The 70,884-nt window shown below is 38.1% G+C and overlaps 1 protein-coding gene across 9 annotated transcripts; it reads right to left on the bottom strand.

The window, feature by feature from the left end:
* Nucleotides 1–19,966: 19,966 nt before the first annotated feature.
* pax2b (paired box 2b) lies at nucleotides 19,967–47,777 on the bottom strand. Of its 9 annotated transcripts, none has more exons than XM_011488245.4 (10): nucleotides 47,269–47,777; nucleotides 45,647–45,836; nucleotides 45,165–45,362; nucleotides 42,505–42,584; nucleotides 42,290–42,409; nucleotides 34,274–34,449; nucleotides 31,485–31,599; nucleotides 24,866–24,967; nucleotides 23,153–23,239; nucleotides 19,967–21,768 (listed from the first exon to the last, which is right to left on the bottom strand). In XM_011488245.4, the coding sequence occupies exons 1-10, from the start codon at nucleotides 47,309–47,311 to the stop codon at nucleotides 21,647–21,649; spliced, it is 1,233 nt and encodes a 410-aa protein (XP_011486547.1). In that variant the 5' UTR covers nucleotides 47,312–47,777; the 3' UTR covers nucleotides 19,967–21,646. The 9 variants fall into 9 exon arrangements, with proteins under 9 accessions (XP_011486547.1, XP_004080478.1, XP_011486549.1 ...); XM_004080430.5 differs by having other exon boundaries at nucleotides 19,967–21,787; nucleotides 45,671–45,836; XM_011488247.4 differs by having other exon boundaries at nucleotides 45,671–45,836.
* Nucleotides 47,778–70,884: the final 23,107 nt, after the last annotated feature.

Genomic DNA, 70,884 nt, shown 5'->3' with positions numbered 1-70,884 from the left:
CATATAGAGAGAGGAAAACAAATTCCCAAAAAACTTAATAATGTCCCACAACTGTGGATTTTCAATTGCCTCAAGTTGGTACCAAGTTGGTTGCTGAGTTTCTGAGCAAAATACTTGTTTTGCTGTTATCATTGATCACAAATCTTTGAATTCTGTGTGTTTGTGTGGATGCAACCTCTTTTCTCTCTTTTAAATACATCACTGAGTGACATCAAAAGCATTGATGGTTAATTATATCGGGGAAAGCTTCCTGCACAGCTTCTGCAACCCTGGGTTAATTCAGAAGCATTCCCCTGACTTCCCTGGGGTATAGAGTTTGCATTTTAAGTGCGGCGCCGCACAGACACTCAGCAGCATTTTAACTTCCTAAGTTGAAGTGTGGCTGGGGTTAAGTGGTCCCTGTGCTCACTGCACCTTTCTCAGCCCAAACATGACAGCTGGGGACTTGACTGTTGCTATGGAAATTACTCGCCTCCTCCTCCCTGCCCTTCCACCCCTCAGTGTGCATGAAAATGCCCCAGACTGCTCATTTGAGACAGAAATCCTCCACCTTCTGTGCTAAGTCAACTTTTCTGTTGTTCTGCCCTCTTTTGAACAGGGTTTTGGAGCAAATGAAAAATCCATAAACTGGATTTTTTTGGGGGGTAAGCTCCTTTTTAGTACAGATTTATGATATAATCATACACTACCTAATAGAATTAAACAGAGCTTAACATATGGAAAACAAGTAAACAAACATAGAACCTACAACTTCAGTTTTTTTTTACCTTTCAAACTCTTCATACTAATAAAGTAATTGGACCAGTCAATTCAGAAACTTGATAATTATCACAAAACCATCCTTATATGTTTACTTTACCTTTATATTGATGTTGTTTTTTGTGTTACTACACAAAATTATTAGATCTACAATGTTTTTAATATTTATTTTTTAAGCAAAAAAGATTTTTTTGCTCAATTTTGCTTTTTTGAAGGTCTCTTGCGGTGGACAGATGGCACTGTTAAAATAAGGGGTTGTGAATCTTCAGACACATGTATATATTTGTATAAACCCTTTTTGTATTTAAGGCAAAACTTTATATTAATTATATCTGTATGCATTTCTTGTTATAATAATATTATAACAATAAATTCATATTTACAGTCAAAAACAAAAGATTTAAAAAAGCTTCCCTTGTAAAAATTATTATTTAAAGTTCTTTTTTTCATGGACGATACAGTCATTTAAAAAAGAATAATAATAAGGATTATGATATCACGATAAATCTGGATACAAATGCTCAACACGGAAATATAGGCCTATTGTATTTGGTAACTGTTTACCTGAACTGATCTGCTATCGATGTCGCCTCATTTGCTTGGTAAATATTCTCTGCTGAATGTAAAATGTGTTCAATGGCTGACTGTGGTAGGTATGCTCTTCATTTAGATTGTTCCTACTTGTGTGGAAATTCTGTCCTTTAAATTTTGAAATAGGTTTAATAAAAATAACTACTTACAGGTGTTTCAAGCTAAAAAAGTATATATAACCTTTTCCCTCTTCAAATTATTTTTCTTTTTACAATATATTTTTTAACAACTACCGTTAAAGTTTTCAAATCCTGCGACTCTGTAAAGTTTTTTATAAAAAAAGTTATCATAAACAATGTATACTCCTCAAAAGTCAGCCTATAGAAAACTGCCAGAAGTAGCTTTGTAGCATCACCACCATAAATAATAATCTGCTATACATTTCATTACTCCCACTCTTTCCTGTCTCGATCAATCCTCAGCAGTGGGGCCTTGCATGCTGTTGTAAAATGACTGGCTGCTGATGGATACAGTCCCCAGTGGAGCATGTGACCTGACTCCATCAGTTCTTATGGCACACGTTTAATCCAAATGTGGTCCTTAGCAACAGGACTATTCTCATTTGGCCATATAGGAATTTCAGTAGCTGGAAATTCTTCATATTTTCTGATATGGAATTCTTGGACACATTTAAAAAGAAGTTGGATTGTAAAGAAAACAGTCTGTCTTTGAAAGGATTGTGACATTTTTAAATAGTATAACATAAAAAAGGCCATCATGTTTGTATTTCATTAGGTGTATATTGTGTTCAAGCTGTAAAACAATACAGAATACTTCTTACTTTTGTTCAAAACTAATAATTTTTCTTTCAATATTACCGTCACGCAAGTATTTTATTACTTTAACTTTACTCAAAACACAATACCTGTAAACGTAGATTTGACTACGTTAAACAAAATTTAAAGAGACAAATGTATCTCAGAGCATTGTACATTTACATGTGAGGCAATGTAGTTTAAATATAAAATGTATCATATTGTTACTCAAATCACAAACATTTAAGTCTGTTAAAACGTTTTGTGCCAATAAAGTGATTATGTAAAATATAAACTTTAGAAGAAGTTAAAATTTTACAAAATATGTGAAGAATACAAAAATTAATTAAAATATCTGAATTACTCTATCCTAACAAGTATTTTGAGTCCCTTAAAGACGGCGTATCGGGATATTTTTAACCATCAAAATGTCAGATAATAAGTGTATTTTGTACTACAACAGTTATTGACCATGTATGTAATGTGTAAAACATTACAAATAATGTCTTATGCTATGACATTACAGCAAAACGTTTTTGTGCCTGAGATTTCTGTTGTCACACTCTCATTACTGATGGTAATATAAAAGTTGTGAAAGTTTATCCCAATTGGCTGCACGGATGCAGGTGGGAGGTGGACAATCCTGTGCCAGCTCTTCTCCACTCAGAGCTTTCCCCGGGGCGAAGTGTCGGCCTGCTGAGAGCACACGTGAGGGCCGAGCCATGGATCCTGACAGCCCCAACCCCCTGTCGAGATCACATCCGTCTTGCAGTGTGTTGGCACTGTGAAAGTTAAGCTGTTCTGATCTGCGGGACAAGCGGGGAGGGCACAGGAGAGCAGCCTTCCCAATGGAGCCCTGGACCAGCACATTCAGATTAGAGGAAATTTGTTCCACAATATTGTGGCCTCCTGCTTTCCAAGGATGGGCCCGCACAGAAGGCAAAGGCAGAGATTTGGGCGGTGGCCAAGCCTTTTCAATGGGCTCCTCATTCGCTCCACATGTGCCGAGCTCGACTCCCCACTGATCCTTCTAGTTTTATGGCCTCCCTGCCTGATGGAACAAATGCTACACTGCAGAAAATAAACTTATCTCATTTAGATGACAACACATTCCCCCAGGTTATAATATCGCATCATTTTGAGAGGCAGACAGGGTCAATTGTACATTTTTCAGCACAACCAGGGAGTCTTTTACTGTGAAAAGCCAAGCTTCAACGCATGCCTGACAGAAAATTTGAAAGAAAATAAAGCTTCTGATTTTCACAAAAGAGCTTTCCCACATTACAGTGATGCATATATATATATATATATATATATATATATATATATCTTCTTCCACTTTCGGCTTCTCCCATCAGGGGTCGCCACAGCGAACAAGTCGCATGGTAAATTTGGCAATGTTTTACGCCGGATGCCCTTCCTGACGCAACCTTCTCAAACCGGGCTTGGGACCGGCACAGAGGTAGAGAAGGGAATAGGGAGCAGCCTGGAGTCGAACCCGGGTTTCACAGACGGAAGGCGCTGCAAACCAGCACGAGCTATAAAATTTATATCATTTTTATTTGTTTATTTTTCTAAAAAGGACAGAGTCTCCCATCTTACTCCGATCCAAAGAGGAGGATGCATAGCATGATTGATGACCTCTGTAGATTATCCGCTGTACAAAAGCCATCACTGAACAGCAGGGCTGCCATTGTGTGTGGGATGTGTCCCATTGATTTAAGTACTATATTTTCACGATCTATAAAGAGGACAGCTGGAGAGAAGATTATTTGCTTTCAAACTGTGTCTACAACCAATCAAACTCATGATTAGAAAATTATTACTCTTTAAACTCTTTTACATTGTCTTTTCCATTTTTCTAGGTAAACAATACCATGTGCCTGATTTTGGGTTTCACTAAAAGATTAAATCAAGTGAAAGGCCAGTAAATAAAATAATAAAGAAGAAAACATGTATTCCTGTTTTGAAAAGTGTGAGCAATTAGCTTACTTTTAATACTCAGATTAGTCAAACATTCAGTATTAAACCAAGCTGATTATTTTTGAAGCACATTATATATAATTATTTTGCTTTTTCAAAAAAAAGCTAAAAGGCTAAGGCTAAAAAAAAAGGAGTGAGTTGAAAGCAGTTGAAAGTGGCCTGTATGTTTTTTATTTAGAAAAGATTAAAAATGAAAAAAAAAAGTATTTTTGCAGTAAGAAGGTGAGATTTTTTCGGGGGTAAAGGGGAAAAATATTCTGACAAAAAAAGAACTGGGAATCTTTCCAAATAAAAAATACATATATTAAAATTATGTTACATATGACCACCACTTTCTAAAAAGCAGAAGACGGTTGCAGAGAAACTAATCCAAAGGGATTTTAACAAGGACTGTTAAATTATTCCCTTGATTTTAATGATGTACGATAACATTTACATCTGTCAAGATAGAAACAAAAAACATGGAAGTTTTCTTTGGTTCATTTTTCATAATAAAGTTTTCAACAAGCTTTGATTAAAATGTGAATCTTACACGTCATAGTCATACAGCCAAAATTTTGTGCACATATACTTTTTTATTTAACTCCTGGCGGGAAATGTAGAAGCAAATCTGCATCACAGCTGGACTGTACCAAGGTCACGGCCACAGGGACTCAAGGAGGTTAAGCACAGGCCAGTGTGAAGAGCTGATCCATGGAATGATGAGTTGACCTACTGCTTCTCTGTAAGATGGTCTTGGGATTCTGGAAAAAAGATTGGATCAGAGTAAGTAACTTCTGCACCATTTTAAATAGATTAGGATTACAGGATGATATCAGAAAAATTGAATTTGCCCTCTTTAAATAGTCAAAATCTCTTCCTCTGGTCCTTCAGCTTTTCAGTCGTTCCAATAATAAACTCCTTTTCTGTGAACCATGGACCTAATAAACACAGATTTGTTTTCATCTATTTACCGTAATATCTTGAGAAAACAATATACTCTCTTCTCAAAAGGAACCCAGAAGAGCCACGAGCCAAAATGTGATTTAAAGGACGAAGGGATGTCATTATATTGGAATGAATCTCTTTTGATCCATTGCTTCTCCATCTTTTAGCTAAGAAATGGCGCGTCTTAATTGCTTTCATTTAGCCTCGTACTTCCCAGCTATCGAGTTGCTCCCATTTAATTCAAGTGTCACAAGATGGAGAAAGTGTGGCCCCCCCTGGCCCTGGAGCATAATAGACAGCAGAGAAGATACACCCTCCAGATTGGAAAACACTGGACCATAGATTAACAGAAATGAACACCATTAGCCTGGAAATCAGGAAGTCATTTCCCCCCTCAGGTGTTTTGAGTCAGTCAGTCCATTACTGGGTGGCAGCTCAGGTTGATCAAACTGTTTTTTGTTAATGTGTAAATATTTAGATCCAGAGAATTTAAATTCAGCTTAATTTCATAACGGAACAATTGAATATCAGAAAGTTACAATAATTGATGTTAAACAAATTGTTATTTTAAATAGCTGTTACCTTGCTCTGTCAGACAGCATCTTTACATTTAAGTTTGAGTTCCAACAACTTTGTGACATTAAACTGAGACAACAAGGTTAATAAAATGGATAGATGGAAAGATAAATAAACTTGTCAGCATTGTTTGTGGTACGTGTAGCATTGGCGGAGCTGGAACAGTGCTGGAGGCTGGAGGGGGGCTCAAGACTTTGGAAAGATGGCAAATAAGGATGGCTGTGTAGAGGGGCAAAACAAATTAAGTGTATTTAAAGCAGTTTTTTTATGTTGTTTTTGCCATAAATATTAAAATAGCAGTTCTTTTAGATAAGATACTGTAAAAAATATTGATTTTTTTAATGTTGCAAGGCTTAATTAAGATTGCATTATTGATATCCTAATATTTTTTTAATATTTGTCATCAAAAATTGGGTTGCAATTGGAGGCAGGTATAGCTTTTCACTGTCTTTTCACACGATTTTAATTGTAAAATAGTTGGTCACTTTTTTGGCAATATTTGTATTTTTATCCATGTCAAGGAAAGTAGTGAAGTAACAGTTTGTAGTAAGTTTAAAAGTATTTCCTAAATAGTGTGGTCAAATATGTTGCATTAAAAAAACAATTGCATTTAAAAAATTCTGGTAATGGGGTCAAGTTGCATTTTATTTTAGAAAACTAGAGTTTTCCAAACTGTCTGAGCCCACATAATACAGAACGAGACAATACAGAATTGGTTTCATAATTTCTAACTTTTGCAGTTTTTAAATAGGAGTTTAACCTGAGCAAACCATAGAATGGGAGCTGTCTCTAAAGCTCAGAAAAAAGGGGCAATGCTCTTTGAACTTAACCAAGTCTGTTTTCAACTCGAATCTATCAAATGTCAGTGTTTGTCCAAGCTTCAGGTAAATAATTTAATATGTGAAGTAGCTACAATATCGTCATACTTAGTATTTCCATTCTATAAACTGCTTTAATTTACATCAAAGCCTTTTTCTGCAGATCTCTAGAAACCTAGCCAACATCTGCAGACATGAAACTGTTCACTGGTCTTGATCAGCAGAGGCTGTTGTCACAGCTCTGTAGCTCATAAAATGGAAATGAATGACATGTGCATGAAATAAAGTCCCATATCAGTGAGAGCTTCTATTTTACTTGTTTGAATTTGACAAACATTTTGCAGTTTCAATTTGCTTGTTCTTTGACTTAACTGATGGGCTTCATCAAAAGTTGTCAGTATTCGTGACCAAGAGACTTCCCATCCAAGTCACACCAAAATTCTTTTTCCTACTTACTTTAGGTTAATCAGGTGTAATTTAAAATCCAAAATTCCTGACAGTACATTTTCTGATGCTATTGCCTGTATGTTCTGCATGGCTGTTTGGATCAAAGACTGGTTATCTCTCCTATTGAGCTGTTCTAACCTCTGTCCACTTTCATTACAGGGAGGCAGTGGTGAATTTCCTAAGCAATCAGGACTAACGTTCCCTGGCAGGTATGGACTACCACACTCAACGTTGAAAAATGCAAGACCAGGTAGAATATAAAATCAGAAGGAATCAGAGAACCAATACTCTGGGCTGTCATCAAGCTCTCTAAAGTGGCATAAATGTGACAAGCAAGGAGACAGTATTGAACCAAGATGTTTTTAAATGTACTTTTTATGTGCTGGTCTGCATGTCATACTTATAAGTGTAGTTTCTTTGTAGTTATTTTTAGTTTATCCAAAAAATATGTTATTTTCCACAAACAATCTTTCTGCGCTAAACTAAACTTTTAATGGAATTTAAATGCTTGATAGAAGCTGATGGGAAGTGTTGTACATTTATCTTCATCATAAATTTGGATTAAAAAAAACTAAATTATTCGTTTTTGTCATACCAAGACAGAAATGAATTTCTATATTACCGATACATTTTTTAGAAAAAAACTTTTTTTCTTTTTAGGAATGTTTCAGCTCAAATAAATTGTCAGATCTTCCAAAACCTTCCAAAGACACACATGTTGGTTAAAAAATGATCCTAAATTGATGGTCATAAATATAATAAAATCCCCCAAACTCTATTATGACTCAATTTATTCAAAAATGTTTTACGTACAGCAGTATTTAATGAGTACGTTAATATTTTGTTTTTAATATGGAATTTTAACCAACATTAGATTTTTTGGTTTGGAAGAAAAGAGCTAAAAAACAAGAAAAGGTTAATTAAATATGGTTTGTTCCTACATATATGTAACTTACATCCTTTTTGAATGCTACTGCAGATGTGAAAGTGATATACGTAAAAAAATTGTTTTTTGCTTTCATAAAAGATAAATGTGAACTGACAATCTGTGTGGAATGCAGAAATAAACAGGCATGAATTAAAAAATTTAATTGCGATTGGATGATAAGGGGTGGTGGTGTGTGTGTGTGTGTGTGTGTGTGTGTGGGGGGGGGGGGGGGTGTTAGCAATTTATTCAGATTGAAGGCTTGAAACTAACTCCAATAAAAATCGTGTTTTTGGTATTGTTAACAAGTTTTTGGGACATTTTTCTAATGATAGAAAGACAAAGAAAGTTAAGTGTAAAGTTGTGTTTCTGAGTATTTCTTTATTCGAATCATTGTGAATTAGGACCAGACAAAAAAAATGCAGATTGAAACAGATTTTATTTGTGATGTAGAAAATACATTGGGCAAGCCAGAAGTTTCCTGCTCCGCTCCACTCCGATGCATTAGCTTACAGACAAATAGATCCATGTCCGTCTTTGTTTTCCTTGTCCGAGCTGTCATCTGCTTGCCTCAAAACTGTACGACTGGATAGCTCCAATATTGCCAGACATTTTTGTTACACCCGTAATGTTGGGTTAGGGGTGTAAGGGGCTGTAAGCTAGTGGGAGAGCACATAAACAGGGAGCTCAGGTCCGGGGGGTCTGTGCCAGTCGTCCCACCCACAATTCAGAGGTAAATTTCTGATAAACTAAGAATCTATGTCCTAGACAACAACATGTTTTTTTATTATTTTAATTTAGTTAAAAAATAGCATAATCATAATTAAACGACCACTGGTAATGCTTGTAAAATAGATCACAAGAGGATCAGATTGTAAATTGTTTGATTGATGAGTGACGTTTAGTGATACAAGAACGGCATACCTGTAAGTGAAGCAGATCTTCCTTAAGAAAATTGCATCTTTTTGAAGTTAGAGGCCATCTGGCATTTTGCTTCATCACTAATCCACTCATATGCTTGTGGGAGGTTTGGACCAACAGTTTATAGCTTAGTTTGCAGGTGTCCAAAAGCATTACGGTTCTACTGAAACTTAAAGTTGTCAAACATCAGACGAATCTTTAAGCTGATGAGAGAAATGCAGCAATGCTACTGATCAATGTCTTTTTTACTTATTCCATTCTTTCCAATGAAAAATGCATTTTATTAATCTGATGTAATAACAATAATGTAAGGAATAAATAACTCCATGACAGTGGTTTTACTGTAAAACTCCAAAGTAAAAAGAACCACTCACATTGTTGAAAATCTACAATAAAAACCTCTTGTAATCCGGACTCTTCATGGTATTATTCTTTTCCCGTCTTTTTTTCTGTAGGGTGAGCTGCAAGGTGAGGGTTGCAGATGAGACGCACCAGCTGTGTTTATGGATTCCTGCTACACCTGCTGTGGGGCTACAGAACAAGTGCACTGGGGGATTAAGCAATGGGCCACTGAGAGAAGAGGAACAAGGAACAACAGACTCATGTTAAGGACACATGTCAACACCTGTTGAATGTCTCAGTCATTCATTTCATTAATCTTAACATCTTAGCCCTTTCCTTCTGTATCTGTTCATCAAATACATCTGGCTAAAGAAATAAAAAAATAATTTCTAAAGTAAAGGGAATTTGAAGGGGTCAGAAAAGACCTACAAATACAAAAGCTGTTGGACATTTAAATTTAGCATCCATAGACATTTATATTTTGCTGAAGTGTGCTAGTCCTTGATTACAATGTTGACATTTTGCTTGGAATTAACCTGATTAATGTCATTGAGCATGGAAGCTCATACCTCAGCAGTTCTCATGATCACGGTAGATGGATTAAGAAAGAAGGCTTTCAAATTGAATATACCTCTCCATTCTCAGCCTGCTAATTGTGCCATTTAACACTACTTGAGTCACTGACCAACACTGTTTAGTCAAACTAATGATGATGCACAGTCCTAGCCATCCCTTGATAATTAAATGAAAGTTGCATGTCTTTTTCTGCATTGTTTTTTTCCTCTGAGAGTGTAAATTAAGAAGTCTGCACACGAAGATGTTGAGCTACTTTCCTTTTTTAAATTATCAAAATATTTTTTGTCATACTTATTGATAGTGACTTAACTTTTTTGTCTTTTATATATCTATTGTAGTAGCCCAAATGGACCCTAACTATGAATATTAAAACTTAGAAGCGAATGCTGCATATTCACAGTGATGGAGTGAAGCTATGTACACGCCGTGTGTTCTTGGGCCCATGGTGTTCACACTGGACAAGCAGGGAAGGGCATCTTCCTCATTTACTTTTTCTACTGTTTACTAGAACATGTCCGCCACCTATAGTTGGAAGAGGCTTGGTACGAAATGTCGAAGCGGTGCAAATCTCGCGAATTTTGCTCCAGGCTTTTTCTTTCACATCTCTGTTATGATATATGAAAAAAATGTTAACATATAATCTTGGTTGGCCACTAATTGCAATTATTTATTTCTCCTCCATGATCAATTTCAAATTGTTGGTACTACTGTGTATTAACGGGGATGTCATCGATTCGACACTACCAAATCAGAATCCCTGATTGGTTAGAGTTTAACCTAGTTCAACTTGCAACGTGTTCAATGGCTGCACGTTTTGTCCGTAGAGCCCAAAAACGGCAGTAGAAACTTGTGTCGCTATGAGAGAATTTTAAACGCGGAAGCCTGAAAAGCACATGTATACGTGTTTTCATAGAGTTTTCATTGGAAGTGGACGCTTGAACGCTTTTAACTGAGGAAAGTGTAAACATAGCTTTACACCTGATCAAAAGATGGTTGGTTTGACCGCAGGAGCTGCATTCATTAAATACATGCACCGAAATACTTGCTAAAAATTAATAGCGAGCATTTAAATTGTTAACACAGTTTTTAAAGCAGAGTGATCCTAACATAAAAAATGCCAGTTAACTGCAGAATTGAAAATACCCAAATAATGACCCAAATAAGGGGAAAGTATCCAGTTTTTTTGGCAGAAACCTAACTCCAAACCTTTGACTACGAAGGTTACATCATAAAAAGCCTTAAAGACTCACTCCAATCATCTTTTGAGCAATATTAAAAGCATGAACATGAACATGTTAAAAACACCAAAAACATGATTTTCATTTGAGTGGGTCTTTTAAACAGAATAAAGCAACCATGCAGTGTACTCTACTGCAACATTTGGATGGTACAGCCAGGTTTTAATGTAAAAAATAAAAAGCATGGACATATCCTGGCTTGTGTGGACACTTTTTGGGTCCTCAAAGTCACCTTGTACTCTTCAGAAAACAAAATTAAAAACTTTTGTTCTGTTTCAAGTTAAAAAGGTTGAGTGTGCATATTAATGTAGCAATCTTTCAATAATATTATAAGTATCTAATGTTTCAAATTTACAAAAAGTGGGAGCAAAATACCTATATTATACATTTTTCTGTAAAACTTCAAGGTTTATGAACATTATAGCAAATATTTTATACATGCAACAATTAGACAAACTTTTCAAACTAATATTTTTAGATTTATTAGAATATTTAGCTATGTGCCTGCTGATATTTCACAAAACGTGTGCTCACCAATAGACGTCATGCTTTACTCTATTTATTTGCCTAATTGGTTTATCAACTGTTTCATGGAGCAAAATTTGGAGTGCTGATCTGTGCTCTATTCTGTAACATTTGTATTTTATTTTGAATTCTACATGCTTTTTGGGGCTTGCACGGCCATGCAACCTTGCAAACAACTATCCTGCAGTGCTCTGCCCCTTTTGCCGTTTGCCTGACTGACTTTGATATCCCTGTCTCTTCTATGAAGTGTCCCAGAGAACACCCAGCATTTGTTCTGAGGCAGAGAACCACTGCAGAGCCACACAAAGCTGGGGAATAAGTAAATGAATAAATAGGCTGATGTTGAATTTTCCCCTCACTTGCCTCTACAGACACATATAAGATCTACAGTAATTTATAATGCTGTTAGAGGCGGTTTACTCCCTAACTGGGATGTCTGTCACCTCTGGTGCAGGAGGGCCATTTCTTGCCAGAGTGGAGGACCTGCAACACCCTGACATCCTGCTTTGCTATTCCACGCACACTCGAATCACAGCTAAGTGACATCAAGACTCATTATTGTCATCACATGCCACATTTGTAACTGCTTAGTGAGTAAATTGTGATAAAATAGGCCAATGGCCCTTTTTAGCTTTTCACTCTGAACAAGATGGACTTTTTATAACATTGGTGGAACAGAAAAATGGGAACGAGGGTCAACTTTTTGGCAGAAATTCAGGATTTCCCTGAATTTTATAATGTTACAGAATACTTCTAAGGCTATTTTGGATAGATGTGCTGTTGTAATAATGTCCATAATTAAAGTAATAAATGACTAAGTTGCACAATGCAACTTGCAAGAAAAAGTTTTGAGTTTACTGTTATTCTCTTTAACGTCTTTTCTAAATCAAACCATATATTCATATACTAGTACCTTATACTAGTACCTTAGTTCTGTATTCTCCACCCCACCCACCACCACCACCTCACTGAAATCAACATACAGTGATAATGAGAAGAAAAGTCTCTTGCTTGCATCAACCTCAAATTGGCGAAATGAAAATCTGTCTTAAACAAAGAAAGAGACCCCCATGGCGTCTGGGTCTACAATTTCTGTCACACATATATTCCTTGGAGGTTTCATGTGACAAAACATAGAAAGTTGCTTTGTCCCTCCTCTTGTCACGTCCCCCCCACCACCACCACCAGCACTCCCTCCTCATCCCCGTTCCCTTTCTGTTGTCTGGCTGTCTATGCTGTCAGACCATTGCCTGGCACCTGCTCTCATGTTCCTAATTAGTCTCATTTAATTAATTATATTCTGCAGCACATCTCTTTAGTTCTAGCTTCCATTTGGATTCCGTTGCCTTTGTTTGAAACTTGAGAGAGCACCGCTGTGTAGTTGGGGGCTGCTTTTTGTCAGACTGTGGAGCCAAAAGGTGTTTCTGCTTTGGGACTCATGGCACATTTTCATTTTCCTTCTTGAAGTTTCCGTTTACACGTTTATCAAATTTCTTTAAATACCACTGAGGACGTTTCTTTTGCTTTCTGGTTGATATTGATGCAGAAAACCTGAGATTATACATCCACCTACTCCTTTATACTCCTGTCAATCTGTAATGGAGGTATCAATGGAGGCTTTGCTGTGTTTACCCAACTCAATGGAGGTACAACGATTAATCCATTAATTGATTTGTATTCCTGTGATCCAACCTTTGTAAAATTGTTTCAAAATAAAATAAATTGATTACAATCTGTTTTGTAAAATACCTGGATTGGGTTCACGGTAGGTTTATTTTACTATAACATAAATATGACCAAGCACATGACAGCAGACAACACACATGTAATGACAGCAAAAAATGATCAAATGGTTGAATCTTTGGTTAAAGATGTCATGGATCGATTTTAGGTCAGTGAATAGTATCGAATCGGATCAAAATGAACCAATATTGGTTAGGAATCACATTGTAAACCACAACCAATGATATTTTGCAAATCGGTAAAATGAATCGTTACACCCCTACAGATCAACACAAAAACATAGATCAAATCTTGGAGCAATGGGACTTTTGACGTTTCCAGATTACAAACCCAAATAGAGTTGGCTTTAGAACAACTGCTAATTTTTCCTGATATACCGTCTTTTGTTTTCTAGCTTGTTTTGGTCTAAAGTTTCCCTTGATGGACATCTTATGGATGTTTGAGGCAAACTTTTACAATTTTAGAAAAAAAACATGACACATTCTCAAATTTTCCCACTGTGTGACACAACTACAAATCAATCAGCACGAGAAAAAATATTGATAGTTATAGTTAAAGTTTTCATGTTTACTGCAACAATTTGGATGACTTTTGACAAGATGAGAAAAAAGAAAAAAACATCCTAAACTTATAACATATTGTTAGAAATGCAGGATATTATTTTCAGCAGCTACGATGAGCCGTTTTCTAGGGAAAATTGTGCATCCATACTATTCTAAAATTTGCAAAATAGCTAAACCAACTACGCTTAAAAAGTTAACAAAAATCCTACACAGTGGCTTCTTTCTTCTGGTTTCAGGGGTGGTATATCTCCAATAATTAATTTTTTTCACTTTTGTGAATAAATGTTTTACTTTTGTGAATTAAATGTTTCAAGCACTGCTTTGTTATACTTTTACAGAACAAAAGTTTGTAGAAAACCAAGCAAAAAATGTCTAATGTTGATTTTAGAACACACAGTCACCCTGTGGAATGACTGTGTGGTCACACAGGTCTGTTTATGAACGCCAACCAAACAATTAAATCTTAATAGGGAGCTTCACACCTCTCTACAGCAACTGGAATAATTTTTGAGACCAACAGCTGTTGCAACCAAAAATATTTATCTGTTCTGTGAATAATTACATTTACTCTTGCGATGATTGTTTCTAAAAGAACTGTTTATGTTACAGAAATGACAAGAAGTCGAGTTGACAGGCCTGGAGTGAGACAGTTAAGTGCCCCTTGCTGCTCTGGATAATTAATAAATAAAGTACCAGGGGAGTCCTGTCATGGCTTCCTCTATGACAGGGGCTGTCTCCAGTGCGCTAAAGCATTAAATGACCAATTCCTGTCAGGCTAACTTCCACTGCACTCCCTTGGCACCCTTTCCCGCATTCTCCCCTTCTTTTTCCTCCTCACGCACACACGTCTCTCCTTCTTCAGAGGAGAGCAATACTTTGCTCTCTTAGCTCGGAGTTTTTCAGCGACTGATGGCTCTAGTTCATTTCTGCTGAATTAATTGGTCCCTGAATGAATTCTGTTGACAGGGCAATTCATCATGTGTTTGGCCTGACAGTGGCTGGGGTGTTGGGGAGCATAGAGGTGTTGGAGTAGGGGGGGTGGAGATGCAGGAGAAGCTGGGGTTACATGAGAGGGGGAGATAGAATGAGGGGGGTTGATGATTGTGCCCTCTCCTCGCCTTGCCTCCATTATCCTCTCGTGCTAACTGGAATAGCCAGCACTACTTTTTGCTCCTCCTCTCTGAATATTATCCAGCTGTCCCGTCTGTTGCAAACAAACAGATCCAGCCTGACAGATCCAGCTGATTAGAGAGCTCCTCTGTCTGCTTTGGAGGCTATCCCTCATTACTGGTCAGTCAGGTAGTGAACAGAGTTACCCCAGAACCACCAGTGCCTGCTGCAGGTTTTGGAACCTGACAGGATAAGTAGGTGCATTATATTAGGCATTAATTACATCATGTATCACACAATAGCCATTAGGATAATTATTTATTGATGAAGGCTAAATGAGGTTTGGCGCTGGGCAGAACCCAGTTTTGGCAGAGCTGTAGTGCTCACCTATTCTGTTGTAATGTGTGGAAATGATTTCCCTGTTCCTCCCACTTGCTTTCCATCAAGCAGGGCGCTTGTTATGTTCAATCAATCAATGCTCACTCATTAGAACCTCCCCTCAAGTATCCTCTGGATGGCCTCTCACAGCAAGAGTCAAAATTACCTCATAATTGCTGCTCGGGCATCATAACAAGCTAGGCTGCCCCTCTGACATGATCATACAAACAGGTCTAACACAGGAATTGATGGATACTGGAAAATCATATTGTATATTGCCATATCCAATTAGACACAGCACATAAAGCAGCCGATCCATTCCCTCTTATCAGATTGTCCAAACTACCACTCAAATATGAAAATGTGGAGTGCATTTTTTATATTTACTCCACAGCCAGCCCGTTCTCTTTCTCTCCCTCACTAACTTCGTAGGTTGCCACCACAAATGATAACATCCCGAGGATTTATTGTACATTTGACACACCAGCAGCCAAATGATGATTCAGAGTCTCCAGCATATTCTTGGGAGCGCAGTACAAATTGCTTTGAAAGAGCGTTCAGTCATCATGCATTAGCGCAGAGTGGCTCAAAAGGTCAGCAGTTTGATCAGACACTGTAAACGGTTGGAAGTTAAACCAAATGGGTTTCACTCTTTAAACAGCACACCAGCTTCTAATTATTGTCAGGGGATTCATTTAACACAATGTAAAAATGAACAACTTCTATAGACCTGGTTTTTCTCTAATGTTTGTGGAAAATGAGATTTTCAGGTCAAAGAAGAAAGTAAATTAGTAAGTTGATATTTTTTCTATAACCCTGTAAAGCCCACTTACATCAAAGAATTCATTGATTATTTTTGGAATCAAGATGTTATTTAAACCCTTTGATTAAACTAACAAAAAAAGTTTTAATCTAATTTTTTCATGAGGTATAGAAAGTATCAATTATGTTATGTTGGGTGATTTGGTAAGTCGTTGCTCACAAGACTGTTAATTTATTATGCATAAATATTTTTTATGAGAGTTCAGGAAAAAAAGAACCTCATTTAACTCACTGTCTCGAATTTTCACCATTTTTAACAGTTACATGATTAATTATCAACACATTTAGCATGTTTTTCAATATAACAAGTAGTCAATTTAAAAATGAATAACAATAGATGAGTTATTTTCATTGTGAAGTTTTGAAAATTAGCTTTAACCTTTCCCGCCAAAAGTGTTTTTGAGATTTCACGGAGGCAGCCATGAGCAGGAAAAGCCTTTCTACTGCCCCTACTGGAATGAGGATGAACTACAGGGCAGAAAACCTGGACCAAGTTGTCTTTACTGGGTTTTTAAATGAAACTTTGGATCATGCCAATGAGCTAGGCGTAGCAGAAATGCATGTATCAAATATGACACAAATGGTCATATAGGGTTAATTATAATCTTTTTTTGTTTTCATGTTTGACAGAATGGCTAATTACCCTTAATCACACAGAATAAAAGCTTTTACTACCCCATTAGTAGCATATACTGTATTTTATAAGCTTTTTTGCTTGTAATTTATTTTTTCAGCTTTTTTGTATTGATTTTAAGCACAATTTATTACAGGAAACAATCAAATATCTTCAAACTAAACTTAGGTTTAAATGTAAATGTTTCTACACTAAAATTTGTTAGACGTTTCAGATTTTTCAGGCAAAATTCTATATGTTTTTGGACTGCAAAATTAAACAAATGAAATGAAAAAAATTCTCATGTAAACTGATAAACGAAAATACTTTTTACTACATTTCAGTCTTACTTTTCTATAACAGGCTTTTTCAGTATTGTTCCAACTGTACAATAAGGTTTTTTTCATCTTTTCCATTACTAATTGATTGGATTTACTTCAATCTGCAGAATGGGAACCACACATTAGGATAATGAGTTAAATATATGGATGTCAATAATAGAGAGTATAATGTTAAGCATGAAATGTAATTTTTCTTCTAAATAAATTACACCTAAAAAAAACAATAAATCAACATTTTAACAATTGAGCATTCTATTAAAAGTTTGCCCATTTCATCTTATTAAAAAATAACTTCATATTTTTGTTTTCGAAAAGGTCGTTTTTATTTTTCAACACAAATTTGTCCTACTTTGGATTAAACACTAACCAGTCATTTTTTTGCTTGCCTTCACAAAATGAATATTTGATGGGCAAAAACTGTGACAGGTGCTGATTACAACCAATCAGATTCTCCCTACAATTTTATTCAGTAAGATGTATATTTATATATTTATGTTCCAGAGGATGCTGTTGTCATCTGGCATGCTGCAGTCAATTTGAGCTTGATTGACAGTTACATCCAGGTTCACAGTTTATTGGTTTCTGAGGAGAGAAGCAGATATGCCAATTTAGACAGGAAAGTGACAAAAAAGTTTCCATCTAAATAGAATAATTCCGCTTCTGGGAATTCTCTGCTGCAGAAAGCAGAGACTGGAGCTTCCCCTTTTCCCTCCTCTTCCTCCCCCTCAAACAAAGGCTGTGAATGACAAACGTATATGACAGTTATAAACTGACAGAACATCCGCTTTTGATGCTTCATGTGGAGAGATATGAAATAAACAACAGGCAGAAAATTGAATTACAAAACAGAAAAAAAAAAGATTTGATCATATTGAAAAAAACAAGCTTTCAGCTATAACAAGTATCTCAATTTGGGGAATTGAAATAAAATAAACTTCCTTAATTGACAGTACAGTTTATTATTTGTATCTTTCCTGGAAGACCTGAAAGCTTAAATTACTTTTTGTTCCATTTAAAACTTTAAAAACATCCAAATAGCTAAAATAATTATGTTTTACAATCCGATACTAGCTTATCCATTTACAAATTAACATGTCGCCTTTGCTGACCTAATCCAACGCAGCTCCAATCACAGTGAACAGTGTCCACTTGTTGTAAATCAGTAATGATATAACTAAGTCACGAGAGGCTGTGGTGCCGAAGGGATTATAGAGCAAAGAAAGAGTGAAAAGAAGCTATAGGAGGGATTTTATGCATAAATCTCTCACTTCAACTTTGCTCAAATTGAATTCAGGCACACTGCTAGGAAAATTAATTCAGCTATACAAAGCGAGAAGAGGTTAAACACTTTATGTGCTGCTCAGTGATCCGAATCATGGAGAAAACAGTCAGAGGCATTCTCCCGGTTTCCTCTGCTCTGTGTGATCTCTATACTGTCAAAAGTAAATATTGTTATCTCAGAATAGTCTTGTTAAGTAGAATAATTCGTGGTACAACTCAAACACTAAGGAGATGCTTTTTAACCCTTTGTTGGCTGTTTGCGAACGGCAGAATACGCCCTTACCAAATTATTGTTTTATGGTGCATCAGTGATCAGCGAATAGTGAGCACACATATATATATATATAAACTAAGCTTTATTTACATTAATTATATTTGTAACCGTTTTTTGTTGGACTGGATGGAAAAAAAGAGGACGGAAGAAGAGAGAGCGATTTTAGAGAGGGGGGATAGGAGGATGATTTTAAAAGATCATAAAGTCTCATAAAGCAACAAGCAACAAGTTGTTTGATGTTTATATTCATGATTTTATATTCATTACTGTCAGGTGTAGATGCATAATAATTCCAAAAGGGGTGGGGCCTTTCCACACACACTCAAATGTTACAAACATACCTGTTAGTTCCAAAAATCTTCACATATAAACATGTTGACATGTACAAAATACAACTACCGTTCACACATGCATACTCACGCATTCAGACTAACCCATGAAAAACGTTTCTTTCAGTCACGCAAAACTATTTGTGCAAAGGTGAAATAGCACCTGTGCTCGAGTGAGGGTGTATGTTCTTCTTGGGTGGATGATGTAATGTAAAAAAAAGAGGGAGACTCCCCAGTCTAACCAACCCCAAGGCCTCCGCCGAAGCAGCAGTGGTAGGCAGAGGAAAAATCACGCCCACCACCCAGGCCATGGCCAGGCACAGGGGCACAGAGTGCAAGCTCCCGCCCCACCAGAGGAATGTATTAGTGTTTTTACAAATGAAATTAAAAAAGAACCATGATTTTTATTGTGCATTGACTTATTTTAGAACGTTTTTGCAATTAATAACATTTGCCAAAATAATGCCACATTGGCAGCAATATTTTTTTTGATATAGATTTGTTTATTTTACTTCTAATTCCTGCTTTTACGTAAATATACTTGTTGTCGCTGCTTTGATATAGTTTTGATTTTGGAAATATTGAGATTTAGAGCAACATTTTAACCCCTTCATGCCTTCATACATTTGTTTCCGATGACAGTATATATATATATATATATATATATATATATATATTATGCAAAATTTCTGGAGCAGTCCTGAATTCAATGATATGTTGCGAGTTAGTGACATGGCATGAAAAAGGTTAAGAATTTGTTCCAGGTTGTGGACTAAAGTTGAAATTATTCAATCAATACTTGAATAACCCATTGATTTTTTTTGGTACATGAAAAAAAAATCTAAATTTTTAAATTAAATTTGTTTTTCACCTGATTGAAAAAAGAGCTTTTTCCCTCAGTGTTTTGTTTCAGAAGTGTTTAGAATTGTCAAACTTACCAGTTAAAAACTGATGAATGTCTCAGATGATAAACTCTGTAAAACATTAGCTATAATAATGAAAACCTATTTTAAATTTCTGAACAAATATTGTATTGGAAAAAAAAAAGCATTACATTTTATAAATAATTTGTCTTACACAAAATAAAATAAAATTCTGAGTCAACCTCAGTCAGGCACATGATGCAGTCTTTCTTCCGTAAAAGATTTCAGACACTTTTTTTTATTGTACAAGTTATACCAGCATAATGAAAGTGATAATACCCATGAACATGAAAGATGTTTTTGCCTTACTGTATTTACAGCGAAGTGTTTTCACATCACACACAAAAACGATTCTACAAAAATCAACATTTAAAAAAAAAAAAATTAAATAAACTCCACCTACCTTTAGGTTTGCAGCTGAATATGCATATAACGACCATCTCTGCACTGCATAGAATTTTATACATTTCCACTTGAACAATGTGGGCGGTTCATAATAATAATAATAATAGTAATAATAATAATACTGCTCTCATGATGCATATCGGTGTCCTGTAAATAAACATTAACAAGAACTAAGTCTTTGGCTAATTCAATACATTCAGCTGACAAATGAAGAGAAATAATTCCAGCTTGATTGATGGGTGTAGGAGCTAAAGTTGGAAAGAAACACATTTAAGGCATTTTAATTATCGCCCTGCTTTTGGATTTTACTGAAGACCATCAGAGCGTTAAACATCAGACAAATGATAGTAGTGGCTTGATTTGGGGTTGCTTGTATATGTGTATTTATGATGCGTGTGTGTTTTTTGTGGTTGAATGCCAAAGACTTAATCAACTTAAATAAAAATTGAAGTTGTGAGAACATACAGTAGCATAGTGCACGTCAAGTCAGTGACACGATGGGCCTTGATTCACAACTAAAAAACTGTAAGTGCCTTTGCCGATTGACTTATTATACTTACAGTTTCATGAAATAAAAACAGTTATACACATACTTTTCCTGCATAATAATGCTCCAGTGTCTCAAATCTCCAAAATAGTGCAAAATTAACACAAAAAAAAGGTACAAAGGTTTTGCCTGATGACGTCTGGATTTTTCACAAATAAGAAATAGTAAAACACTAGCCAAGCAGTCTGCAGTTTAATCGTTACGAATTATAAAAATGAAATAAAAAAATCTTTTAAGAATATATTTACTAGTCCATTGAAACCTTGCAAATAGTGAGGCCATGGGGCTATACTGCCATGGCTCCCTCTATCTTGAAACTTGTGGTTTTTTTTTCCAGTTTTTAGTTTTATTATTTCATTTTCATTTTTACATCTTGATTGTGTTTCACAGAGAACGTGTCGTAATCTTCTCATGGCGTCATAAACAACCAGGTTTCTCATGCTGGATGTTTGGTTGGTGAGTGTTCAAACGGTGGAAAAGCATCTGCCACAGCCTGACGAAGCCCCCCGATCTCTCTGCACCACCACATGAATCATGTAAGACTAATGCAAAAACAGAAATATGACTGCTGCTACATCTGAAGCTCAGAACAACGACCCCGCTGAGAGGCATCAGGAGAAGGAATGTGAAGTACTGATCCACGATGGCATAGAAGTGTGAGGCTGCAGAAGATGGAAATAAATTCAGAAAATATTTGCCTTGATCCTTTTGCTCTTTCTTGCACTCTTTTTTTTAACAGATGCAGTTATTCAATAACAAGTCTCTTCTGGAAGTGTCTTGAGGTGTCCATGATGATGTCCTCAGGATTTATATTGGCTTTGTGTCTCCAAAAAACTACAGTGCTGGACAGCCGTTATCTTCATTTTCGCAGAGTTTTCTTTTCATATGAGCATTTTTCTTTTTTTGCACAGCAGTGTCCAATGGGTGTTTCTCATCACACTGGGGGGATATGGAGGCCGAGGCTATGATCTTGCAGGTTGATTTGGTTTCGATGGTAACTAGTGACGGTCATAGGCAGTGGCAGCAGTGGGAGGGGCCGAGCCTCTCGATGCGGCACTATAATAATAAGGGGAACCTGAAAGTTAACAGAAGAACGAACCATTTGAAACAACAAATAAAGCTTTAGTTTACTAAGTTTACATCATTGTATGGTGATGGGGTTTTGATGAAAAATATATTACGGCGCAATCTCAACAGATGTTTGTGTTTGGAACAAAATAGACCACAAAAACCAAAAGGCCAAAGCAGTTTTACTCCTAGCTTCCATAAATTTGATCACTGTTTACCTTCATAACTACTTTTGTTTTACATTGATAAACATTTTTTAATGTAGAAAGTTAGGTTCCTAGCTCGGTTTAAGTTTTACTTCTCTTGTTAGTATGAGTGAGTCATTGTCAGAATACGACACTAAAACAGTTAAATAACAGGAATTTTGCTCCTCTTATTTTGAAAGTGGCATATTTAGGCAGTACTTTTTTACAATGAAGTCCATTGTGATGTTATGTCCGTACATGACAAAAAATTTGGTTCAAAAGCTGACTTTAGTTTTTGTTTCTTCAGTAAATGACAGTTTTGCTTTTTTACTAGAGCAAATATACCCTTTTTGACCAGAAAACAATCTAAAAAAAATGATCAAAATATGCAATGAAAATTGTTAAAGAAATTAGAAAATTCTACATTTTTACTTAGATGGTAAAATGCACATTTAAGACCCACTCCTATAAGCTTTGTGATCTATTTTAAAAGCATTCCCAATAGTCTTTTAATTATGATGATGCAGATTTTCGCTAAAATGTAAAAAAAAAAAGCAATGTTGTTTTCTAGGATATAGTTTCTGCAAAGCAGCAGGAGTTCATTAGAAATTCATCTATGAGTTGTGGGCGAGACTGGTGGCGCAGAGCAACCCGCCACCTTTTCCCTTCCTGTTGCTGAGAGTGCTCTGTTTCCATGCTCTCCCGCTAGCTTATAGTATCTCACAACCCCAACGTAACATTAGAGGTGCAACAAAAATGGCGAGCACTATCTGAGCTTTACAGCAGAACAGTTTTTAGATGAGGAAAAACTCAGACGTACATTGATCCAGTCGTCTCTCATTTTTCAACTGCATTTTTTTCATCTACTCCTGAATCACAACCAGTTGAATAAAGAAATTAATTTTTAACTTAATTTTCATACTTCCTACTTTTCAGATTTTCAGATTAAAGTGGGTCTTTAAAGAAAGCGATTTTAAAATAAGAATGAAATACTTATTAATCAAAGGGACACTAAAGGCATCTTTTTTTTTTGGGGGGGGGGGGGGGGGGTGTTACAAAATAGCTAGGTTATACATTTTTTTTGGCAAAAAAAACAAGCATTCTGAAGGCTAAACTTCCAGTTTCTGAAAGGGATGGAGATGGGGACTAACTGGTAATCCTCTTCTAGTTCCTAACTAAGTACTCACTTAGTAATGCTGGGTTGCTGAATCGCCATGCTTCATTGTAGGTTGTGTACTGCGGATGACTATAGGGGTTCCCTGAAAACTCACTCCCTGCAAACAAAACAACAAATCAATTAGCATTTCAATGCATCAAATCATTACGCCTTCACATAGAGTCATCTTTCGTCATTCAAAACAGGATGCAATTTGAAGCAGGAAATGATAATCATCGATGTGAAACCAGTCAAGCAAGTAATTTATTTCTTTTTCATTTCACTTAAGTTATGCAACACTGAACAATATAGGGCATTTTCCTGTCCCATATATGGGCATAAACCTATTCTTCTTCCACCAGCATATTCCAGAACAATCTAATAAATAGAGAGTGGATATAAACAGTTTCATGCATACATTTTAGATTTGCTGCCACAAAATCTTGAGGCCATTGTTGAGTGACTTTTAGCCTCTTGGATCTGAAGCCTCTGGAGTCTGAGCTTTGGTGTTTCTTGCAAGAGATTTTTCTGTCAGGGGAAGTTACTTGCAGTATGCAGTGAACACTGCTGTTGGTTCAACATGTTTCTTTCTTTTATGAGACAATAAAAGCTGGATTGTATATGGGTCCTTTGCGAAACGGCTTTATTTTAACAATGTTTTGCTCCTGTCTCTAAATCTTTCAGGCTCTGTGTAGAACGGACACTTGTAACACAAAATCACAAGCCGTGACATGAAGGCACTCATCTTTTTGTCTACTCACATTAAAAGAAATAGTGAGTTAAGGTAAGAAATTTTGAAATTAACAAAACTGATGAGAAGTTTTTCAGTAAAAATAAATTTCATTTACATCCAAGGTAGATCAAGCTAAATCAAAACCACACAGACAACCCAAGCTCCAACCTATCTCTCTTTTACTAGACATACTAGAAAATATGGATATATTTTCCATAATTTTCTATGAATCCAACTTTTTATCAATTAAAGTAGCCAACAGCAAATATATAGAAATGGAAAAAAAAAGTCAAATGCAATGAAAGCTGAACAAATGTAACCCCTTCATGCCTGACTTTATTTCCAGTTATAGAAAAAAGTATTCTTCAATGTTTTTTTTTTCCCTTCAAGGTGATGCTAAATTAAATTAAGTAGGGTCCCGGATTTATTAGAACATTGTTAATTAGGGACATACGGCATAAAGGAGTTAATGGAAGGTAAAAGTAAAAATAAGGATAGCATTTATAGTTTGCTGCAACAAAAAAAAATCTGTTTTTAATTAATTACACATAAAACAATAAAAAAAACTTGTTTTTGTCCACCTACAAAACTGAAATTGTCAGCATCTAAAACCCAGGCTGGCTCTCTTCAAAAGACACAGACTTTGAAAATGTAGCCTTTCCCCGTTCCATGCCTTTTGACCCCTAACAATTTGCTGTGAACCTGAACTGCAGGTTAAATGGAGGAAAGGAAAAGGATATGCTCTTAAGCATTAAATGTGCTGCTGTTTCTAAAGGCTGTCCATCCAAGAGCATCCATCCAAGAAGGAAAAATTAAAAGAAATCTCTGATCACTTTTTTCCCCGTCTAAGCACAAGGATGTGTGTAGACTGCAATCTGCAGCTAACCACTCTAAATTGGTAGCCACTGAATTTTTACTACACTGTGTTTTAACTTCTCCATGTGTTTCCACTGAATTGAACACACATAATGGACACTCTGAAGAGAAAATAAAAAAGTGAAGTCAACTCACCAGGAACCATTCCAGCAAGTGTGGAGGTTGGGTAGCTGCCCTGGCCTGTGGGTGGAACGTGAGGGGGATACCCTGGTAAGGTTGTGTTGGCCATGTCTCGACCTGCAGGGAGAAAAAACACAAGCAAAATACTTTATTTTTTAATTGTTCTATTGCTGACCTTGTAGGGGAGGTAATTAATTTTGTTTCATTAAGTTTTAGGTTCTTTCATTGTTGTTCTAATGTGGACCCTACATAAAATTCAAAATGTTTAAATAGGGTTCAGCTTAAAACAAGTATTTCTTTCATTTTTCCATATTTAGCGTACTGACAAAGAAAACCAAAGGATTGGTTTTAACATATTTTCATACCACTGTTATGAATCATATCTTCCATACATAATTTAGCATTGCTCCAGCAGAAGAGGCACAATTGGTAGAACTCTTAGAACTTAAAACTCCACAATTGCTTTTTTTTAAAACATGAAATATGAAGAAGTAAAAGGACTTAAAGCTTCAAGAAAGAAAAAATTCGTCACCTTAAAATGACAAATGCCTAATTTTCAGCCTTTGTTCCAAAACTACAAGCTGATATTTTTGCTCGACAATTCAAAACAACAAGCAAAAGCGACTCACAATTCTCAGAATACAACATCAGAGTAAAAAGTTTCAAAATGACAGTTACATAAACCTGTTACTTAACTTATAAAAAAAAAAAAACCAAAAAACTCCACCCTTTAATCATCTACACAAACTCACAGCTGCTGCTTTGGGCAAACTGAAAGCTAGTTGCCTGAAAATGTCCCCTCATTAACCAGTTCAAACTTGTCCACGTATGGCAGCCTTTATTGCACCCCATAAGGCAGAACACACGGGCCTCTCTGCAGAGCGGCACTAGTCTGGCCGCAGATATTCAGCTCTGTAATTGAGAGTGACGGTTGGGCTGTCCTTGCTGGCCACAGAACATTTGGACCGCAGCACGGAACCCCAATCTACACAGAGGCTGGGTAATGGAGGCCCCTGCTATATTGTCAGCTGTGAGGGCCACTTGGAATCAAAGGCAAGTTCATCTCCCAATGGAGCTTTAATGAGGACCTAGTGGATGAAATGCACCATAACTCCACAAGACTATGGTTGTCCTTGTTATGTTGTTGCCTGCAGAAAAAGCAAAGTAGAAAAGCAAAGCAAATCAAATTCACAGATAAATGCGTTAACTTTTTCTTTGCTGACGAAAAAGTAACCAAAAAATGAACTTAAATGAAAAACTTTAGTACTTCTTTTTGACAAACATGTGTTTTCTACATATGCATATTTTAATCATTGTTATAATGGGGTCCTTTATAAATTGAATAGGAAAACTTTTATTAATGCTTTGTGAAGCATAACATAAAGTTGAACAATAAGGATCAGTTAACTGCCAAAGAAAGTATTATTTATTACCTATAATACAAAGTAATACATCAAAGTATTTGTTAACACTTTTTTGAGTTAATTAAAGCTTAATTATACATGATCTAGTATTAATAAATGGACCCTGCACATTTTAATAAAAACTATGATCAAATAAATGAAACATGTCTACTTTAACCTGTTTATTACTATCACATTGTTTTGAATTGTCCTTTAATAAAATGTCAAGCTTTCTTCATGAAATGTTAGGACTTATTTGGAAGATTTCTTAAAATGAGGAAAGACAAGACAGACAATACGAGTGAACAATAGCACAGCCAAGAAATAAAAAAGAATAAAAAAAGAGAAATCCATTTGCGATCAAGAATAATTTGAGGAAATTATTTCATATCCTGTTGAACAACTGTTGTCATTTTTCAGCGCTGATGGTTATATTGTGTGTCTTTTGGTTAAAGCGCTTTGACTGGCGAGCAGCGAGTTTAAGAGCTTTACAGAGGAGAGTGAGGTCCTGCTGGACCTCTTATTTATAATAACAATTAGTTAGCCACAAGCCAGTGAACAGAAGTCAAAGGGGGCCCACTGGAGTACTGTAGTGGGGGGTCCCGCAAGGGTGAAGCTATTGTGAATGAATGTGTGTGTGTGTGTGTGTGTGTGTGTGTGGGTGTGTGTGTGTGTGTTGATGCTGGTCGGTATATTCTTCTTTCATAATTTATAAAACAATAATGTTGCACTTTTAACTATTTTATTAAAAAAATTATTTCTTTGATCAAATGCTGTTTGTGCAGTTATAGTTTGCTAAGTGGGGGAAGGCATTGGGGGTAAATGTTCAAAGTCCTGCAACATGTCATTTTTAAATCAGAACAATTCAGTTTTCCATACAATCAATGCCAACCAAGTCATAGAAAAGTTTCCCATTTATGTAAAACACTGGTAAGTAGCTTAGAAACCATGGTTAAATGGAGGTGGTCACTTTGTCAATATTAGTTCCGATACCAATCCAGAGAATCAGATCAAGAGATCAATAATGGAACTCAGTGGAAAACTCTCCTGTTATCCTGACCTCAGCATCAATATTAGTCACATTTCTGTGCCCCCCCATGTTGAGAGTGAAAAAAGTAGAATTTTTAGAAAAGTTCATTAGAGAATATTTAATAAGGGCAACAAAAAATATGTACATGACAATTGTTTGTCACTGTGAAGCTTGTTTTTTTGTATATTCATTTGGCAGTGACTGCCAACAGCTCTGCAACTATTGCTTTATGTCCCCTTTACAGCACTCTTTCAGAGAGGCACCAATTCTGAGAACTCTCTGTACAGCAATGATAGCCTCATTAGCTGCTTCTAGCCTTTGTTGTTTTTACAACAGCGATGTGTGTCCAGATTCTCATTAAAAGATGGGGTTCTTTATATTGTCTCCTTCCACTCACAGTCCCCTTAGATTGAACGCCAGAAAATCAAGCTATTTATTTTCCTTTTTTCCTCTTTTTTGTCCCCTGCAGAAAATCAATTTGAAGATTTAGGTGTTTTTTTTCTCTCTGTTTGCTTTGCTGTTTCAACAGTCCGTTGATCTTTGTCTTAATTTGAAAACGGACTTGCAGCAGCAAAAGCTGGAAATGCAGTTCTGTTTGCACCTGATTTGGCATAAATTTCACCATAAACGGGATTGGTTTAGAATTTTGCAACACTACAAGATTCCTATTCATATTCTAAAGTTGATAAATATATGTTTTTTTTTTCAAAAAACTGTTTTTTTGTTCAATCTTGCAGCAAAAAATGTCTTTTACTCTCATTCGAAACTCGGTTTCTTAACACTCCAGCAGAAAAGCAGGATGACCTTCATTTTATTTGGCACGTGAACAAAGTCATTTGTGAATGACTCTTTCACTTGCAAGAGTATTAAATTTAGCATGACAGGGACACCTTCATGTTTGCCACAACAACAACCAAAAATCTTTGACCTCCATTTTCTGGGCTATGTGCAGAAAGGGGCAATTCATCACCAGCTAAAAAATCTCAGCACCCTAATTAATTACAACTAAGTAAAGAATGTTTGGAGAGCCAAATTGCTTTAATTCCCCAACCACCGGCTGAAAGTCATTCATTATCAAATGTGTGCTCAAAGGTTAGTTTGCTTTTGTGAAGACAAAATGAGCATTAATTTCAGAGCCTGCATTCTCCCCTGTGGGGAGACACGCCAGCGATTTTGTCATGAGGCCACACATCACGGATGGCAGCTTCATTGTGTGCTCGTTTCTCGCTGTTCGGCGGACAACAGCAGGTCTTGATACTTTTTGTGTAGTTCACCCTGAGAGCACTCACCCTCACCTTAACTGGATGTTTAATTTGCTGGATGAAGTTTTGCTTTAACCGGTAACAGGAGGGGATAAAGGAGCGCTCAGAAACTGGTGCTTGAGGAGGAGAGGCTTTACCCTCCAAGGGATTTCGGGGTAGCGGATACCTCCACTAACAGGCCCAACAAGAAAGATTGTTCAGTATGCAGTCAGCGGGAAACACTCCCACCTAAAGACCCACTCCATTGAAAATGTTATTTTTCTGTGTTTTTAAAATGTCCTTTTAGCATTTTTAATTTGATGGAAGACATTTATTAAGGAAAATAAGCATAAAAGGCATAAATGGAAAAAAAAGCTTGTAATGGTGACGTAGGTGCTACAGTTGGCAAGCCCCAAGCTCCCTGCCCTGCCTTTCTGATGCATCCATTTGCAGACAAATAGATCCATGTATGTCTTTGTTTTCCTTGTCTGAGCTTGCATCTAGTTCCAACCAGTATGGCTTTATAGCTCCGATTTTGCGCGCCACTTTTGTTGCCCCGCTAATGTTGGCTTGTGGGAAAGGGAGGCTGTAAACTATAAGGATAATGGGAAGTCAGAGCAGGCTTACTCTGTGCCAACAGTCCCGTCCACAATTCAGAGGCTGGTCTGCAGAAACTATGTCCTAGGAAGCAACACAAGTTGTTTGATTTTGGCTAAAAATGGAAAATCTTAATTAAAAGACCATTGGGAACGCTTAGAAAATAAATGCAAAGATGATTACAGCGGGACTTTAAAACTCAATGGGAATCTGCCTGGCGTCTCAAGGTTTCAAAACATCTCTGCCTCATGGAAACACACAATCTGCCTTTCATAGAGTGGACCATTAACCAAACCCAGAACTTTCCTCAGTTTATCTCAAAATGCACAAAAACTTTCTACCTCTAGCTATTACCAGGAGAACTCTAGAAGAACTCCAACTCCCACACTATTTGAATTTTAAGCAGTTTCAATGAACAAGAATGAGAGGCTCTTCAGATGCAATCCATCTCTCTCAAAGGGAATTCATCAAAGAAATTACTTCCCATATCAACAATAGAAATTACCTCACAATATGCAATTGTCCTTTCGACATATTCATGGAACCCTTTGGTGTTTTTTATGGTATAAAGATGACTATTTAGCAGGTAATTCAGCATTAATGTGGAGGAGAGGGATAGAAAAAAACGTCGGTTTTAATGGAAGTGGCTTCTTGCCTCTGAATTTTGATGATGGGCACAATGCCCTTAAATCCCTCTCTTATTTGAGCTTTCTCTGCAGGTACTTTTGAGCCTTAATAGGATAAGCAGAGGACACAAAAGATTCCTATCTCTTAAATCGTTCAGTTCACTGAGAATCCGGATTTCTGGCAACCAACACTTCATGAATCATTCATTTTTAATAGATTATGCTAATTTGGAGGGCATAAAATCAAAAAGATCAATAAGTGTGAGGGTTTTAATTGGTGCTCAGAACACATTTTGGGATGAACCTAATCTTCAGTTCTTCCCCCCGTAAAGACACAATTAATTTGAAATTGGATCTCAGCCTAAATACTGCAGATAACTTACTACTCTTTGCATGGCTTAAAATTCCTTTGGTAAGCTTATCGCTGGCAAGTAAACTGTAATACTCAGCCATTAGAGGGCCCACACACCTGTGTATCACCTCCGCACAAGAGGAGCCACTAACCAAATAGCAATTACCAAATGGAACTATGTTTCAATCGTTTGACCTTTATTTTTTTTAAGAAGGGCATGGAGAAAGTATTTATTTTATCAAAAAAATGAAAAAAAAAACAAAAATGTTGTGGGCTTTCCATATGCACGCACACACACATTCCTCTGCGTATCTCTTTGCACCTGCAAAGCTGTAAGGAGAGCCTTTCTGTGGAGACCATCTAAAATATCCCAGGTGCAAACAAAGCTGCCCGCAGAAGCAGGTCTGCTTTCTGTGGGGCCATCAGTGCACAGAGGACAAACACACACCTTTCTTCTCAGGAGGCCTGCCTTACAGGGGGAAATCTACCTCCCACATATTAATGAGAAAAGGGCTCTTTCTTTTCTCATAAGACTGCTCAACTATCACTTGGGAAGGAGGGCTGCTGCAATTTTCCATCATCCTGTCCCCCCCCACCCCCCCACGCGCAGACCTCGTTGCCTTAGATGGCTGATGCATAATTATATACATTTTAATAAAACTGTATATTAATCTCTGCCTCGCGACAGTCATCGTAAACTTTTGATAAACTTAACCTTCTTCTTGGTAATAACTGCAACAACCGAACAATATTTCAATTAGCCAGGCAGTCATTAACTGTGACAAGGAGAGGAGACAACTAAAGGGGGGGTGGAATGGGGAGAGGGAAAGATAGGAGGGTGAAATAAATGATCATGGTGTTAGAAGCAGGCGGCAGAAATGCCAGAGCGTATTTACCGCGGCACATTACTCGTGCTTTGATACACACAAACTGTCTCCTGGTAGACAAATCACAGGAGCAATGCAGCAGCCCCCCAACGAACAGTCGGTCCTGCGTGACGGCCTTTTCCAACCCCCCCGAGACCTTGCACTGATACACAGTCACTGTTCTGATGTGCTGACACCCAAAGGTCCTTGTCCAGCGGTGACTGAACAGTGCAATCTTTCTTATTGTGCTGCTTGCTCAGCAGAAAAAACATATATATATATAAAAAAGAGCAGACCGAGCATAGCTGCTAAACTGTAAATGTAACCCCCCCCCCCCCCCCTTCACCTCTGTGTGAAATGGAAATAAAAGAGATAGTACATGCTTCACTTTTTCACTTGTTTTAATGCACACATTTTGTCTTATCAATGACTTTCTTGTTGGTTTACATTGTTCAGAGCCCCTCAGCTGAAGCTGTGGCTTCGTAGCATAAAGGCGTACTGTTTAGCACTTGATCTTACCTACAGGGTAGCTTTGCGACACGCTGGGGCCCAGGTCTGGGTTGGCGGTGGAGGATAAACTGGGCTTGACTTCGTCCAGGCTGGAATTCAGGGCAGGGAGCGAGTACTCGTTAGCCTGGGAAAGGGACAGTTGAATCATTACACAGCCAAACAATACCTAGATGGAAATCCTCCATTAAGCTCTCCACACAGTTCTGTGTGCGTATAAATTTGTATGAGAGCATTGTGAGTGTGTTCATGCTGCAGGGTGGCAGTTCAAGCATATCATGAATGTATTTTGGTATTGTCTGAGAGGAAGTGGGATTTTAAGATGAGTGAAAAGCCAAGGCGTCAGCTGGCCCTTTGTGCTTGACTGCAGTCCTATCCCTGATCAGCCAAGGGAGAAAGCAGATCTGCTTTGTTACAGACACACCATGTGGTCCTGTTAGAGAAACACCATTCACTCTTTTTTCTTTCACTTTTAATATTGAAGTCTAAACCACCCTTACATTTCATCCCTGAATGGAATTACTTGTTTAACTTCACTTTTTGTCACCTCAAACCTGTTTAAGGCAGCATTCAAACATCAAAGGAAACATTAAAGAAATACTTCACTTAAATCACATATAATTTCGAAATGACATTGACTTTTGACAGCTGGAAAACGTTTTTTGTGCTCTTAATGGCAGGTAACTTGAAGCAATAAAAATGCATTCCTGTTTTTTGTCTTTCAGAAAATAAATTATGCCAACATCTTCAGTTTTTTTCAAGCGTCTTTTATGTGGTAAAAAAAATAGGATATTCTATGAACATTTAAAATTCTTGTAAAAATGCTTATTTGAAAATTACCATGTAAAGATTCAATTTTTTTCCAGGTTAATCATCTAAAATCTGCATGTTGACCAATATCTATTTCCGTGAATCTTCTCTTTTTCTCTTGTCTTAACTTCCTCTTACATGATTCTTTTTGTAAATGCACCCAAATGGCCCATGAGCAGATGTTAGCAGTTTTTTTTTTTTAATGAGATGAGACTTCCGGAGTCTGAGTGTTGACAGTGTTTGTCCAAAGCCCAGTGTGAGTGGCTCATTGGACTGCGCTCTCACAGGGGGATGCCTGTGACCCCGCTCTTGTCTGCCACTATTACAGATAAACTCTAATTGTCTGCTACAACTGTTCACTGGCACAATGTCGGATGTTTTCCTCTATTCTTGCGGGCTTTGGACGCCAAACAGACGTTTTATCATGCAGATAAAGGGCAGGATGGGGGAAAACTGAAAGGATGGGTGTGAAAAGGATGACCAAATGGCTAGCAGAAGTGTGGGAGGGGAGAATCCATTGAGTTTTGCATTTCCAGAATGGATTTTAATGCCATGCTACAGAACCCAGACACTGGCTAATAGGGCTGCATTTTCCAAGACCACAAAAAAGGGACCTTGAGGGACCCATAAATGGGAAAGTGCTCTGATTAATATTGCAGTAAATTAAAGCTGATTTTTCTGGACCCTTTCTAGGCTCTGTTCTTTTTTGTAGCGTACCCGCCCTCTTTTTTTTTTATTCTAACCCTTTCCCCCCACTGCCTTTTAATACTCTTCCTGACGCTCTTTGTGATTGCAAGTCATTTCCAATTCGTTTTGGTATTGATCTTCCAGTAGAAATCAGTTTTGTAATTAGCTGCAAATTAGGCCCTCTTCTGGAGGTGAGGCCTGTCCCACTGATTTATCACCTGCGTAATTCGCCCCGATTGGAGAGAAATTAGAATGAACTCAATTAGGTGACTGCTTTTGCTTTATGGGTGTTACTTGTAGTTTGGAGGGAGAAGTTAATAGTGTTTTGTTGTTTAATAGTATAATGGAAGTAAATAAAGGTTATCCCTCGCAATAGGCCCATAGTTCATTCATAGTTTTAATAAGCACTGAATTTTTGGCCTTTTGTGTGGGGGTAGTTGTTCCCCAAATGTCTCTTAATTTTTTTAATGAAGATAGATGGAAAGAGGGGCTGTTATAGTAGGGCTGGGAATAAATAGAGACTACTTGCGCTGTTTTATGCATCTCTGGGAAGAATAAATGTCAAGGGCATCTGTAAAGGATAAGTTGATTCACCATCTTCGACAATTTATAACTTTTTTATCTTTACCATTTATTTATGTAATATTTGAAACATGCATTTTTGAGACCTCTATCTCATTAGTATGATTCAAACTTTCCCTAAAAACCCATTGGATATAGCTTGATCTGTGTTTTCGGTGCCGCAGTTCATCATCATTCCACCGGGGGCAGTAGAAGGGCTTTTCCTGCTCATTTCCAAATGTCTGCTACCAGGAAATCTCAAAAACACTTTTGGCAGGAAACTAATTTTAACATCTTTATGGTGAGAATAACGTTGTAATTATTATTCGTTTTTTTAAATGACTACTTATTTTATTGGAATGAGACAAAATTTGTTGATAATGTATTATTTATAGTAGAGTTACACCATGTTAAAATGTGTGGATCAAATTTGAGATAGTGTGTAAAATAAGGTACTTTTTTTACTCAACATTCATGTCAAAACTTTTGCATCTTAAACTAACATTGTTGTAAACAAAAACTTACTAAATCACACAACAAATCATAATTAATACTATATATATCTCATAAAACATGGGAATGCAATATATTTTGTTGATTTTAATCAAGGGATTTAAAAAACATGTTAATTCCAAACAATTTAAATTTACTGTCAATTTTTAATGTAGTGGGCTTTAACATGATGATAAGAAACACTATATCTGGAGAAAATTCAAAAGAAAGAAAGCAATCATGCTACCAACCTGCTCAGGTTTGATATGCTCTGCTGTGGGGAAGACGTCGGGGTACGAGGGGCGTTCAAAGACCCGGTCCAGAGCTTCCAGCTGCTGCTGTGTGAAAGCATCTGCCCTCAGGTGCTTCCGTAAACTCTCCACACTACCCTGAGAATCACTGTTTGGGCCAGAACCATCTGAACCATCTAAAAGAAGAAAGAGCAACATTCGAGACACTGACCCCATGAAGCCAGCTTCACTTCAAGCACTTTATGTACCCCTTTTTTTTAAACCTTTTTTTTTTTTTTTACCAGCCCTGTAGGGCAAAAAGCGGATAGTGTGGGTTTTCTCAGCCTAATGGATGCATGAGTCACTGGGTGTCCAACACTTTTTCACAGACTTTACACCTTAATGATCTGGAAGTTCTCTGGTAATTAATAGATCACAGTGTTTTGCAAAGATATACAATCTTGTGTATTAATGATGGCAGCAACTGTGCTGTATAATGGTATTTCATTCCATTCCAATATCGTATTATGTTTCTATTTTCTCTTGACCAAAAAGCCCAGTATTCACTAAAAACCTAGTGATGTTTTCCAAAGCGCAGTTTCCCTTTTACAATTCAATTCTGCTTTTATTCTCTCTGAGCTTGTGGTTCCATTTGGAAGCAGCCACAGAGGACAAGAGGCTGAATAAAATTGTATAGTCTAGTTCAATCATCCTGCTCTCCAAATACAAGAATTTCCTCCCGACTCCTGACCTGATTACTGGACTCTTGGGAGGAGGATGCCTTTGTTCTTCTCATTTTGAGCAAAGCTGGAAAACCTTTACTGACTGTCCTTTTCACAGCCCCCTCTTTCCCTCCATCCTCAGCCCCGTCTCTACCACCTCTACTGGCTGTAGTGGCTGAGTCTCTAGGTCTCCTCCCCGGATTCCAGAAAGCTCCCTTACAAATCTGTCATTCTAAATTTGCGGCAGATTATGTTCTCCTCTCCGTGGGAGAGAGGTGATATATGATATGCAAGGCCCACTATTGATTGCCTGATCTGGTGGCAAGAGGGAGCTGAAATGAACTTGAAATGAACATCATGCCTCAACTCGTTGTGCGTATAATACTCTACTTAATCCCACATTTTTCTCTGCCATGAAATTCAATTGATCAATCATGTCTGTGTGATAGTACCATTTGGGAGGGTTATTGCCATTCTACTCCACTGCTTGACCTTTTTTCAAAGGCTGAGGCCAGTGGATGAACCCGACTCAAAGCTGAAGAAGCTATAAAAGAGAATGTGAGCTGCAGTGTCGATGTGAGCATGTGCAAGAGAGTACAGCTTCAGAATAAAACTGCAAAAGAAAGAAAGGTGTGGGCGTCCAATCCCTATGTCTGCTCTAATACTACATTAGCTGGGAAAAACTTTTGAGTTATACATAAAAATATTTTTAAATTCCTGGTGAACAAACATGCATTACAGACAATACTGGTAAAATGTAACATTGGACATAGGAAAAGTAAGCAATGTTTATGTCTCAGTATCATCACTTTTGAGATGGAGATTGACCTTGTGACCTATTTCAGTGAGTGCCTGACAGTGCAATGACATTTATTTATGTCAAGAGACAAACCTGTCGACAGGGGCAGCAACTATGATGCTCATAAAGGAAGAAAGAAAGAAGGCCACTGACGTATTATAAGATGCAATATAACAAAAACGAGTCTTTTTTACATTTCCAAGCAACTATTATAATAATAATTCATTCATAATTCATTTTGAAATGTTGCTTATTTTGTTCTTTCTTTTTATATTTTTCTTACTATTAATTATTTCTATGCTTTAAATGTTGTTATTTCTTGTTCTATAAATAGTTAACCCACAAAAACGTTAAACCTCAGATTTTACCTTTACAACACAGGAAGGAATTGTATAAATCCAAACAGGGTCTTTCCTTTATTTTGTATAAATTATAAATCAGAAATGTGACATTTCTGTTGCTGTTTTTAAACATATTATAAAATATATTATTAGAAATAAAAATATTCTTTTCCTGTTCCTTTTTTTTCTTTACTTTTAGATTTACTTGTTGTTTTTCCCTTCTTACTTGTTGGTTTGCTATCTCCAAACATTATTTTAACCTTTTCTTATCTTAAAGAAAAAATGTCAAATGAACCACACAGACAAATAAAATCTCAAAAGTTTAAACACAAATACTGCTGCTTCTATCCATCTAGATAAAACCCAGTCAGCTGGCTAAAAATGAGCACAAATTTGAATTAACAGCAAAAGTAGATTTCTTGTGGCAGAGATTAAAAAAAATTGTCTCAATTATTAAAAATGTTTGTATTTCTTTTTTAGATATAAAGGTTTCCAAAAAAGTATTAAAAAGAACGCGAGATTTGCAACAATGTTTAGAATGGTGGGGATGACAAAAACCTTAATGTGCTTATCATTATGATTGTCTTTGATCCTAACAAAATGTATACACGGATAAATTATGAGCATGAGTTGTAAAACCAGCAGGAAAAATAAAAGGTACTTGAGTAAGCTCGGCTTCTGCACACTCCCTGACCAACATGCCCACATTTGTTAAAAATATTCCCATTCTTTTTTTTTAACTATGTTTAAGGTGTTTTTCTTTATTTTCAACTGTGTTTCCTTGTTTAGTTGTTATTGGAATGTTGGAAAAATAAAATCATATCAATCATTTGCAAAATATACAAAATAAATAAACGACACAAGACACAGCAGGCAATGATTTGTCAAAAGAGTTAGATGTTTGATGCTTTAATTAACCCTTTGACGCCTGAATTTATATTCAGGAATGAAATGAAAAAAAGTTTTGCTTATGTGCTTGCTTTCAAAAAGATGCTAAAGTAGGTAATTTTGGAGCCAAACCTCTTGAATCATTAAGCATCAAGGGGTTATGGTCAGAAATGTAATGATTCCTGCATGTTTTAAAGATAGTCTTCCTTTATTGTGCACACGATATTACAACCAACCTTGTGGAACATTGCAATGTTTTTGGTTCAATTTTTGAACATACAGACTGTAAAATAAATACACATTTAGCTTTAACTTTGCAACAAAAAAAAACCCCACAAGACTTGTTGATTCATAAACAGAAACACAAAGGATAAAGCTTTATATCTAAGACACAAAGACCCCAGGATTGAAAAGTGTTTATGTACAACGTATTCACAAACAACAGCTTTCCTTTTCCTCTGCTGAGTTTGACACATCCAGTAAGTTCTCAACATGCCTGTGCAGGGCCACACGAAGGTCCCTTCACACTCCTGTGTGTCAGTTTATCAAACTCTATTGTTTTCTTTGGTACCAAGGCAAATAGAGTCATTAATTACTTTCTATCAGCCAGCCTGTGCCACAGCAGCTGATCAATACCCCCCCCCCCCCCCCCCCCCCCCCCACACACACACACCATATTTGTCATTCACCACAATGGAATAGACTTCTTCCCACACACAAGACAAACCATCCTAGGTCAGCCTACACACTCTTCCTCCCACTCAACCTGAGGGCAGTCCCACATGCCCTCTTCAGTACTGACAAATTAGCAGCAATTGAAGATGACTCTTGCATCATTTGGAACAATTATAAAGCTGTGCTTTGTGGTTCCTCTATCTTGATTAGTTTTTAAAAAGAGAAACAGTTTGACTGGGTTGTGGAAATGTCAAAAACAACAATTCCAAATATAAACTTAGCTATTGTTTGAGCTACTGTATATTTTAAATTTTAAGAACATCTGACAATAATGCATCAGAATGCCACACAATATTAGGTTTCATAACTAATGTAAAAGATACTGAAACTGTACAGAAAAAAAGGCTTAAACTTCAACATAATACCCTTTTGAAACATTTTGAGTCTGATTTGAATAGCCAAGTACAAGAAAAGATGTGTTTATATAAATTAGAGTCTAGTTTCCTACTTTTGGAATACAGCTTTTATATAACTTTTGATACGTTTTATTGTATACATATATTTTATGTAAAACCCAATGAGCAATTTTTTTTATTTTATTTTAACAAACATGTATTAACAGGAATTTGGATTTAAAATATTCTATTTGAAGTGTCTAAAAAAGTTTGATCCAAATAAAACGTCAAGACTTTTATTCTGACATTCCCACATCAATCTATAATGGAACAGAGATAACAGTCTTTTACCAAAGCGTCTTTGATGGCGTGTTACATGTCTGTCCCACTCTGTGGTCATGTATTGATTATTGTTGGCACTGAGTGTATTCAGCTTGACATCGGTCCGCATTAACACTCTGGTAACGAGGGAACCGCCTCCATCAGATCAGATAACCAGCCCTATAAAGCAGACTCCTCTTTGTGGGTTTGGCACCAACAGGTCGCGACCCCCTGTAGGAAACTTCAGCCAACAAAACTCTGACGCCTGCACTGAGACTGAGCGACTGCCCTCCACACAAGAACAGAACAATTATCTTAAATGAGACTGTGCAGAATCCAGCTCTGCAAGACGTTTTTAAGGAAGGAAGCTATTTCAGAATAAAAGCCCAATGTCTGTCATGCAGTGAAAGTGAAAGCTGTTTTTCTTTAAAGAAAAAAAATGGGGAGGTGAGATGGCACCTTAAGGTCATGAAAGCCTCAAACAGAAAAAGGAACTTTCTCCTTCCATTCACCTTTTGCTCCATTTGCTTTGAAAGTTGTTGGAAAATATGTCAAAATATATCTCAGTCATTAATGCGCTTATTCATTGCACAATATTGTTCTTCTAGAACCTCCGTTTAAATTTTCTATTTTATTGTTTTAATTATTTAGAAAAATATGAAACATTGCTTCTAAAACATACTATTTGCACTTATTTGCATCAACAAAGATCAAATAAATAAATGGATCAAATAAATTTCTTTATAATTAGGTTAAAATCTGTTCAAAAATATGTAATATATATTAATATTGGGGCTTTTATTTTTATTTTTGTTTCATTAAAAAAATAAAAAAATAAAAAATAAATATAAAATTTCCAGATTCAGATGGTTGCAAAGGCCTTATTTATGATTGGTCAATATTTTTTTCTGATATTTCTTCCCAGCTTTTAGAGGCTTTATTAATCACATTTTGATTGTTGCATATAGAGGCTGACATTTTGCTGTGAGCTGAGGTCTTGTGTTGTTTCATCCTCTCCCCCAAAACAGATGCTGATACACAGAGTAGGGTGTGACGGCAACCCGCTCCATCACTCATCTCCATGCACACGCAACGCTTTAGTCCTCATGGCGCTTTGAGATGACAAATAATTAATTCAACAGCTACTGAAGCACAGAATCACATCCATTCTGACTGCCACTGACTAGTGTTGTTGGCTTTTCACATATATAATGATCAGATTATCAAGAAATTTCTCTCTTGGTGTTTCTTGCATAAATCAAACTGGAGGGTTCTTTAAAAAAGAAGCTACTTAGAGAGGTGGAAATTAAATATCAAGTAATATTCTGGTTGTGGGATTTGTACGATTAAATTTAATTTTATCTGCAGACCTGTTTGTTCATGTCAGTTTTGCACGAAAAAAGATATAAGATAAGAAATATTCAGACGCAGTTTTAATTTTTTCTCAATTAGGTAGTTTAAGATCATTTTTGTAGATGGAAAATGTCAGGTGTGGGGGTGGTGGGGTAGAGCTGAGGTGAAATGTGCTGTGGGCTACTTGGATGTTAATCTGTGAGGTAATAGCTTTTCTCTGCAGAACTGCAAATTCTAATACGTGTCAATTTGTAAAACGAGCGAACAGTCGTGGTCACTGCTGGAGATGCTGTCCAGGCGTCTCCCACACTCTGTCCGTCTGCAACAATGGCCGCCAAGTGTAACATGCTACTTTTAATTTGCAATAACACGTGACGACTGTAGATTAATGGCTTTTATGACACCTGTGTCCCTGAAACTCCTCGTTGCGAGACCTAGTGTACATAACGTGTGTCACACTACATTATCTCTACATCCTTCTTGTAATGGGGGGTGGTCTTTTTTAAGGACACTGCTGAATTGAAAATTTAGGATTTGTCTGCTTGGTTGTGAGTCAAAGCCTGGCTGCACAGTCGATCCATTTCACCAAGGTTTGTGCTGTACTCAGCTCCAGCCCCCCACTTCTTTTCTCATTTTCTCTCATGTTTCCTGCGCTTTATAATGACTGCTTGTGTCATAATAATCACAAGGCTTACCAACTCAAATACGGCTCAGGCAAGCAACTGAAATTTAATCCGAGCACTGGCTGAATACAGACTACAGCCTAGTGAATCAAAGAAAATATGCTTAAATAGCAAACAAGGCTCAGTGAAAGTGAAGAGAAATAAACAACCGAGTGTTCTAAAAGACAAAACGAAAAAGCTTTTATTCTGAAAGTTTTGTTAATTAAATGCAAAGATGATGGGATTTCTTTTGCACAATAAAAGATAAAAATCAGCTTCACACATAATTTGAAATAAAACTCAGTTTACCATAATTTACTGACACTCTGTGACTGCAACCCCCTTTTGTTGGATTTGACTCTCCAGCAGCAAAAAAACTTTGAATTCTGCTTCGTTGTTTTGGTGAGAAGCATTTCAAAGAGAAGACAGCAGCAGGACTAGTGTGTCTACAGGGTGAAAGCCTACATAATATACTATTCTTACAAACTATAGCTCGAGGCAAGACATCGTTTTAGCAGCTGTGTGCGGCCAAGATCAGAGGTTTATGTTTTGGAAGGATAAAGCATCCGTGACCCGTGGTTCCAGGTAGGCACCAGCTGGCTTCTGCGCGGATATATGAGAACCAAGATTTCCCGTCACTTTCTGTGCAAAACCTACCCCTGATGCGAACTGGCTCCAGCGCACACGCACATGTACACACAGCCCTCTTCTTTTCATCATAATGCTGGCCGAACACCTAAATCACTGAGATGGCAGCACATCAGGGGAATCATTTGAGGCTGAATAGCTGTAGAAACATGGTGCTGTCACCTGGAAGACCTCCACAAAGCAGACCAGCTCTCCATCTCTCTCACACACACACACACACACACCTTATTCTACTCCATACCCTTTAATACCTCTTTGCCCTTCAGCAGCAATCTGCATAGAAATATGTGCATTTTATCATTCAGTGACTAGACATTACACCCTACTTAATATGAGAGGACCATGAACAGCGGAAAATGAACCCTTGAAAATGCCAGACGTTTGCATTATGCCTCTGCGATTGCATCTCTTACAGGGAAAGACTTGATTATGTCATTTGCCATGTCCACGTCATGCTGGTTTTTATATCTTTGCCAGGAAATCTACCTCTGACAGGTCATTAGTCATCCCTCCCTCCCCGCACGCACATAAAACATCAATTCCACTCAATATCCCACAAACCCCTGTGCTTCCCCAGCAAACGCCAGAACAAAGAAGACGCTATGTAAACTGCTGCCGTGTTCTGATTAGCTCTCATTCCGGAGAACTGCAGAAATAAGGCACTCATTCCCCACCCTGTTTGAGATAACTGCCCGTTTTCAGCAGCCGAGTCATCACTCCACAGCCGTGCACGCCTTGCAACAAGAGCGCATCTGTTTAGCTATTCTCATCAGCTTCTTATGTAGTGACATTAAGGAAGCGTATTGCTTACAGAACCAATAATCTATATCGCCTCAGGCCCCCCTCATACCCACCAACAGCAGAAGAAGTGGAGCCACTTTTGTTGAAGGGAAAAGAAAAGCCTTTCTTGACTGACCTGGCTGCTTGGCTACATCATCTTGACATGTAATTATCTAAAGCCCTTTAATCACTTCCATAAAGATTAATTGCAGGAGACAACAGCGGAGGTCGTGTCTTCAAATCAAAAGAGTCTTTGGCAGGTTGACACTGCAGAGTAACAGAGTTCAGACTCAAGTGTTTTATAAGGGTCATCTGCTGGAGCTGCAGCAGGTTTTAATGTTGTAATTGCAAGTTCAGCAAAAAGAGTTTTATGGCAAAAAGTTGCACACAATTTGACCTTTTTTAAAGCATTTGAGTTTTTATTTTTTTTGAAGGACAAAAAAACCCTCTTACCATCATCTCTTTTTCTCTTTTCACCATTGGATCGTGGAATTCCCAGAATTCCATTGATAGAGTAAGATCCCGCAGGGTCATTGGAGGCGCTGGTTACAGGTGGAGAAGCTGTGCTTGGAACTGATGGAAAAAAGTTGACAGCATTGTTGCATTTTACGGAGAAGGCGCTCATCCTGGAAAAGCAGATTCTATGAAGTGGTGCACCGTTGCTTTACCAATCGTGTGTCCTGGCGTCGACAGGGATGTCCCATCAGGAGATGGATGGAAAGGTTGTTGGACTTTTGTTCGGATGATCCTGAGGGAAAAGACGGAAATCACATGTCACTGATGCTTGCATTATTTCCCAAATAGACCCAACATTGTGTCATACGCAGGTGGGCACTGAGGTGCGTGTTCCTCTTTAAGGTGAGGTGCAGTGAAAGGTCTTCATTGCACTTTTGGTCTGAGTGATCTTGCAAACAAAGCATGAAATCACATCAATTCACCTCAATGATCAGCTTCACTGACTCTACCTGGCCAACACTAATCAGCTTCATCTCCCTCTCCCCCCACTGTGCTGCTGGGGGCTTTTTGCCAGGGCCGTTTACAGAAGCCCTTTGCTTCCCAGATCAAACAGAACCAGCAGAGGCCCCCACGTGTCGACGTGGATGAGGTTGTATTGATCAGGGCTCGGGGAGAAAAGTTGGGGATTAGTCACTCGGACAAACAGATGCAAATAGAAAGCTATAAATTATATGTGACAGGAAAGCGATAGTTCCTTATTGCCTTGCACAAGCTTTCGCCAGCATTAGATTCCTTTAATCTGAATGGCACTTGAGGGGGAAAGGGAGCTGTCACAATAATTTGTAAACTTTAAAACTATTCATCATGTATGTCGAAGGAGCTACTTAAAAGAGGAGCCAAGAGCTTATTCAGCGGTAGATATTTTGTCCCTCAAATTGAAAGGGAAGGAGATTCTATCATCCAGAAACAAAGGTTTTTGTTTGACATCAATGTTACTGAAACCTTTACATTAATACATGATATGCTGTCAGTTATTTTTTACATGTTTTTTTAAAATCCCATTAACGAAAAGCCACCAAACAACATGCGCTTCCAGAAAGTGCCTATTGATGTTTTTAAGTTTTCCCACTTTTCCTCATAACAGTCATTCGACCCCTGACTCATGCACGTAACATAAATTTAAAAACTTCATATGGTATCCGTGTTCTTCATATTGAATAAGCAATTTGGGTGAATGAATTAATGACCTGGCTGTTTGTGAAAATCCCCTAAAGAGATATTAAAATTGCTTTACCTCTGAATCAATAATATCGAGCACCATCGAAGACATTTTCATTTCTATTTATTTATTTTTTTAGATTTGAATGTCTAGCAAGTGTGATTCTGATATGCCACACAATACAGCATCTGAATAAACAGGCAGAGGAAAGGTTTAAATAAAGCTTCCTGTTTTGTCAACAGTCCTGAGGTCAGACTCTTTGCAACTGGCCCCAGTCAAAATCAAGAACCATTCAACTGAAAAACGCTTTGGCACCATTTTTTTTTCCATTTTTAAATAAGGATGTGTCTTTTCAGCATCGCTTATAGGATCTTAAAAATAAAGCGTCTTCTCAGTTTTACTATAAAAGCTGACACCAAATCTGCAGTTTTTGACATTTTTATTATTTCTTTTGAATAGTTGGATAAAAGTATTCCTTCAGAAAGTCAATAGCTTTCAAATATTTTGTTTCCAAGCTCCACCAAATATTACTACACTGGATTACAAAGCAGGATAGTGAAATCTTAATAGAAAATAAAGAAGACATTCAGTCCTAAATCACATTAGGAATTCAATGGTCTCATATTTGACTGATAGAATTACATCTCTTTGTTTGCATTTTCATTTTCCTGGCAAACAAAGAAACATAAGGCCTTACTCCAATCTCTCTCCAAAAAGCCATGCTTTAATTGGAATTGAAAAACTTTATAGGGCTCTTTTAATGATATTAATGTACATTTTGAATTTATCACACACATGTATCTGAGCCTCCTTAAATGGAGCTTTTTAAGCAGCCATGAAGCATGAAATGAATTTTCTTCAGCCTTTTCTCTCTTTAAAAGATGTCTTGTGTGGAGCTGTCCGCGCTCTCCCGTCAGCTCATTAAAATGTAATGCTGATGCTGGTTCTATGGAACAGTGCCTCTTAACCAAAGTTCATCATCGGGGATCTCTGGTGGTGCTGCTGGTTGTGGGGTGAGGACTTTGTGTTGGTTGTCCCACTTTTTAAATGGAACAAACTGAGGATTTTATTCGGGAAAAAAATAACTTGAAATTATAATCAAAGATTTGACACCATAGTAAAGGTGGAATTTACAATTCCCCATCAATACTAATTACACTGAGACATCGCTTCAAATTGTGACGGACATTATGATGTAATTTATCACCGGATCTCAGTTGGTTAAGCAACAACTTGCAGGCAGGATGGAGTCTGCGTTGCTCTTCTGCTCCCGCACATTAGATGTGCTAAAGAAAATTGGCCTGCTTTATAGCGCCACGGGATCTGGTCACCGAATATTGATCGGTTTTCATCTCGACAGATTCACTCAGTCCTGGATGTACTGCTGATTGTTGAGGGAGTTCGCTGCGGAAGATTGAATTGCACCTCAGAGACCGCGGGCGGCCTCGGCGCACCGGGCGGCGCTAAGTTGCTCAGTCTTTTGCTGTGGGTGGCGGCGCGCCTGTAGCGATATTTTGACTCTTTTGATTAAAAAAAATCTATTTGGGCTCTTTTTATGAAAGTGATTCCATTCGACAGCCCGGAATTTCCACAAGACCACACAGACAACAAAAATGCGCAACATTTATTTGCGTCTTTTCACATTGTCCTTACCTGTTAATAGACGAGACGCTGGGGACGGTGTCGTTGTCGCAGATGCCCTCTGCCAGCAGCCTGTCCCTGATCTCCCAGGCAAACATTGTTGGGTTTTGTCTTTTGTAGTCTGCGATTTTTTCCACCACTTTAGGGGTGGCCACTTTAGGTTTAGACCCACCGATCACTCCAGGTTTGATGCTTCCCGTTTCATAATATCTGTAGAAAATCAATTAGAACAAAAACATTCTCCATATTAAAATGCCCACTCTAATCTTTTTAGTGCTAACGTAAAGAATGGACTAGGTTTGAAACGCTTTACGTATCAGGAAAAAAAAGTTTACGCACGAATAAAACAGATAAAACGCATTTAGGGCGCATGATAAAAATATAATATATTTTAAAGTAGCAACAATAATTTATTCCCTTTTCTTAATTGACAGTTCTTTTTTTTATATGCGTTCTTTGTGTCCAAATACGAACAGGTGGACCCTGGGTTTTACCTTGGCCGGGGAATCTTCACCCACCTGCCCAGGATCTTGCTGACACAACCGTGGCTGACCCGCAGCTGTCTGGAGATGTCGCAGGGCCGGACACCCTGGTGGGCCAGCTCCACAATCCGCTGCCTGACCACGTCCGGGAGGGGTCTGCCGTTAACAAAAACCCCGCCGAGCTGGTTCACACCTCCGTGCCCTACGTGGGATACAACAGCAACAAACGCACACATACGTAACATTACATAAGGTCGTAACGGAGAGGGTAGAAGCATGTGAGTCTTTATTTGTGTGTGTGTTGAATGTAGTGTGTGTGTATGTGTGTGTGGAGTGTATGTGTTTATGTGTGGATGGGGGGGGGGGGGGTTAACCCGTAAACAACAAACCAATCTCAGTTTTCAGGATCATCTCATTGCAGCAGGCAAAACTGTGCTCTTTATTTTAAATGGAGAAAATCTTTTGTGATCTGGGATGGACATTAAATGCCCTAGGAATATTATAAATTAACATAACATTTTCGGCAATTTATTTTATCTTTTTGGTAGAAATGATAACATATTTCTAATTTTTATTTAGCAACAAAGTCAACAAATAAATATTTATATATACATACCATTAATTAAATAAAAACATGACTGAAAAAGCAGAAAAAAACAATCACTTCAAGACATAATGAGGCAAACATATTTTATTGTCTTTAGATATTATGGAAAAAATGCAGTTAATTAAAAAAATAAGGTTTATAAAATCTGTTTTTTTAGTTTGTGTGCTATGATTTTATCATTCTAGTTTTGTTTAAAATAGAAATTATATTTATTTGGTCAAAGAATAAGCGAAGGACATTTTTACGTAATTATTTTGATCATATACAATTCTATTCTCAAATAAAAAAAAATACAAAATACACCAATTAAGCAGCATGTCTATCATGTTGATTAGGTTTTACTGGTGCAGATTAAAACAATGTATGTTAAAATGCTTTGCTTAGTCAAAAAGGGTTATTTTATATGGTCTTTAATATTATTTAAATTAGATTTTTTTTTTTTTGCACGAGGGTTCCTTCTGTCTTTCCTTTTAAATTATTATAGTAATTTAGAAAAAGTTTATTACTGAAATTATGCGTTATTTTGCGCCAACATATAGTATAACGTTAGGTATTATTAAAATAACAACATCAATCACATTGAATAAAACATACACGAATTGAAGTGGATTTCTGTTGGATAATTTGAATATTAGATGCGTAACTAATGTGTCCTGACTTATTAGGCCTACACTCACGCTCACATACACATGCGTGGCGCGCGGGAAGCTTTGGGGTGATTCAAATGACAGAACACCTGCTAAAGCACGTTCTTTGTTTACTCTGGCAAGTAGAACTTTTGCGCACGCCATGCGTGAATCCAAATGCTTAAGTATGAAGTGTTTTTTTTTTTTTTTTTTTTTTTTTTTTTTTGTCGTAGTGAGCAGTGTTCTCTTGTTGGGTTGTGTTATTTTTATATGGAAACATGCCGGATGCACGTTTTAAACTGTTGGGGACAACAAAAAAAAAATCTTGTGTTTTTTTTATTTATTTTTTTTATCCGCGTGCATGCAAAAGGCTACCAAGAAACCGGGGTTGTGCTACTTACGGTGCATCGCCGTAAAGGGGTCTGCTTTGCAGTGAATATCCATTGGATAGCAAAGGAAAGACAGATAATCAACTGAAGTCGCCGTTTCGCCTTTCTGTCAAGGGATGAAAACGTGAAGAAAATAAAAGGTGACTCTACACGATGGAGGGACTCAGTTCGCCCCTCCACCCCAGCGCCAACAAACGATCTATATGGCAACTTCTTCTCCAAAGTTGCCCCCCTGTTTTTCTTCAGCAGTCCGGTCCCGCAGCGGAGCTCTGGCAGGTGCACATGACCGAAGGATTGCTCAGTTTTTCGGTGCGCTTGCAAAGCCGCGAGGCTAACGGAGGTAAATCTCACAGCATGTCAGGAAGAAAAAAAAGAAAAAATATATAAAGAGATTTCCAGCGTGCGGGGGGCCAAGTATCTCCTCAATCTCGGCGGCCTCTGATGGAGGAAACGCGTTTCACACACGCCGGGGTTTTCTCTTGCGCGCGCCTTGGATGCGTCAGGCTGAATCTGTGGAGCCAGGAATGAAGCCTCTGTCTGTGTCTGTGGTTCTAAAAGCTGCAACCCTCCCCTCCTCCCCCCTCTCCTCCCCTTCTCAGACCCCCCTTTTTTCCTATATGGATGACTTGTCAGACAAAGGCAATAGATGCCAACACTTTGATTCGCCGACGGAAGAAAATAAATACATACATTGAAAACTTTAAAAAAATGAAATGATTACAATTTAGGGAGTCCAAATGAGGGGATTTCTGTGTTGAACACACCAACGAGGATGGAAAGAATTTTAAAAAATATATCTTGAAAATTGAAAGAATTTTTTTTGTCTGTGTTTTTTGGAATGTTTTTTTTTCTTTATTTGAAAAAACATAAAATTAAGAAAATGTTTCTCAATTTTTGAATAAACAAAGCAGCGTTTTCTAAATTCTTGATTGGATTTTTAAAAACAGCACTGTCCATTTTCTCAGATTTGATCGTACAGTGCCACATGGAGGTCCAAAATTACCTTCCCTCTAGTTTATATGGGGAATGTTCAGACTTGCATGGAGGTTTAAACGCAGGTTTACTGACCTTTTGTTGCGCGCAGCTGATATTGTGATGATAACAGGTACAAAGTGGAAGCGCATGCAGCGGCGGACGATGGGTGGCTCAGGTGCCGTTGCGCATCATTCCCTTCAGCCTCTGTAGATGGCGCTGCATCGTTTCTCAAGGAGGAAGCGGGGCAGAGCTCCAAATAATAAAAAAAAGTAAAAGTTTAGGTGGGCCTGCAAACTAAAAGCTAAAAAAAAATGTCAAACTTATATTGGAGCAAAAAACAGCTTCATGGGAGGTGATAAAAATATTGTTGTTGGTGATTTGCTTTGAATCTTGTTTGTTTCTAAGTGTTTTTCACATGTTTATTTAAATAACATAATAAAAAAACAATAAATATTTCTAAACATTTAACGCAATAATTAATTTTTTTAAGAGAATCAGAAAAAAACGATTTTTTGCTTAAATTTTTCATGCAACAAAGTAATTATTTTTATGATAATCATATTATGGAATAGCAAATATAATATCTAATTATGAAAAATAAAAAAATACATATGTGCATGTATTGATGTATATTTGGTATATTTAGGGTGGTGGGGGTGGGTCCTGTGTTGGGGCATGATGGGACTATTGGGGGCATCTCTTAGGGGCAGACGGGTGCAGCCTCCTGGTCAGGTTAGAGGATGATTTCTCTTTTTGTTACTGTTTTTGGAGAGAGCTTCTGGTACAATATGTAGCACTATAGGCTGTAATTTCACACCCGGCTGCACATTTCCCTTAAAGCTACATTCTTTTTTTTCTACCCCCATCTATAAGACCCCCACCAACAACATATCCACCGTCACTCACTCCCTCAGTCACCCCCTTCCTTTTCCTCTTCTCCTCCTTCATTGCCCTGCGCTCACTTCCTTTTTAAAATTAAATATTCATTGTCACGAATAAATCTTTTTTTGTTTGTTTGTTTGTTTACTCACATGGAAATCATTAAGGATAACTTTGGAAAACTGACGCGTAATTGTTCCAAAAATGATCAAAACATGTCCTAAAGATGTAAAGTTGGAGCCCAAATCCCTGTTCGGTGTCCACTCCGACTGCCAGATGCGGTGTTTAGACGGCGCAACTGCATGTCAAGAGTTTGCAAAAATGTTTTCGGAGCCTGCGTGCACCCATTAGGAGAGGTGTAATGCATTGACAGAGAGCAATTTATCTTTTGTACCGCTTCCTAATGGCCTGTGCAGAGCAGAGAAAAAGAATGCAGGAGCTTGTGGGGAGGGGGAGGAAGAGGAGGAGAGAGGGAAGAAGACGCGTCGATGGTCCAGCAGTTCGTCCGCCGAACATCAGCCTCCACTCTCGGGGAAATCGGCGCGTCAGAGGACGGTCCAAGAAGTCCTAAAGAAGTTTTATTTCCTCTAAAGGTGTCACATCAACTTTCTCTTCTTCTTTTTTCTCTCGTGTTGGCTGCCAGCCATCAATCGATCTCCATTCAGAGGTCAATATTGATCGTTTTGGACTTGAAGAAGAGTTTTAAGAAGATTTGGGTTAATTTCGAAATTTTTGTTTGACTCACCTTTTTAAAAATCGGGGGGGGGGGGGGGGGGGGTTAAACGGTTACACACTTTTTTATATAAATATATGTATTATCTGACTTTATTTAGGCAAAAAATAATAATAATCACACACACCCTCACACACAATGATTGCATGGCATTAGTCATTTAAAAGAAAAAATAGTGCGACAAAACAACACTTTTAATTCAGCAGGATTCTGCTGACATGTTCATCCACAAACGCGTTTTCTTTTTCCTGGACTCCTGGAGTCACTCCGGGCCACGAAGATCGGTGGCCTGAACAGATGGAGCATCAATTTGATTCCATCCTCGACACCGTGAAAGATTGATTTTGCACTTGCTTTAATTTTGTCCATAATTATTTGGCTCGTTACAGCTATTTTCTATTGATCACTCACATTTTAAAATTAAAGCTGTATCTTTGACTAATTAGTTTCCTTTTCATTTGTTAATCTGAGAAACTACTATATAAAAAATCTTTATTTAACTTTTTAAAATAAATATTGTCTTCTTTTATAGCATAATTCAGAAGGTATTAATCTCATAACGTGTTATTTTTTCTATCTTCTGCTCTTTTTTGCCAAAGTCCTACATTTTTAATACTGACCAAGAGCAGCAGACACGTCAACCTTATAACCTTATAACGCCTCAGTAATATGCACAATTCACATCACATTAAATGATTGATGTGGCTGCTTCTTCTCACTCTCAAATTAACATAGCCAAACTGCTTTGGAAATAGTGTTTAATAAATAAAACCAGACTCGTGTCAAACTCTGCAAATGAAAAATATGCTGGACTTTCAGCTGATGGTGTCTATCCCTCCCTTGGAGCAATTAAATAATATAAGCTCCTTGAAATTCAGTGAGGTGTAAATCTACACTCAACTGAGCGAATTTAATTGCCGTTCGATAATTGGAATACAGTCAGGATTAAAGAAAAAAAAATAACATTTGATTTTTTTTGTTACAAAAACATATACTTTGTCGAAATTAATACTGTTGGCTTTTGTTTGCATCTACAGGGTAAAAATTCAAATAATCTTTTGCATTTCATGGTTTAAAGGAAGGTTGTAGCTCAGATCAACTATTCATAGCAAAGCATCAAAAATTAAAAGCATGCGTAAAAGTCGATGCATCCAGTTTACAGCTGGCAGGGTCATATTTTAGATGATAAAAACCGGTGCAGGAGGAGCTCCCTGCAGCTCACAGTCAGTCTGCACTGTAACTGTACAGGTTCACGGGCTTTTTAAGGCTGCCACCTGCGCTCCAATTACACCTGCGCTGATTCCTGCAATGTTTTCAGCTGATGGTGTGTTCCGTCAGTACGCGACCCTCCATCACCCCTTCTGAGCAGTTCCGGGGTGATTCTGGGTTGCACTTAAGATTCAAATGCAGGTGAGACCATGCAGGTTTTAATTGCACTGATTGGAAAAACCCCTTTGCCAAATGACTTTTCATACCCTGAGCACAAAAGCAGTCAGTTTGGGAGCTTCTCCATGCCTCAGGTAGAACAAATCATTAAGAAAAATTAACATCTCATTTACATACACGTGGAACATGAAATGGGGGACTTTTTACAATGTATCTTTAAAATCCACTTCAAAAGAATATTAATTTGTGCAGTGGCTCCTTTTTTTAAAATCTCCCAGCACGCTTTGAGACACTAAATCCGGGGCTAAAGTTGCAGCTCTTCATTCATTATGCAGCTTCCCAAGTACTGTTAAATGTGCCCTGCAGTGCCGGATTAAAATAGGACTGTATCTTGTCATTTTTAAAAGTATTCTCCACGTTGCATTTATTGCACTGGGAACAAGGGCTAAATCCCTTCTCCCCCCATCAAACTTTCCACATGAATAGTTAAATGTGCGCCCCTCTGGTTGTAACCTAAAGTGCGCACTGTGAGTTGAAGTCAGAAATATTGGCAGTAATTTGATTTTTTTTTCTGTAGCTGCATGGCCACGTAATGTCTTTTGTATTGTATGATGTTTGTTTGTTTTTTTTCCTGATGAAAGAAGATAAAACATATATTTCCCACAAGCTGCAGGTTCAAGACCCACCAGCGCATCAGTTTGTGTGTCCATGCGCATGTCAGCCGCCTGAGGCGACTATAAAGTGTCCCGCCAGCTGCCTCTGCCCCAACCAGACAGCCAACAGCTTCCAATCACATGTCAGCAATATGGGAAACAGAGCTTCTTTCCAGTGGGCCTCTGACATGTGTTAGCCCATGGCATGTGAATGCATAATGAAGCAGACTCCTCCTGGTTTCATGCGAGCAACACAGGAGGACGGATTTTCTCTGCTTTTGTTTCTCTTATTGTTATTACTTTTATCTTTTTTGTGTGTAATCCTGTTAGTTTTCCTCGGTGTAACAGTGAAGAGGAGCTGCTCAGTGTGATTTGTTGATTAGTTTGTGGGTCCGTGGGTGCGCGCCGGGCTGTTTATACACATCTTCCTCTCCACGGAAATCTACGGATGAGCAGCTTCCACATAAGCTCCCGATCACTTCTGTAAATGCTTCCTGTCACCTTCAGTGGTGTAATGATCATGAAAATTGTGACCTTGATCTATGGAAAGGCATAATGTGACTGAATGGCCTCCTCCCACGCACTTTCTCGCCGGCTCCAAGCGCGGAGGTGCGCTAAAGGACGGCTCTGAGGAAGATTGTTAGGCGGTAATAAAAAGCCACCGTTTGGCTTGTAATGGTTCGGGCATTCCTCCTCTTCACAGCTATTTGCTTAATTCTGGAGTGATGAAGGCTTCCGTGGATGCGAAAATAGGAGAATCTTGTCCTAATAAGGCAGAGAAGAGATTTTATTGCGTGGCTCAAATTCACATATGAAAGAAAAAAGACGTTGAAGTCCTTGCATTGAAAAGCAAACATGCATATTTTTTGAGTGTGCATATAATCATTTTTTGTGTATCTCTGAAAATACATAGTTGTGGACATTTTTTTTATTCTTCTTTACACATCTGTGCGTAAATTCCGCACACTTTATGAACTTTTACCTTCTTTATTTTGCTTTGAGAATAAACAAAAAAAAACATGATGCTCTCTTTGAATTCCCATTTAGTCAGGGAAAATCTGGTTTGCACAACATTGTTTATGATCCCACCCTTGCCAGCTTTTCATATTTAAACGAGCAAAGGTTTAATTACCAAATGATGACAGTGTCATATGGTGCCATGATGGCACAGGGTGTCTAATGAATGCAGAGGAGCGAGGGATGCGAAAATGACACTGAGTGACAGTGGGATGCACAGATCAAAACAGGGGAAAAAAGAAGGGGGAGAGACAGTAAAACATCTGTAATTTGCACTTCACTAATGTTCAATGGTTGCTCATGGATTAAGAATTTTTAACTATTGTCTGCCAGATGGAAGAAATCAGAAATAGGGGGGTCGGAGGATGATGCTTGTAAGCAGCATATTTACATCTCAACTCAAGATTTAGCAGGAAAAATCAACTGCCTCTGAAAACACTCTCGGGGGGTTGCATCTATTACCTATTTTCCAGCAGCACGAACATTATAGAATGATTCTGACATTATTTCCTCTGAGGTGTATTTAAATTTGCCATGACAGCTTGGAGACTGTAGGGAGTTTTTTGGAAAAAACAAAAAAAGCAACAAAAAAACAACAACTTGCTCTATCTATCTCGATATAATCACAAGACAGCTTAAAGCTCAAGACTCGACTCCACTCACACATCAGAGTTAATTTCACAGACATGTTGATGTGCTCTGAAATATTGCACTGAAGTGGTATCAGTTAGTGGGCCCGCCAAAAGATGTACATGCTTAACCAGGCATGAAACTTAACTGAATTACACTGTATGTATGCTTATTTCCCATCCACGCTCCATCATTAAAACTGTACTCTGGTTTTTCTGTTTTATGGATCTGTTCAATGTATCACTGACTAAGGAATTTTGCTCTTTTTACCAAACAAATCCTTGATTTTTATTTCATTTCCTTGATGTTTATTTCAGCCGTGCTGCATATATATTTTTCCCCATCAAGCCATATGGGGATACAACTATATTTTTTTTGATTTTTGTTTTCAGAAGTAAATTATTTTGGAATTTAGTGGCCATTTAGAAAATTAGGATGTAATTTTCTTATTTTTCCTTCATTTCAGCCGTAGACACTGATTTCTATTAAAATAACCCAAGTTGGGTTGCTTTTAACCCAACTCCAAGGTTAAAAAAAGACTACCGGTACATTCTTTTCATAGTTATTTTAAACTAGGATAACTATTAAATAAATAAAAAAATAAAAAAAATAAAAAAATAAATAAAAATCTGAAAAAAAAACTTAAATTGGGTTAAAATGACACCACTATAACCCCCAAAACCAGTATTGCTCCAAAAAGTTACCCAACAATACATGTCAACACGAATAACCCAGAAATTGGGTCAACGAAATAACCGATTGTTTTAAGAGTGTAAAACATTGGGAGCTCTTCATTTAGGCAAAACTGGAAGTTTCAAATAAATAAACATAAAAGTAATATTCTATATTTGTTTCCCTTTTGAATGGGATACAGTAAGTATTTTGAAAACACTAAATCTTTTCCACTTTTGTTTCCACATTTCAGAACCCAGTGGGGGCCTTTTCTTGTTCTGTTTGATGCTGTTGTGAGGAAAGGTCTGACTCCTTGTTCTTCTCCTTGTTTCCGGTGCAATGTGGTTGTACACTCAGGCAGACACGCTGTAGCAGTTGTTGCCAGTGATTCATCCAGGCCTTCTGACTGTACCGGCGTCCCATGGCTCTCCTCTCAGGACAGTGAAAACATCTGTCACAGCAGCTGCCATTTTCCTCTGTGGTCAGAGCGTCAGGTAAAGGTGCTGCCTGCTCGGCTCATGACATGGTACACATGGGTACCTCCAGCAACAGTGCTCATTAACAGGCAAATGGAGCAGGAGCCCCGGCAAATTGAGCAGTGTTTCGCCAGCGTCGGCCCTGCCAGATTGTTCAAATAGCCAAAATGACATCACCAAGTGCCAGCCCCCTTTGCACCATCCCCCTCTCAAGAAGAATTAACATCCCTGATCATGTGCCAGGCTAAACATTATTCTTCATGATTCAGATCACCCATGCTTGCCTCCACTCACAGAATATCTCTCCTCTCTCCGGGCCAAAGGCAGCCAGCCTTGGACTGATTGCTCAGCCTTTTGTGCCCTTCGTTTGTGAGAATGGCAAATCAATTCAAGAATCATCACCCATGAGCAGCTCTCATGCAGAGCTGGGCACGTGAAGGGTACAGATATGAAATGGAAATCAGGAAAGCTAAAACACATTGAGCTGTGTGTTTTAAAACAAGCATCAAACAAGCAGACAAATGAAATCTCACATAAAGGGGCGAGTTCAAATAAATGAATATATATCAATGCACAACTTGTCAAAGTTTGATGCCGTTTACGGATCAAGGGTCACTTAAGAAATAATATCTCATTAAATTTAAGAGAAAAGTAGTTTTACACATTTAGTTATTTGACCTTTTTTACAAATAAAGATGTGACAAGGTTTTTTTTAAAATATAGAAAAAAACGAAAGGAAAATAAATGCATCATGTGAATAAAAAAGCATTTTCCTAAACTAAAAGAGAGTATGAGCAAAAGTAAAGTAGAGGTATGAAATTAAAAGGTACTTTTGGTCCATGTGTGTCACATAAATGTATTAATAGTAAAATCTACTCATATTCATGTTAGGACCAAAATAACAAAAGTAAAGCATGATGTTGGGTAAATGGGTTTAAAAACCCAAACAACACTAGCATATTATACATAAAAAGTTATTTTAAAATAGGATTTAATATAACAATCAAAGTAAAATAGCAACAAAACAAAACTAGTTTATGTCCAGTATTCTCAACCAAAGATAATCTATTAAAAGTGAACAACATGATCAGAGATTAACACAAACAGAGAGGAAGCTTGGCATATTTAATTAATTACCCATATTAAAGCATTTGTTTACAGAAATGAAGTGTTACATGAGGTCTGATGTTAATTAATTTAAGGTGTACTTCCCAACCTCTTTCCCTACATTGCACTGATGGTTGCTGCTGAGGTTTCATAGCAGGTAAAGCTATGTCTCATTGGATTTCCATCAATGGCTTTGAGGTGTGTATGGAACAAAAGCTTGCCACACAGATTGGGGAGAGTGTTAACATGATTGCTGATTAATAAAGCCAATTAGAATTCACAAGAAGAAAACAAAGAAGATCGGATCAGCCCGATAAACAACAAGATGAGTAGAAGGGTCTGAAATGATCACATATTCAAGCCACTTTGGAAACAATTTTGTGCTCCATTTCAAAACAGAAAAAATGTTAGTGACAACATTTCCACCAGGCAATACTATTTGTCTCCAACTGTATTTTTAGATTTTGCCAGGGAGTGAAAAGGAGCAAGAAGTGCTTATCCATGTGTCCCATTTACTTTGTGTGTGTGTGTTGCCACTTCATCAGTTTGTCTGGGAGTGAGGTGCTGCCTTGCTCTCACTATATAAGTCGAGTCTCAGGAGGTCCCTCTCTGGACAATGATGTATTTAAGCCCCTACAGAGGTCAGATGGACTCTGTCCAGAACATCACCTGCAATCAATAGTGTTGGTAAACCAGGCAGAGCCGGGCAGAAGTGTGGAGTCTTCTGAGCAGACAATGAGAGATTGTTTGACATCTTCCAAATCACATTCTATACCAACAAATAATGCATGGTTTTGGAATGTTTTTTATAATTTCATAAAGTTGTACTTTTTCTTATTTTTCTTATTTTATCTTAACACATTAATGAAGCACTCAGTTATTAATGTAAAAATTTCAAAAAGCACAATATGTAAAGATTTCACTGAGGCTTCATAAATATTTCCCCAACATTGTTGCAGTCGTATTTTCAAAGCTGCAATATATTGCTGAGGGCTGCTTTTCAAAATTTAGAATTTCCTAAACCAGTTTTTTTCTTAAAAGCTTTATTGAAAATGGTTACATTTTCAACAAGAGATGAAGATAAATCCCTAAACCTAATAAAATAAAACGTTTTTTTTAATCTCTCTATGTAACTGAAATAACAACACATATTTTCTTGTTTTAATGTTCTTAAAGTTATTAATATTGTGCATTTTTAAGACCTTATAACATCATCAAAATTAACACTGAGGTCAAACATTTTTACATAGATATCTTTAGGGTTAGGTAACTGTTTTTGATTTCAATCTTTCTGAATGCAAAAAGGCAAATTATTATTAATCTTAGGTTAGAAATGTAATTTCAAAAGTTTTTTTCCATCAGAAATTAGATATTGGGTAAATTAAAAATTATAAGAAACCTTTTTTCTAGTTTTAGTCATTTATTTTTTTAGACTTTCTCACAGAAAATCAGGTTTAGCTGATCAAACATGGATCAACAATTTTTATTTGTGATAACCCATAACAATCCATGGGGACATCAGTTTAACAGAAAAAACATTAGAAATGGATACTAGTCCACTTTCCCTATGGTAAAATACACATTATTTTTTTATTTGTAAGAAAAATAGCTCTGGGTTGTTATAGGTTACATTTTTTTTATTTTATTTTTACAGGTGCCTATAGCATTTCGGTATTATTATTTACAATTATTTTGTCCTTTTGTTGCTCCAGTCTTTTTAATTCCCTTCACCAAATTCTATTGTACTCCCTGTTCTTGTATGTAAGGTGTCCATCATTATGTTTGAGTGAAAAAACTAAAGTGTCTAAACCTTTGCTGGGTGGCTTTGTTCACGTCTCTGTGAACTTGAGCCCCCAAAAAACAATGAATTCAGAGCCACTCTGTGTCATCGCGGCAAGCAGGTTTTTGAAGAATTGGCACAGTCATTTTGGCAGCACCTCATATTCTTCACAAACAAATGAAGCCTCCAGTGCTTTAAAGTGAGATTGATCTTCTTTTGAGACTCAGAACACAGGGATTGTGAATATGGAGAAAGGTGCCTCTCCATGGAAACCTTTTATGGCCCTTCCCTCCCCCCCCCATCCCATCCTCTGCTGGAGTGATGTAGAAAACAGGACCCGATAGTTTTTTGTTTTTTTTACTTCATCAGTATTCACTCATTCATCGTGAATCCTGGCAGCAAAATTCTCAACCATTTTACTGGATGGATGTTCTCTTTTGTTGCAGTGAGAAGTATCTGAAATGGAATTTTTAAATGAAAATAGAACTATTCCCAGTTTCTACGGACTTCAGTCACATCCATATATATCACTTAAAGACAGAAAACTTTTCAATTTTCCCATGTGGGTTTTAAGCACTATCCAGCCATTAAATAGGTCAGGCTTGAATGTGCATTGTTTGCTCCCAGAGATAGGATTTTTTTTTTGTTGTTGTTTAAAACACAATTTTAGTTATAGAAAAAAAGGAGAAAAAAACCCTGCATTTGCAGAAAAGGTCGATGAAAAGCCTCCCCATGATGTAATATATACCTGAGCTGTTAATAAAGAGGTTTAAAAGTCAGTGAACCCAGTAAGCGAGCAGATCATGGCTGGTGACCAGTGCTCTCACTGACCCATGTGTACATGGGTCACAACATCTGCAAAAGCCTGTGACAGAGAAGCGGCTAAACTCTTTTCACGGTGTGTTGTCGATACATGCTGAAATTCGGTTATTGCATGATTAGCATGAGAAATGTCCTGCAGTAAAATTAGATTAGTGAGGCCTCTGTGTGTGGAGCTTGGCAACATCCCAGAGAAAAAAAAGGCACATCGTTCAGTTTTATCATATTGTTTTTGGCTTATAAATGTCTCTGAATTCTCTGAAAGAAATTGTCCTTCCTTGTTGTCCATCAGCCTTTCTGTGCAGATGAAATGTTCTTTTAATTAGCTTGAAACCTGAATTAATTACAAAGCCACAACAAAAAGGGTCTTTTGCCATAAAATGTTAATTACAATGGGGTTCTGACCTCCCTTTTGGCATTGTGTATCCCCAGCTGAGGACAGGGCGTTTGTCCACTGTTGCCACATAATGACGGTAATATTAAACACTAACAGAATGTTGTCGCGCTTTTGTCTTCATTCATATCGAAATGAAGTTCTTGGAGGCCCACATTTATCAATCACGGCGGGGCTCCAGCTGTTCGCAAGTCTTTGGCCTGGCTTTAACAGCTAGGCTTACAAATTGTTCCTGAATAGCATTGAGCAAGGCCCCCTTCAACTCCCTTTTGTCACAGTGTCCTGACAAATGCTCTCCGCTCGCTTCTCCCATGCACATGCCTCCTTCTGCTTTCTGCTGTCAGATGGTCTGCTTTGCATACTCATAAGGCTCACTATGAACTCTTTGAAAGGCTGTTGAAAGTCTATTGGATCCTGCTAAATGCTTTTTATGGCTACAAATCGGAGTATTTTATCATCCGGGAATTCTTTTTTTTTTAAATGTCCTGCGGTCTTTTACATGATCTCTGCAGTTTTCACAAAGAGATTTCAGCTAGTTGTTAGCTGCTGACCGACAACCAGCGCTCGCAGTAAATCTGTCAGAATCAAAGACCACTGAATGAAGACCAACTGAGACTGACAAGCCACAAATGCCTCCAACTGCCAGCACTCTGAAGCTGACAGCAGACAGATTCAACCTCTAGCCATTCGGCTCAGAAAAATCCACAAAAGATAATCAAACAACTGAAATGTAGAAATAAATAAATACATTGTAGCTGTGATGGGTTAAATTAATAATAAAGTGGAACAAAATTTCATTGTTCTGAAGTTTTAAACATAAAACATAAGTCCGGTTCCACACCAAAAGATTTGAGCTCAAGCTTGCAGAGGTAGAGTGTTCGACTTTAGATAGAAGAGTCACAGGTGCAATTTCCGCTTTTTCTGCCCATGCCTTGCCCCTTGAGCAACCCCACATTGCACCTATAGCAGCCATTAGTGTGTGAAAGTGTGTGCATGGGTGAATAGGACTTCCAGCTTGAAAGCACTTTGGGCCTTAATGAAGAAAGAAGAGCTCTAGATAAGTATTCTCAAGTTCTCATCGGTAAATTCCACAGTTGTGCCTTTTTGTCATTTATTTTGATTATTTTAAGCTTAAAAAAAAGTATGTATTACTTGTATCTATTTTTACAGCACTTGCAGACTGCTTGCAGAAAACCACTTCAGGGAATAAAAAAAATTTTTTTACCTTTGACTCTTTTTAAGCTCTAATCTGAGGGTTTGTGTGTAGCAAACATCAGTCTTTCCTGCATTTTCCTTTGACCTGTTCCTGAAATTAATGACAGAAAAAAACATAGCCATGTGAAAGGAAAAATGGAATCCCCCTGCATCAAGATGGAAGTGTCATTTGACAATGAATGAAATGTTCAGGTTGTCTTCTGTATTCATTTCAGAGGAAATTATTGAGACGGATAGGCAGATAAATTAAGTGCTGTCCAAGGTCAAGTGCTGACTGCCTTATTACTCAATTGTATCGCACTGCTGGAACCACCAATGATACTTGATTTTTTTTTCTCCTTACATCGACACTATAACAGAGAGTAAGAAAGACAGAAATTGATTATTTGGCAGCGAGATCACTCATAGTCACGTTTGACAGATGGAATAATGGATTCAATGGCTTCTGTAGGTTGAATTGAAAACTGACATGAAATCAGGAGACTGGTGTGAACTCCAGGGAGCCAAAATGTTTTAAGGATCGTTTTGGTTATGATTGAGAGTATATAAAGGTGTGTTGTGGCTTTCATAGAAACATCATCTTATTTTTTATCAGTTTTTTATTTTATTTTTTTAAGATTCTGTTGATGCCTTTGTAATAGTGTTTAAAGGGGTTAATAGAATCATCACATACAGCTGCAAGCAAAATCCCTCTGAAAAAAACACCATAGCTATGCAGAAAGATACATTTTTATATTTGTTGTTTTATTACAGTTTTACAAAGCTCTTATTTTATAGAATTTCCTGATTGTTGACGGCTGTTGACACATGCCGCCTTTCGTGTGTAGTCTAATGTGAATTGTTGAGAAGTGTTATGTTTAAAGGTGGAGGGGTGCCTTCAGAATAAAAGCACAGCATTCCTCAACTTTTACAGTTTTCCTGTCAAATTTGAGTTCTTTTGACTTTGGTTTTATGATCAAACCAAGTTGGTTAGGCCCAGGTTCCAAAAAGATTGAATAAAGATGGGAAAATACACACAGTGTTGCAAAAGGTGCCTGTAGCAGTAGTCCCCAACCCCTGAGCTGTGGTCCCGCACTGGTCTGTGGGACAGTTGTTACCGGACCGCAGAGAAAAATACACGACTTTCATTTGTTCTGTTTTATTTATAATCTTTTTTTTTTTTTTTTTTAACTTGTCCTGTCCAACAGCTGGGCAGACAGATTAGGTGCTGAGGGCCTCTTGTGTTGGACATATTTTACTTTAACAAGAGGGGTTATTAATCTTCAGACAAACCAAAGGTATGTCTGAATAAACCCCTTTTGTAATTGAGGCCAAACTTTATTAATTTCAATCATGTCTGAAAATCTTTGGTGTTGGACCGGACGGAAAAGGAAAGAGGGGAAGAAGAGAGAGGGACGTTAGAGAGAGGGGGGGTAGGGGGTGATAATAGGAGGGGAAGGGGGATAAGACCATGAAGCAGCATAAAGCAACAAGTTTACTCGTTGTTAATCATTATGGTAAGGTTCAAATGTAGAAAAAAAAAAAAAAAAAGGGGGCGGAGCCTGTCCACACACACACTCAAATGTTATAAACACACCTGCTAGCTGCAAAAATGTCCACCTGTCGACATGTACACAAAACAGATAGTGTTCACCCGCATACTTATGCCTTAAAACCAACTAGTGTGAAATATTTCAGTCATTCAGTCATGCAAACTGTTAGTGCAAAGGTGAGCTAACACCAGTGCTCAGGTGAGTGTTTATGTTCTTCTAAAATGGATGGTGGAACGTGAAAAGAAGGAGGGAGAGTGCCCAGCCATCCCCACCCCAAGACCCCCACCGCAGCAGCAGCGGCAGCCGGAATCCCCCCAACGCCACACGGGAACCGGCAGGGAACAACCGCCGCCCGGGCGACCAAGCCCGCCACCCAGGCCAGGGCCAGCAGGGCCGCCGCAAGGCCCCCAGAGCCAGAGGCCAGGGACGCACGGAGGGAAAGAGAGCGCCGCCCCAGCCCAACCAGGAGAGCAGCCCCCCCGCCGCGCCGGGAGAACCCAACGCAGGGCCCCACCGGAGAAGGACGCCCACAGCCCCAAACGAGCACCCCACCACCACCCAGGAGTTCCGGGCATCCCCCCGCCCCAACCCCAGGTACGAGCCAGGACCCCCAAGGGAGACCCGCTCCGCACTCCAGGCAGCCACCCGCCCGGCCCACGGTTGGTCCAGGGAGGAGCGAGGCAGGGGCCCGCCGCCCCTGCCCAGGAGGGGGGAACCCCGGGGAAAAAAGAGGGCCCACAAGGGGTGTTGTAAATATGGCCCGACCAGGCTCGGCCACAGTTGGAAATATGGCGGGGCCCAGCACTCAGGAGCAAGGACCAGAACCCACCCCCCAGGGACCAGACACCCCCGGCTCAGATGTAATGTGAACCCCCCCACCGCGCGGAGAGAGCACCGCCGGGCCCAGGAAGCCAGCACCCCGGGGACACGGCCGCCGCTGCAAAGGGGCCCGTACCCCCACAAGGGAAGAGGCAGGGGACAGACGGACCCAGGTCCCACCTTCCTTGCAAAATGTGTGTGCGTGTATGTGTGTTTGAAAGGGTGTGTGTGTTCATGTGTGTGTGTTTATGTTGGGATGTATATATTGAGGGGGGAGGGGTGTGTGTACTAAGGGGGGTGCGGTTAAAATTGGCGGGTAGGGCACTAAGGGGACATCTCCTGATTACTCACAGTGACGTCCCCTCACCCTCCCCACCAAGGGGCCCTAAATGTCTAAGGTGCGGTTAAAATTGGCGGGTAGGGTGCTAGGAGGACATCCGCTGCTTGCTGGCAGTGATGTCCAAGCACCCCCCTACCAAGGGCCCTACATGTCTAAGGTGCAAATAAAACCGAAAGAGGGGGGGGCCCACTCCATATGGCAACCACAGGAGGGGGGCCACTGCCTAGTAAACCCCCCCCCCAAGGCTCATCGCAGGCTAAGCCCCCCACCCCCTCACCCTATTATGAGGTTATATGAGGAAGGGGGTAAGTTGGGGACAGATGATAGACTGTCCCCCGGTGGTCAAACAGCTGTCCCCCGCCCCCCCCCCCAGCAAGGGGGCCAGGCCCACCCAGCCCCGGGGCCCCACCCCCGGAGGCGCAGACACCCCAGGCCCAGCACCACCACCCCCACACAGAGAGAGAGGAGCCAGAAAGCGCCAGCCCCCCCCGGAGCAAGCCCAGGCCCCCACCCCCAAACGCCGGCCCTAGAAGAGCTCTGGTCAGGCCTCGACGGGACCGAGGCAGCCAACCGGCCGGGGAAACCGCCGATGGCCTCAGCGGAGACCCCGACCCGTCAACCCCCCCTGCCCCGTACCAATAGTGCCCCCCCCCCCTCCCCCAGAATGCCCCCCCACAGGACAGGGCCGACAAGACCCCCACCCCACCCCCAGACCCCGCAGCCGAAGCGGATGACACCCAGAGCGACCGGGGGCCCCAAGAGGGTTGCCGATCCCAGCCCCAGGTGTAGATGGGAAGCCCATCCAGCCCATCCAGCGCCGCTGGGCCCCCCCCCCCGAGCAGCGCCCCCCGCCAACCCCCCCCAGCACAGGCAAAGGGACCACCCCCCCAAGCCAAGCCAGACCACCCCCCCCCCCCCCCCCCCACCCAAGCCCAGAGGACCACGCAGCGCCCCAGGCCGCCCCACCCAGGCGCCGGACCCGACCCCCCGACCAACGGAGCCCCCACCACCCCCGGCCAGGCACCGGAGGCCCCGACCCCCACCCCGGCCCACGGCAGAAGGGCAAGGAGCAGCGACGACCATGCCCCCCCCACCCCCTAAGTCACGGAGTTAGCTATGGGAGACCAGAGAGACCGAATTCTTTCAAAGTTACTTGAACTTTGGGCTGACATTTTTTCCAAGCTGATATGATCAAGCAGCAGATTTCTGTGTTGACTTATATTTATATTATTTTTGCTTTTCCAATTTATTAAAATAGTTTTTTTAGCAATGCAAAGAGTTATGAAAATGATAGAGCCCAATCCTCCTTCTACATCGATGGCACTCATGTCACCAAGCACACACAGTGACGGTGAAGCTGTGATTGAAACCTTAAGCCAGACTGATAGATCGGCACATACCTGCTGCCAGAGAGCCTGGACAGGCGTGCAGAACCATAGTGCATGCATGTAATTGTCGGGTAGATTACTGTCACAGTGCTGAGACCCATCTTGAACATCCTCTGTTCAGTGTAGTAAATTCTGTGAAGAGTTTTGAAATGGATTAGCTGCAGATTTGGACTTTTTGTCATTTTAAAGGTGTTTAGACAAAGTTCTGACCAAAAACTTTCATCTGTGCTGATGCTCAAATCCGCATCCCATTTTGTTGTCGGAAGTGAAATATTGTTATCTAAATTACATAAAAGTTTGTATATTTTGGAGAGAGTTTTATTCATTGAGAAATTGATCAGAGTGGTAACTACATCTGGTAGCTTTAAATCGTTGTCTCTGTATTTAAACTTTTTAGTAATAATTGATTTAAGTTGCTGATATTCCAAGAAGTTATATATTCCATGTTTGTCTTGAAGTTCCTGGGGAGTTATGAATCTTCTATCAATAATTATGTGCTCTAGTTGTTTTATGCCCCCTGCTTGCCAAGCTGGGAAGTGGATAATTTTTTTGTTTATGAGGATGTCTGGGTTGTTCCAGATGGGTGTCATTTTGCACGGTTGAATTGATGATTTTGATATTTTGAGAAATTCCCACCAGGCTGTTAAAGTGGCATTTATATTAATACTTTTGAAACAATCCTGTTTTTTAACTATTTGACTAATAAATGGAAGATCTGACAGGTTGATCTTTCCACATAACGCCTGTTCCAAGTCTAACCATGAGTTGGTTTCTGGATTATTTTTGAACCATTTTAAGATGTATTGTAATCTATTTGCAAGAAAGTAATTGTGGAAGTTAGGTAATTCTAATCCTCCACAGCTTTTTGCAGATTTTAAAGTTTTTAGACTAATTCTTGCAGGTTTATTGTTCCATAGAAAGCTTGATATGGATGAGTCTAATGTTTTGAACCATTTTAATGGCGGTTGTGTGGGAATCATTGAGAAGAGATAATTAACTTTGGGTAAGATTTTCATTTTAACCGTGGCTACCTTGCCCATAAGGGACAAAGGCAGGTTGGTCCAGCGTGTTAGATCGTCCTGTATGTTTTTCAGTAATGGGGTGTAGTTTAGCTGCACCAGTTCTGATATTTTGGGGGAAAAATAAATACCTAGATATTTTATATTGCCTGATTTAACTGGTATTGTGAGTCCTTGCTCCGCATTACTGTTCAGTGGTAATAAAACAGATTTATTCCAATTAATAGAATAGTCTGATATAGAAGAGAATTCATTAATGATTGTTGCCGTTTCATTTACAGAATGTATATTACTTAAAAACAGTAATATGTCATCTGCATAGAGACTAATTTTATGATGGCTGTGTTTGGTTTTAATTCCTTTAATACTCTCATTCTGTCTTATTGCTGCAGCTAGAGGCTCGATAAATATTGCAAAAAGAGAGGGGGAGAGTGGGCAACCCTGTCTAGTTCCTCTTCCAAGAAAAAACCTGTTGGAAGTCTGTTTATTAGTTCTAACTGATGCATTGGGGTTGTGATATAATATTTTGATCCAATTGATGAATGATTCTCCAAACCCAAACTTATGGAGGGCAGCAATAAGGAACTTCCAATTTACTCTATCAAAGGCTTTTTCAGCATCCAGTGATAGTATAGTCATTTCCTGGTTTTTGATGGTGGCAAAGTCTATTATGTTAACGAGTCTGCGGACATTGTCATCCGAGTGTCTGCCTTTGATGAATCCAGTTTGATCAAAGTCAATTATGTGAGGAGTGACTTTTTCTATTCTCTGTGCTAGTGCTTTGCAGATAATTTTTACATCTGCATTAATTAAAGAAATGGGGCGATAGCTTGAAGGACTCGTGGGGTCTTTGTCTGGTTTTAGAAGAAGGATAATGTTGGCAGAGTTCATGTTAGGTTTTATTTATAATCTGACTCTAAGGGAAGTTTTATTTTGGAAAACTACTGAATTTTCTCCACCACATCTGACTCATTCTTGTTGCATGTCAAGTCGCTTGGTCAGATCCGCTACTTTCTTGAAGTGACTGCTCCAACCAGTAAGTTGAGACCTCCAAGCTAGCAAAGTTAACAAACACTAACGTATTAGAAAAGTTCATTTTCACAGAAAAGAGTCGGTGAGGAAACAGAGGAAGAACCTCTGACCTCATAATGAGAGAAAGCTGCGCTTAACAGACAAAAACCTGTGGTCTTTGCTTAAAATATGGATTTATTACAACAGTTGTTCCCACACATCATAATGATAATGCATAATATTCAGCAACTGGCTGTCCACATTTATTATCATATTTAGAAAATATAAATATCAGTTTTAGTAACCTTATTGTATTTATCTGTCGCTCTGTAAAAGTCGGACGAGGCTGAAGTTGGCGTCTGATTTTTTTAGCTTCCACTTCGACACTTATGGGTTATGAGGGAAATTCTATATCACATCTTAAATGTTCCTAAACCAAGTCTAGTTTAAAGTTTAAAGCAGCTGCAGTTATTTTACAGAATATGAAGATAAACCTTACCCTCAGAAGTTAAGGGAAACTGAATGCTAAAAAGAAAAAGAAAAACAACACACCTACTTCGGCCTCGTACAGGTCATTTAAGGAAAATATTTTTTGACAGGTTAGGAGCCACTGCACTACAACAAATATGTAACTGTATTCTCTTCTTTTATCCTTTTTTGTCTTTTCTTTCCACCGAGGACAAAAATAAACCTTTCTCCAGCTATCCTGATTTTTTTCACAGGAAAAACACAACTTTTGAGAAAAAAGGAGTTTTGTAAGGACGTTAATACTGATGGCCATGTGATGTGAAGATTGTTCCTGAATAGGGCCATTGGCATCATACAAGAAATAAGACTATTCCTTTTAAACACATGATTATACTAAAATGAAAAAGTAAATGATTTAAGTGCAGTTTTTTTATCTTCAGATTTAAACTTTTTTATTACTACTTCACATGTTTGAAGACACATTCCTTAGTGTCTCTGCGTGCAGGCAGTTATAGGTTTAAAAGAGTCCCAGCTCTATTATAAGAAGTGAAAGTTTTCAATACCAAAGTGCGGCATGTGGCCCCTTTCTTCTTATTTTCATAGTCACAGGAGAATAATAACTAAACAAGAATGTTGTTACTCTATAATGGGAGGGAGGCAAAATGGTTTCCTCCACCATTATCAACTCCATTTCTTCCTTCCATTCCTCGTGATGATCAATTAGATCTTAATGGATAGCCTGCTGTGCCGTGAGATGATGACCAACGTGTTTTTGTGTTGAACTAAGTAAATGGCGGAACCACAGACACCAGCACAGAACTGAACTCCCAGTTCAAATTGCTGTCTGTTCAGTCATTGATTACATTCTTTTAAATGTATCATCGTTGGATTTGCTCTAATATTTTCTGTGTATTTATTTTGGTTTCTGGTGTTTAAAATCAATCATGGCTCCAGAAGACTTAGCGATTGTTTGTTTGTTCTCTTTTGGCTTTCAGAGTTTCTGCATACTATTGCTCAACACTGAGCTCAGATAAGAAGCTATTTGGTCTAGATTTCCTAAATCTGTTTTCTACGGTGGCCCTGAAGGGTAAATCACACCAGCAAATCAGTCAACTCAAAAACGTATTAAAGATCACAACGACAATTAAAAAAAAATGAAATAAATAAATTACCACCATTGCAGTTTATAAATCAAAACAAAATTCCAGAAACCAAAACACAATTCCCAAAAAAATGAAACGAAATAAAAATGAAATGTTTGGGGAAACCAAAGTAATTTCCATGAATCAAAATGTAATGTTGGATGATGACATTTTAACATCATTTTAACCAAAAGATTTTGCTGTGAAGCTATAATGGATATCATCATCCAATCAGCGATGTTCCATAAAATTTACCTTTTCCAGTTTCTCATTGTGTTTCATTTTTTAACATTTCATTTTGACTTCTGGACATTAATTTTAATTTTTATTTTGTTTAATTATTGTTTTGCTTTTTTAATTGTCGTTGCGATCTTTAAGATGCTTTTTCATTGAGTGATTTGTTGCTGTGGTTTGCACTTTAGGGCCACCGTAGTTTTCTGAGCTGAACGCAACAACTTAGAGATGCATTTTAGCAAAAGCTGCTTCTTTAGTACTTTTTTACTGTTTGATCAATTGTATTTCTCTTTACATTGAAGTGCTTGGTTCTACAAATTGAAATTGGAATTCTTTTAGCTATAATAATATTTTCTACATGAGTTTAAAAAATATATAATTTTAAAACAGAAATATGAAGGTTAAATATTAAACCTAGGAATATTCGTTCAGTCTTTACAAAGACCTAAAGAAGTGCAGTGTTCTCCAAACTGCGTTTTATAGTGATGATTAGTTGTCCAAAAGATCTAATGTAATTGTTCATAGAAATTTAAATAATAGAGTGAAAGTATGTTTTATAGTTTGGATCCCACAAACGTTTAAAATTGCAAAAAAAACATAGTTGCTCTTTTATTGTAATAAACAGGTCAGTGGAGGTTTAATTTTCTATTATGAAAAAAAAATGTCCTCATTTTTATCGTATAATGTCTTACATTATTGGTTTTAGACTTTTTAAAAAAAGCCACTAGTATGATATAATATTTTGCTGTGTGTCAATTCTCTTTTCTTCCCCCACTAGCAACTCTTTGTTTAAATGGCAGAAGCATTAGAAGGATGGATCTTCCATGTGAAACAACCAAAATGTCCACGTGGCAGCCAAGCACCACATTAGCAGCCCCCCCAGTTTCAGGTCCTGCAGCACAAAGCCTGATCAGCATCCAAGGCTGCTGCTTGTCAGCTGAGGAATATATAAAGATAAATGATATTATGTTAAATTCCACTTAATGACAAATTTTTAATTTTCTGAACATGGTCATTTTCTGGCTAGTGAATCAAGTGTAAGAAGCTAATTACGTGAGGATCTGAGCAAAAATAACTCCTCATTTTCAGGGATAATGAAAGTGAAATAGTGTAGATTAATGGCACTATTTATCTTTTTTAAATTTCGATCTTTTTCCTGTGATGGCTGCGCTCCCCAAGGAAAATATTCATAAAATGAAATTGAAGTCGTAACTTAATAGGTTATTAAAATTTCTGAATGCATATCACTTCTCTTTGTGTAGTGCTGTAAATTTAAATTGAAGTAATGTGGCATTCAGAGTCACCACTGGAGTTCTCCTTTTTTCCTCTCTTTTTTTATGATGGTACAATGGAAGAAGGACATGCATCTTTGTCAGGAAGTATTTGCTATTCTAATTTCATGGCAGGCCAGATTATCAAAAAGGAATGTCACAGTGTTGGCTGCTGACAACACTTCAGCCTTCAGCCATGTGTTTCCATTAGGAGCCCCGGACTATCCAGGGGTTTGTTCCTCCTATAATTTTTCATTTCAGTCTTTTATCTTGATTTAAAGTGAAGCTTGCTGAATATTCTTCTCCTGCCATTCTATTCCCCTTTTAGGAAGTGAGAAATGCTGTGCCATATGAGGTTTCACATGAGGGACTTGTGCTCTCGGGGGAGGTGATGGAGATCGGTTCAAGGTGGAATAACTATCTTTAGCCATGCAGTGTTTTGAAAATGCAGAGAAGAAACCAGGGACGGGAACCTGCAAGGAACAACAGACCACTTCTTTTCAAGGTCATAGGGCAGAGCCTCTTTTTTTAATGAAATGTGTTTTAAAGTATTTATTCACAAGTCTATTGTTAATCAGCCACAACAGACCTCCTATTTCAGTATTTAGGCTTTTTTGCATTTGTTTTTCATCACAGTTGCACTTTTGAAAAATATAAATTGGATGATACTTGGAATTGTTTCGCCTTAAAGGCTTTGCTTTTGATTGATTTTGTGCAGTGGATTTTATTGCTGTACGTTTTTGTTCTTTTGACAAACTTATTTTATGGTTTCTGTGTCAACGCACAAGAGATTATTGGTCTAATTATGATCAAAAGTGATTATAATTGAATTATTTACATGTGTATGTAGATGTATCCTATGTATACTTTTACATATTTTGTGTTCTTAAGTTTGATACATCTCAGTATAGATATATACCATATTTCGGTTGTTTGTTTTTTTTAGTTTTAATTTCTTTTTCGATTGCTTGAAATTAATTATATCCAAATTTAAACGATGAAAAACAAAAAATGTAAATTATTTTCCCCTTGCAAAAAAATGGTTTTTGATGTCTGTTAAGTACTTACAACTACATGAAAATGGGTTTAAGCCTCTTTAAGTCACTTTAAATACAACTGTGCATTTAATAAATAAACAAATACGTACACCTTTTATTTTAATGCATAATAAAATGAAAAAAAACAACAACAGCTGCATTCATCCCTGTCTTTTGCAAAACATATTATAGACATATTGAAACTGTTCTTTAAAAACAATTCTTATTCAATCTGATATATCAAAATTGTCTGAAATGAACTGAGAGTCTTTTTTGGTTTGACCACAATTTTGTCCTGGGTTTGAGTTAAAAATCAGATATTTATTTCATTGCTTCAAAAGAAAAAATAAGTCAGCTTAAACAAAAAGGCAGACTGAAGCACCTGTCAGTCAATCACCCCCTCTAGGAAAGCCTTATTACTTACAGTCTGAGAAACTGTGATACGGAAATTAATAACATTTTGTTCCTCCGTTTCAAAAATGGACACTGTGCAGATTTATCATTTCCTGGCAAAGCAGGCTTTGTAACATCCCCTTAAGAATCCCACCCCCATTTCTTTCCCTTTTTTCAGCTTCTATTTAGAAATTCTGTTAGCTCAAAACCTCACAAATAGGAATGCTCATACAATCCT

The sequence above is a fragment of the Oryzias latipes genome, chromosome 19 (assembly GCF_053564925.1).
Source record: "Oryzias latipes strain Hd-rR chromosome 19, Olatipes_Hd-rR_3.1".
Classification (NCBI taxonomy): domain Eukaryota; kingdom Metazoa; phylum Chordata; class Actinopteri; order Beloniformes; family Adrianichthyidae; genus Oryzias; species Oryzias latipes.
Note: the sequence above shows the minus strand (reverse complement) of the source record. Positions and strands in the feature narration are given on the sequence as shown.

Coding starts and splice junctions, on each gene's coding strand:
- pax2b (XM_011488244.4), bottom strand. CDS start 45,912: ATGCTTCTACCCTCTCCGTTACGACCTTATGTAATGTTACGTATGTGT. Junction 42,585..45,164: donor AGCGTCTCGTCTATTAACAG/GTAAGGACAATG, acceptor CTTTTCCCTCAG/GATCATCCGAACAAAAGTCC. Junction 34,450..42,289: donor AAAGAGAAAAAGAGATGATG/GTAAGAGGGTTT, acceptor TTCTTCTTTTAG/ATGGTTCAGATGGTTCTGGC.